We start from the raw sequence: 72,089 nt of genomic DNA on the forward strand, positions 1-72,089 counted from the left end.
ATTTTCGTGTAACTACCACATCCGAGTACATACGATAATATAATTGGTATCAATTTAAAGGTCAACCACTCCTTTTGGATATTTTATCAACTTCTCGGGTCTATGTCCTTCAGAGGTAAATATATACGCCATGGAATCCAAATTTTGTAATTTTTCACTCAAAAGTAAGGTAGCATTTTACCCCCTAAATATTGACCGATATTTATCAAAACCGGCATGCTTATTCTTTGATCCGATCCCCTTCTCCATGCAAAAATTCGCGATATTTTGGGACGATATTGGGACAAAAATAAAGTTTTTGGTCCATTTCATCCCCTAAATATTAACCGATCTGTACCAAAACAATAGGGGTATTTTATACATGTACAAATTCGTGAAGATTGGTCTGTAACTGTGGCCTGTATCGTGTTTACAAATTATAATGGACAGACGGACGGACGAACGGATGAACACACATGTCTAGATCGACTCAGCTAGTCGAGATATGACGATCGGTATACTTAAAGGTGGACCTAGGACCAATATATCGAACTCTCTCCTAAGGATGAGTTGATAATTCTGCTTTCCGGCATTCTATCAATCCATTCCGTAAGGAGTGAGGGGATACCTGTGCTTACGAGAGCAGAGCATGGATGGCTTCCAGCTTCACATTATTGAAAGCTCCCTCAATATCGAGGAAAGCTGCCAAAGTGTAGCCAAAGGACTCCATATTCTTCTCGATGCACCCAACCACCTCATGCAGGGCTGTGTCCACTGATCTCCCTTTGATGTATGCATGTTGGGAGTTCCTTAGTTTACTATGGTCAATAGTGTTCCTAATTTCTGAGTCTAGTAACCTTTGTAAAGTCTTGAGTTGAAAGGAAGAAAGACTAATCGGTCTCTAGTCTTTTGGTAGCGTATGACTTGGCTTCCCGGCTTTCGGGATGAAGGTCACTGTTACCTCTTTCCATAGACTTGGTATATATGACAGGAGTAAAGAAGCCCTAAAGATGTCCAGCAGAGATGATATTGCTCGTTCGTCTGTGTGTTGCAGCAGTATATAGTATATTCTATAAACTTCTCCTCCTCCCTCGTTCGAACTGTAGGCTGATGCACACACTGCGCACCCTCCCTTTAGTCTTTGCAATCAGGAAAGTGGGTTGACGATAGAAGATCAAGAGTCTCACTGCCAAAGTTTGTCCATGTGGATTTTGGATCCTTAGATAGTACTCTGCGAAATCTGGCCGCTTCGTTGACTCCTTCGATTGACTCAGTATAGCAGACCCAAGACTCACGTTTAGCCTTCTTGATTACGCTCTTGTACCTATTGAATTGTCTATTTTATAGACTTCCCAATCTGTACTGAACTTTGTCTTACTAGCTGTATTGTATGCTTTCCTTGCAGCCTTCCTCAAGGTTGCAAGGTTTAGTGATCACCATACCGGCTGAGATTTTTTCCCAGGGTATGTTAGGGGACAAGAAGCCTCATAGCTCTTCATAAGAGTAGCCGTGACATTATTCACAGCTAATTCAACAACCTCAACCGTTTTTAGATCCTTATCCAGGTCCTTATCCAGGGTCGAGGCTGCTGTTTTAGCTTTGAATTTGTCTTCCGAGGATTCCTATAAGGTTTCTGTTTTCCTCTGAATGTAGGAATCTTGGTAAACCCCCTACAAAATATTAAAAAAAACCCACTTCTTATAGGCCCCTTAAAAATATTTAAAAAAATCCACATCGTTTATAGACACCTTATTTTTTTTTTAATTCATTCAGTTTGACACTTTTTGTTGTTGTTGTTTCTTCATAAATTTATTGTCATTAGTTTATTTTTTGCCCACAAATAAATATTAATTTTATTAATATTATTTTTTCTTCTTCTTATTTTTAGTCAATTTCTTTATGGCATTTCGCATGTAAGAAATCCACCCACCCTCCGTCGCCGCCAAAAATCACTTTAAACTATGGAACATCATCATAATGCCGGAACAGGAGCAACAGCGGCAACAACAACATCGGCAGCCACGACTAACCAACAGCGTTCACCACGTGACTCGGAACAATTAACGCAGAAATTTCAAAATCAACAGACACAGCAGCAGCAGTCTTCTACACAACAACAACTGAATCAGCAACAACAACAATATCACAATTCTCAGCATCAGCAGCACCACCACTCACAATCGTCGCTGCAGCAGCACCACCACCAACAAAATAATGATCATCAACAGCAATTCTGCTTAAGATGGCATAATCATCAGGTAAATACGGAAAAATCGATGAGAATGTTCTTTTCTTTTTGTTTAGTGGGAAAGGTTAGAGGATACAGCAGATTTGGGGAAGATAATTATTTTTTTCAAAGGACCAAAAAGGGTGGGGTTTTTAAGGAATATTTCTTCAAAGGACGAACCAGTCTACTAAAGACCTTAAAAATAAATTTTAAGGGGTCCCCTGGAGGCGTGGATTTTTTAAAAATAATTTTTAATAGGTCTATACGAGGCGCGTAGGCTCTGCTTGGATTAAACATGGCGAAGCCGAGGCTTATCTTGGTCCTTCTTTCATCTCAATTGTGGACACTGACGTCCCCGCGATACCATCTGGGGAGCTATTTTCATAACCCGATGAAATAGTGAGCTAATATGTGCCGCGAGTTCACCCATAAGAACTATTAAAAATGGGTTGAGGCTCTCGGAAAACCGAGCCTACTATGAAAAAGCAAAGAAAACCAAACACCACTAATGTTGACGACCCATGTTCGCTTTGGCGGATGTACTCAAGAAGTACAAAGCCGATATTATTGCCTTACAGGAAATGCGATGGAAAGGGACTGGCCTAAGTAAATCAGATGATTACGCCCTGTATTATAGCTGCCATGAAACGAGACATGATTTTGGCTGCGGATTTATGGTTAACAGGAGAATAAAAGACCTCGTCTCCAGATTCACTCCAGTAGATGAGCGAATTGCTATAATTCGCATAAAAGCGAAGTTCGACCGTGTTCCGACCAAAGACAAAGATGAGCAGACCAAAGATATATTTTATGAGCGCCTAGAAACAGCATATGATCGCTGCCCTGGCCATGACATTAAAATTCTGCTAGGAGATTTTAATGCAAAAATCAGAAGGGAAAATATTTTTTGATCCCACTGTCGGAAAATTCGGCCTCCACGAAGAAACATCCGACAATGGCATGAGGTTGATTGACTTCGTGGCAGCAAACAGCATGGTAGTTAGAAGCACCAGATTCAAGCATCTCGATATACACAAGGCCACCTGGATTTCTCCTGATCAAGCAACGAGAAATCAAATTGATCATGTTGTGATAGACGGAAGGTATTCATCCAGTGTGTTGGACGTTTGATCGATCCGAGGAGTGAATATCGATGGTCTTTCAAATTGGAAAAACTGCCCAAAAGACCGACGCGCCTGGAAATCTTTTCTAAGCTCGGCTTATGGAACGAAAGTTCTGTCACAAGCCAGCTAGGTATAATAGGTGTGGATTTTTAAGAAGGGCTCTATAAAAGGCGTGGATTTTCATACCCTACACAACTATGTTGTCAGGGTATTATAGCTTTGTGCAGCCCCAAGAGTTTGCAACGTCGCGAAATATTGGTCCTAGACCCACATTAAAAGTATAGCGATCGTCATGTCTCGTCTAGCTGTGTCGATCTAGAGATCGGTTAATATTTAGGGGATGAAATGGATCAAATACTTAATTTGTATCCGTTTTTCTAGGAGGCCTTTAAAAGTCATGGACTTCTTCCTGGATGCACTAGAGCCCCCCCAACAGGTTTCTCCTTCTTTGAAAGGACTACCGTGCTGGTCTTAGTACTGAGTCGGGGGATCCTATCAATCAATAAGTCCCTCTCAATATCATTTGGATAGTTCCTTGCAGAACTTCCGGATAAATTTGAGGTTCCCCTTGATTAAAATGAACTCCTTTCCCGTGATGGAGTGGCTGTCCCGTTCGACTTATCCGTTACAGTTAGTTAACTGCTCTCCGATACAACTTCTTGGCAGCGATCTCCTTGGCATCGATTTGCCTACCTTCAGTACCAGTACTGAGTAATCATCCATTTTATCGACGGGGGTCTCATCAGTACCAGTATCCGTTTCGACAACCAACTGGAGATTGAGTGCAGATCTTTAATGAATGCAGATCTTCAACCTCGCCAGTGTTTACTTCCCTAGTCAGCAACTGTGAGGAGTCTCCTTCCACTTGATTAAAAGGAACTCATTTCCCGTGATAGAGTCGCTGTCCCGTCCGACGTATCGGTTACAGTAGTTAACTGCTTTCTTGTTTATCTTCTTGGCAGCGATCTCCTTAATATCGACTTGCCTACCTTCAGTACCAGTACTGAGTAATCATCCATTTTATCGACGGGGGTCTCATCAGTACCAGTATCCGTTTCGACAGCCAACTGTCTGAGTAGTCTCGCGAAATCACTACAGGCCGTGGTGATTGAATGCAGATCTTTAACCTCGCAGCAACTGGGGGGACTCTCCAAGCTTCGGAGGAGACGCCATGGTCGCTACTGTGTTTTTCACCGTAGTGCTAATCACTGTAGTTTCCATGATGTCTTCCTCGTCTCGTCTGACAAGGGCGAGTCATCCCACGCTGATTCAGCATGCTCTCCTGACTAAGACGGAAGGAGCCGGTTTCCTCCAAAAAGGTTGAGAAGAAGATCTGACTGCCTCTCCAGGCTTTTGTTAACGTCGTCGAGAGTGGAATAAGAGGCAAAAGAGAGGTCCAGGGGGCATAGCTTGGGTCGTCAACACTTGAGGGAGTTCATTGAGGTCTGGCCTGTAGAGCTTCCGGATAAATTTGAGGTTCCTCTTGATTAAAAGGAACTCCTTTCCCATGATGGAGTCGCTGTAACGTCCGACGTATCGGTTACAGTAGTTAACTGCTCTCTGGTATATCTTCTTGGTAGCGAACTCCTTGGCATCGACTTGCCTAACAATTACTGGTACTGATCAATAATCCATCTTATCGACGGGGTTCTCATCAGTACGAGTATCCGTAATCACTGATGTCATCATGTCTTCGTCGTCTGATAAGGTTGAGGAGTAGATCCGACTGCCTCTCTAGGCTTTCGTTAACGTCGTCGAGAGTGGGACAAGAGGCAAAAGAGAGGTCCAGGGGGCATAGCTTGCGTCGTCAACACTTTAGGGGGTTCATTGAGGTCTGGCTTTGTAAAGTTCGAGACTAAGGGTGCCAAGGCAGCCACACCAGCTTCAGTGGAAATATCGCATACCATTTTTTTTTTTTTTTGCGGGAGGTTGTTAGAATTCGGCTCCATAAAAAATGCTGTAAGTGAGGGATTGAGGTCGACCATGGCATAGCCTCTTACCATGGCAAAGAACTTGGCATCTAAGCCTGAATAAGCTTGTTGAGGCGCACAGGTATTAACAAGGCTCCGTTCTAATACAGTCGGGACCCTGACTGCAAACCGTAGAACGCTGATAGGCACGAAATCGCATGACACTCCAGCGTTAGGGGGGACACTTTAAAACGGTAGTGACCCAGACCTTTTGAAATGGTTATATAGGGGCGCCAGGGATCATAGGCACTCGGACATATCCTCCGCGACGCTTCCCCTGAGCCCACTTACCGGTCCATTGTTGCCACTATCACCTTTTTCTTCCCCCTTCCAATATTTATTTTTAAAATTATTGTGACCAAAAAAAAAATAGATCTCTCAAAATTACATCTAACCAGACATTGTCTTATCCAAATATTATTAAAAAGCTCTCTCGTTTGGACAGACAAATGGCAACAACAACAAAAACAACACACATACAAAGAAAAAAAAAACTAAAAATGAAAAACTGTCCAAATATTTTCATTTTCCCGTACCCGAACACATTTTCATTTTCAAATGCATTCAATTTTTGACAAGACCGGCCGACCGACTGCCTGCCTGCTTGTCCGTCTTGTTGTTGTTGTGGTTGTTATTGTCACTTTGCGGATTTTGGATTTTGGCTGACAATTACGATTGAAGAAACAGTTGGAGGAAATACGGCGAAATACGACAGGCCCGGCAGACCCATAGATTTTCAAATGGATGGATTGCCTGAATGGCTGGCTGGTTGTCTGTCTGATCGCCCATTTGACCGATAGACCAATGGCCAAGAGATGCAAAAAAAAATCCGAAACACTAAATTTCCTATTTGTGGAGGTTCAGAGTTTTTTTTGGAGGTTGAGGGAAGGGGTCCGTCTTTCGGCATTTATTTTTACAAGACACAACAATTTTTTGGAAAGTTTGAAATGTTCACAATGACAACAACAACAAGAACAGCAGCTACAACAACAACAAAAAATAATGAGCATCCAATTCGTGCAAATAAATTGGAAAAGGCTAGCAGGCCAGGCCGTGCCAACTGAACGACCAACTAAGGCGGAATTATTTAAAAATAATTCGAATGACAAAAAAATGGCTACAAATCTTCGGAGCTCCATAGCCGGCCAATGGCTTTTTTCGGATGGGATGGGTTCAATTTTAAATGCTATGTCAAAATCTAATGTCGAGTATTTTTTGTTGAAATTTCCATCCCAAGCATTCAATTCAGCCACTAGCACCCCAAGAGCGTCGTTACGTCTGCCCTGCCACCTAATGGTTGCTGCTGGGCAGCTTTTTCGGATATTTTGCTTCTGGCCAAAATTTGAATGGTATTTTTGGATATTTTTTTGAGGTTTTTTCTAATAGCAAATGACAATTTTTTTGTTCGTTCCGTCGTTCGAATTCGTTGATTTCGACTAGTTCGACTGCTTTGCGACGAGGTCTGTCTGTCTGTCTTCGTTTTCGGGGTGCCTACAAAATGTCCAGTCATTTGTAAAAATTGCGGATTTTTAAATTTGAGTAAATAAACAAATAGACTGGGTAACATGTGAATGTGTGTATGTATGTGTATGTGTGTGTGTATAGGACATATATGTAACTACATGTTTCGGACAATAATAACAACAACAACAACAAAATGTGTGGACAAAAATGTTGTGTTTTTTAGCAATTACTATAGATTTTTCAACCATATCGAATAGTTTATGCTCTACTTAGCAGATTTCGGTATTTTTTTCAATAATTAAAAAAAAATATTGAAATGGATTTAAAAAAGAATCTCAAACTAGAATTTTTTTAAGAAAAACCAGTAAGGAAAGTAGTAAAGTCGGACGGGGCCGACTATATGATACCCTTCTCCACATGTGGTATATTCAACAGATGGAACCCTAACAGACGTCGCAAAGGACAAGTAAAATGAAATTGGATCCATAAACATGTCATTCTGCAACCGATACTAAATTTTTCATTTGGTTAGATGTAGAAGCTATATCTAAATCTGGACCGATTTTCACGAAACTTAACACACATCATTCTAGGCTTAATTCAGTACGCTGTGCCAAATTTCGTGCAAATCGAAAGATATTTAGGGTCATTGATGCAACATTTACGTTAAATCGGATGAAAATATATATGGGAGCTATATCTAAATCTGAAGCGATTTTCACGAAACATAGCGAACAGCATTCTAGGCTCAATTCAGTACGCTGTGCCAAATTTCGTGCAAATCGAAAGATATTTAGGGACATTGGTGTACCATTTACCTTAAATCGGACGAAACAATATAGGGGAGCTATATCTAAATTTTAACATTCGACTCAATTCATCTTGCCAAATTTCGTGCAAATCGAAAGATATATAGGGAACACACATCATATATTGGAGCTATATAATTCATTACGCTGTGCCAAATTTCGTGCAAATCGAGAGATATATATCGGACACAAATATATATGGGACTTTGGAAACATGCACCATTCTAGGCTCAATTTACCTGTGCCAAATGTCGTGCAAATCGAGATATATATATATATATATATATATATGGGAGCTATATCTAAATCTGAACCGATTTTTTCACAGACAAATTTACACCTAATTCATTATGTGCCAAAGGCCTGATTCAGTACGTAATGCCAAATTTCGTGCAATTCTTGACACACATATTCTAGAGATTCATTTGTGTGCACCATTTACCTTACGGAGAATCCGACGAAAATATATATGGGAGCTATAACGTAACACACACCATTCTAGACCTAATTCATTACGCTGTACCAAATTTTTTCCAATTTCAATAGGGTTCGTCCTTGGGCCAAATAAGTGACCTATGCCAAATTTCATCCAAATCGGATCATAAATGCGACCTGTACTTTGTTCACAAAAATACATGGACGGACAGACGGACTTTTTTCCAGCAGGATGTTAAAAAGGTCACACGACAAACTATCACCTGAATCCTCGTTCGGTATTGAAAGGCTCCGATAGGTCCTTTCCGACTTTAACTGCTAACCATGTGGCACTTAAAGTTATCCTGCATAGCCGTATTAATTTTGCAGGAATGCCAAACGCAGACATGGCACACGAATAGGTGCGTCGACGACTAGTTGGAATGTGTCGATGTATTTTTTTTTCAAGGATTTGGCGCAGAGCGAAAATCTGGTCCAATAATATCATTGACCAATCAAAGCCGTTGCTTGGTTTCTATCATCCCCCTATGCCACCCTTATTTTTTTTTTTTTGTTTTTGATTTTTTCGTATCCGAATATTCTGAGATTTAATTTATTTTATTTCTTTATTTTCTTCCACCTTAGACCAGTCTACTCAGTACACTGCCCATCCTGTTGGATCAAAGCCACCTAACTGATGTCACCATATCGGCCGAGGGACGAACGTTGCGTGCCCATCGTGTTGTGCTCAGTGCGTGTAGTTCGTTTTTCTTGGAGATATTTCGGACGCTCGATAATACCCATCATCCGGTCATTATAATACCGGGTGCCTCATTTCAGGCCATAGTTTCACTGCTCACCTTTATGTATTCGGGTGAGGTGAATGTGTACGAAGAACAAATACCAACACTACTGAGTTTGGCGGAAACCCTGGGCATCAAGGGCTTGGCGGATGTCCATAATAATGTAAGGCGATTGAAAATAATTTTGAAAATTAATTGAAAAAAAAAATAATTTAATTTTTGTTCTGGAAAGTTACAGAAATCCTCACAGAAACCCCATCATACCGGAGCAGGAAGTGTGGGAGGTGTGGGAGATTTAAAAGATCCAGAGGAACGGGAAAAATCCCTAACACCACCCACACCGCCACCACCATCATCACAGGCCGGAACGGCCACAAATAATTTCGCCATGCCCCAGCCCAACCCTGCAATTCCCCTACAACATCCAGCCAGCAATTTACCCCCCTCGTCACCCTTTAGCCCCCTCCTCAATCCGGTACTTAACTCAAAATTCCCCTCTCCTTTGGAGAATTTCTTTCTCAAATCGCTGCAATTCTATCCGAATTTAATGCATCAGCCATTGAATTTTTCACAAACTGCCCTGAACAAGACTTCGGAGATTTTGGCCAAATATCAGCAGCAATGTAACCTCTATCAGGCGAATTTGGCCATGCAGCCCAAAGACCTATTACCGCTGATGCCGCCTCCGAGTCCCAATGAGGAGATAAATCGTGGAGAAGATCTTCATGGTACCAAACGGTTTTGTACGGGTCTGGAGAAGAAGTGTGCCGTGGCGGGAGGGCAAATTTCGAGCTCCTCTTCCTCGGCAATGACAGTGGCTCAACAGAAGGATATGAAACGTATCGATAAAATTGTGGAGAATTTGAGAGGTTCTAACAGTTCTACAAAATTGTCTAACCACGAAAGTGGCAGCCCCGGTACCCCCACCTCCTCCCACTTGCATAACCAATTAAACCCCTTGAGCATCAAGACATCTATGGAACAGTTCAACACAGCCGCCACCTCACCTTTGGTGACGGAGAGAAAATCAAGTTCGCTCTTTGCAACCACCTCCTCCTCCTCACCCATTATATCGGCGGCGGAACCCAGTCCATCCAGCCTTACACACCCTCAATTAGGGTTTCAAATATCCCCCGAGGATCAGCTAAAATTACAACAACATTTGGACAAATATGCCGCATCGTGTGCTGCAGCAGCAGCCGCCGCAGCTGCGGCAGCCTCTGCCAGCGGCACCAATGAAAATCTGAAACAGGAGACAAGAGGAGGTGGGGCCGGTGTTGGAGGACAAGGCGAAAAATTATCAACTCCCCAGAGTCCTCAGGGCAAGACACCGTCCAGTTCAAAGCTCTATGCCACATGTTTCATATGCCACAAACAGCTATCGAATCAATACAACCTGCGGGTCCACTTGGAGACCCATCAGAATGTGAGGTAAGAAAGGGAGGGGGGAAGATTTTTGGAAATTTTTTTTTAATTATTTTTTTTAACTCCCCTTCACAGGTATGCCTGCAACGTTTGCTCCCATGTTTCACGCAGCAAGGATGCCCTGCGTAAACATGTCTCATATCGCCATCCCGGTGCCCCATCACCTTGTGAAACTGATGCTCGCCGTAAAAGGGCCAATAAACTGCTCGCTTCAACACTGAATGCCGCCGCAGCAGCCGCAGCTGCTGCCACCTCATCAACAAACACAACATCAACCTCCTCCCCAAATTCCGAAGATTTGAAATTAAATTTACCACTAACACCACCAGGATTTCCCAGCACACCAAGTGGCGAACGCCTGAACCTAGAACAAATACCAACATCTCCATCCCAGCAGCAACAACACCAACAGTTGGCCGCCCAGTTAAACTATCAGCAAATGTTTTTGCCCAATCAATTTCATTTGGCGGCCGCCAATGCTGTGGTACAACAACATCTAAGAGAGAAGCAGAAAAGTCCAGCACGATTGACACCAACCCCAACAACAACTCCTACCAAAGAATTGGGAGTGAATTTTCCCAAAGGGAATTCGGTGGTAGGGGAGGATACAGAAAATTCATCTAATAAAATAATTACACACACAACAGCAACAACAACAACTTCATTTTTTTTTTTTTTTTTTTTTTTTTTTTTTTTTTTATTTTTTTTTTTTTTATTTTTTTTTTTTTTAAATTTGTTATTACAAAAAAATATATTTTTAAATTTATATAAATTTTATTTAATTATTTTTTTATGAAAAAAATTAATTTTTTTATTAATTTAATTAATTATTTATTTTTATTTTTTTTTATTTTAATTTATATAATTTATTAAATTTTTTAAATGTTGTACTTAATTATTTATTATTTTTTTTTTATTATTAATTAATTATTTTTTATACCAAACCAATCTCATCCCATTGTTAGTCCCGACTGTGATATATATTCTTGCGTAAAAGTCATCATCCCACCAACGATTTTTTATCCAAGCCTTATTGTTACCCTTAGAATTAAATTAAAAAGAAAACAAATATTTGGTTTTAGGCACAAATAAAACACCCCTAGTACCATTTTGAAACACTGTGCCAACCAAAAACCAAGATTTTATTTTATTTTTTTTCCACTTGAGGCTAAAAAAACCAAAAACATAGTTAAATAGTTAAAAAACCTCTTATACGTATACGTAAAAAGAAACCTAAATCTCGTTTTTTCTCTCTATCTCTTAATTATCTTCTTTGTAAAGAGAAAGAGAGAGAGAGCGTGCACACAACGGTTTCTTTCTTTTAGTTGTAATTTAACTTATAGTTCGTTCTCTTTCATTTAGGTTGTATTTCTCCTAGATTGTCTTTCTCTTTGCCCATTTGTCTCTCTCTCACACACCTGTTAACTACACAGCACAACATCACATGAAACACTCTCTTTCTCTTATTCTATAAACACGTTCACACTCTTACTCTACACATCCATACACACACATACACTCTCTCTTAGTTTAGTATTGCAATGCATAATTTTAAGTAAATTTAAAATAATTAATTTTTTATACACAAAAAACACAACAACAACCACAACACAATGCACACAAAAGACAAAATATAAAATATATTTTATTAAATTAAACAAAAAAAATGTTGTTTTTTTAATAAAAAAAAAATAAAATAAAGTTTTTTTAAAATTAAAAGGAAATTGGTGTTATTGGGGAGATTTGGGGAGAGACTTTTAGAACTCATGTGGGGTGTAATGTTAACATATAACTAAGAAATAATTTTATAGGTCAAACCAACAGATCAACCAATGGTGGATTTAAAAAAAAATCATAAGGTATATATTAAAAAATTCATCGTGGATATAAAAATATTTAAAAAAATATAAAATAAATAAATAAAAAATATAATGAATTGTTTTTAAAGTTCAAAAAATAAATAGATTTAGAGATTTGCAGATATCTCAGCACGACTTTTTGACTTTGAGGGGGAGCGTATGAATATTGTCAGCGCTCATACGCACCTATGAAATAATTTAAAAAGCGGATTTTTTTAACTTAAGAAAATATTTAGGATTGGAATTTTTTGAAATATTTTTAAGGACCTACTATTTACTGGCTAGATAAAAAATCACAATAATAATGGCTTTATTTTAAATATTTTTCAAAGGACCTATCAAACGTATTTTGGTTAGATTTATTAGAAAGGTCATAATACGACCTTTAGACTGAGGATGGGGGCGTATGAATATTGTCAATAATTATATGCATCTGTAAGCAAATTTTAAAGGGCTAATCAAACGAAAAATAGTAAGGAGCGTGAATCGATCCATAATTTATCCACCAAATGTGGATTTATAAATGATCTTCAAACAATAATATCCGATTTTTAATTAAAAGGATTTTGGCAAAGGACCCTCAAAACAATAAATGTGTATTTTTCAAAGGACTCTCAGACCCCCAAATATTCCTCAAAGGACCCAATAGGCGTGGAGTTTTAAAGATACATTAGAGTGCATTAAGTTTCATTGAAATCGATTCATATTTATATATAGCTCCCATATATATTTTCGTGCGATTTTAAACATGGATTTTTAATGACAATTTTGTGCAAAGGACCATCACAAAGAAGTTCAGGAATTTTAAGAATTTTTTTAAAAGGGCCTCCATACTAAAGGTGGCTTTAAAGACTTTTTTAAAAGGAACTTCAAAAAAGAATATAAGACGTGGATTTCAACGAACCAAACAGGTCTTTAGACCTGGATTTTTAAAGACTCCTTTTTAAAGGACCTATCAGGTTCAAAGGACCCAGCTTGGTTTTTTTAACGACCACCATTTCAACGCACCCAGCAGGTCAATAGGCGTGCAATTTTAAAGAGCACCTTTTTAAGGGACCCAGCAGACCAACAGGTGTGGATTTTTAAAGATTAATTTTTCAAAAGGACCCTGCAGATCAATAGGCGTGGATTTTTAAAGACTACATTTCCAAAGGACCCGGCAGATCAATAGGCGTTGACTACTTTATCCGAATGAGATAGAATTTGGCACAACTCATTTATTTGGCCTAAAGACGAACCCCATTTAAATTTGTGAAAATCGGTTCAGATTTAAATATAGTTCCCATATATATTTTCGTGCGATTTTACGAAAATTGCACACCAATCACACAAGGTTTGTCCGATTGCTATGACATTTTGCATATCGGATGGAATTGAGTGTAGGAGAGAGTGTATTAAGTTTCATTGAAATCGGTTCAGATTTCAATATAGCTCCCATATATATTTTCGTCCGATTTAAAGAAAATTGGAATTGAGTCTAGAATAACATGTATTACGTTTCATTGAAATCGGTTCAGATTTTGTTATGGATCCGATTTCATGAAATTGTGCCCTAAACACCTAGCGTGTTTCTTCGATTAAGATGTTGTCTTGAACTTACCTGTTTGAGAATCATTTGAGTAGAATACAGCTTCAAACAATAAAATTCAAGAGAAATATCACATAACTCTCTTTTAAACACACAAATTATTTTTTATTATTATTATTTTTTTTTTTCATTGCAGAACACTAACACACACAAACATTCGCGATTACACCATGATATTTTTCATATTAACAGAATGGGAAAAATGGGAATTTTACATTTCTCTATTTATTTATTTTTTGTAATATTCAATACAACAGGAACCGGACACATTTCATATTAACTTCAACTTTATCCCTCTTCAAAAAAAAATTGCGCGCGCTAAATCTGAAAGCTTTTGGTACACACACAACGAAACCAATAGGGCATTTCTATTCTTTAACACACACACGTACTCTCGCGACTCAGTCGCGTCTCTTATGTTTAAGAAATAAACACATTTTTTTCAAATAAACAAGCAATTACCAAACCAAAAACACATCTCAAATGCGAAACAAATATTTATTTATTCGATTCACAAACTTTTCTTTTAATTTTCTTAGGATTTTCCCGGAAACAAACACAAAATAATTCACAGCGATTTGAAGAGCGACCGTTTGTTATAGAGTTGTACAGTTCAACAAGACGAATTGGTTCAAATGCTCGATTCATTGAAATGAGCCACTGAAATAGTTGTACTTTGATTTGATCTAAATGAAAGCCAAACCAAACGCGTTTTGCTTTAGCATATGATATGAAAAGCGCTTTCATTTAGGAAAACACAAAAGAATAAATTATGTTGTCAATCTTTTTCTTCTTCTTCTTAGCAAACCATGATGGCTGTTAATTTTTCCAGCAATTTTGTGATTAAAAACAAGTAAATTTTAAAGTCTTTTGAAACTTTTGAAAATGTACACATTATAAGACCATAGAAGTGTCTGATATTCCAATAAAACAGAAAATAACAATTTAAAATGTGGCAGTCGGTGTTGCTGACAGAAACTTAGTACACTCTATCACAATTGGACAAACCATGGGAGTTTGGTGTGGCATTTTCATAAAATCCGACAAAAATATATTTAGAAGCGATATTTAAATCTTAACCGATTTCTACAAAACTTAACACACATTATTCTACACTGGATTCCATACAATATCCAAACATTTCATCACAATTGGAGTTTGGTGTGCCATTTTTATAAAATCGTACGAAAATATATATGGAAGCTATATTTAAATCTGAATCGATTTCGATGAAACTTAATACACTCTATTCTACCCCCTATTCCAAACGTTTGGCAAAATTTCATCACAATTTAACAAACCTTGAGAATTTGGTTATCCATTTTCATAAAATCGGACGAATATATATTAGAGCTATATCGAAATCTGCACCGATTTCAATGAAACTTAATGCACTCTATCCTAGACTCAATTTCATACATTATACACAATTTCGTTTCAATCGAACAAAACTTTGGAAATTTGCTGAGCCATTTTCATAAAATCGGACGAAAATATATGTGGAAGCTATATCGAAATCTGAATCGATTTCAAAGAAACATAACACACATTATTTTAGACTCAATTTCATACGTTATGCAAAATTTCACCGCATCCGGACAAACCTTCGAAGTTTGGTGCGTCATTTTCATGAAATCGAACAAAAATATATATGGAAATTTGAACCGATATCAAAAATTTGAACCGATATCAATGAAACTTAACACACTCTATACTAGATTCAATTCCATACTCTGTGTAAAATTTCAATCGATCAAATCTTCGAAGTTTGGTGTGCCATATTCATTAAATCGGACGAAAATATAAGTGGGAGCTATATCTAAATCTGATCCGATTTTATCCAATTTCAATAGGGTTCGCCTTTGAAGCCAAATAAATGAGATGTGCCAAATTTGATTTTATTCGGATAATAAATTCGACCTGTACCTTGGTTTACAATTTAACATGGACAGATAGACGGAAGGACGCACATGCAAGGACCCAGCAGATTTTTAAAGATTTATTTTTCAAAGGACCCAGCAGGTCAATAGGGTACTTTGAAAAATATTTTTTCCAATAGAAATGAATTCGGAAAAATTTTTTTCTATGGAAAAAAAATTCGGAACAAATTTTTTTTTCGTCTATAGAAAAAAATTCGGAACAAAATTTGTTTTCGTCTATTGAAAAAAAATTCGGAACAAAATCTTTTTTCGTCTATAGAAAAAAATTCGGAACAAAATTTTTTTTCGTCTATAGAAAAAAATTCGGAAAACAATTTTTTTTCGTCTATAGAAAAAAATTCGGAACAACATTTTTTTTCGTCTATAGAAAAAAATTCGGAACAACATTTTTTTTCGTCTATAGAAAAAAATTCGGAACAACATTTTTTTTCGTCTATAGAAAAAAATCGGAAAATTATTTTTTGCAAAATAAATTTTTTATTTGTAATTATTTTTCTTTTTTCTTATATTTGATATAAAATTTTACGCTTCCAAAAAACGTACATACATAGTTGTTGTTGTGAGGGGATATTTTTTTTAGAAAACATACATACAATCGAAGAAGAAAGAATATTACATGATTTTCATTTTTAAATTACATAAATAAATTAATTTAAATAAGAAAGACAAACAAAAAAATAATTAATTATGATTGAAATACTTGTGTGGAACTTAAAGCGAGCAAAACGAAATAGGGGGAAAATAGGGGGCGCTAAATTTTAAAGAACGAAATGCATTAGTAAAGTAATGAAATATAAATGTGTGTGTGTGTACTGGACCAACAAATGAAGTTTTGCAATCATGATTTGTTTTGCTGATGTTGTTGGTTCGTTTCTTTTTTAAATGACATAGGTGGTAGTAGTTTTGGTTTTTGTCCCCCGGCGGTTTAGATTGTTTCAACATGCCAAACTTTGGTATTACAATCCTGGCCAGTGGAGATCACAGTGTTATTGTCCAACCATATCAAACGGGTAATCTGAGATTGGGGATGAGCATCTGGAAAAATCGAAAATAAATAGAAATTTATTAGGAAACTTAAATCGTGTCTGAAAATGTAGTCGGACTTACTTTTGATAATGGTATGCTTGGATGGATTGCTGACCGACCAAATAATAATGGTGGTATCCAAGGAACCACTGGCCACCAATTGGGAATTGGGTGACCAGGCAACCGTGTTGACACGGGCATTGTGGAAGCCCCATTCTTTGTTGTGGGCAGGCTGTAAAAAAAATATTTTAAATTAAAATATGAAAAAAATCCAACCAACTGAACCCTTACCTTATATTCCTCCACACTGTAAAGTACCACCTTACGATGAGCATCACATGCCACCAAATATTTATTGTCTGGGGAATAGGAACAATCGGTAACGGCACCCAAATGTTCCAATTCGGTTTTGGGTTCCAGTGTGGTACCCTTCAGTGTATAAATATGCAACTTTTGATCATCACCGCCCACGGCAACATCCAATGTTTCGGGATTAACGGTAATACTGCTCGATTCATATTTAATGGGCAAGGAAAAGGCTTTCTTTTGATCCTGAACCAGGGTTATTTCTTTGACACAGGCCACAGCAATGATGTTCTCATTGCGGAAAATGGCCAAACCGCGAGGTTGGCAATTCAATTTGACCACATAATCGGTAAAGGCATTCGATTCGATGTTAAATTGTCGCAAGCTATCATCAATGCCGCAGGTGTAGACAAAATCGCCCCAGGCAGCAATGCCGTTCATCTGGAAGGAGGAAAATAAAAAAAAAAATTAGAAAATATTTTTTTCCGATTTTTTTTTCTATAGAAAAACAAATGTTCCGAATTTTCCGATTTTTTTTTTCTATAGACGAAAAAAATGGTTCCGAATTTTTTTTCTATAGACGAAAATGGTTCCGAATTTTTTTTCTATAGACGAAAAAACTGGTTCCGAATTTTTTTCTATACGAAAAAAATTGGTTCCGAACTTTTTTCTATACGAAAAAAATTGGTTCCGAACTTTTTTCTATACGAAAAAAATTGGTTCCGAACTTTTTTCTATACGAAAAAAATTGGTTCCGAACTTTTTTCTATACGAAAAAAAAATTGGTTCCGAACTTTTTTCTATACGAAAAAATTGGTTCCGAACTTTTTTCTATACGAAAAAAAATTGGTTCCGAACTTTTTTCTATACGAAAAAAATTGTTTCCGAACTTTTTTCTATACGAAAAAAATTGGTTCCGAACTTTTTTTCTATACGAAAATAATTGGTTCCGAACTTTTTTTCTATACGAAAAAAATTGGTTCCGAACTTTTTTCTATACGAAAAAAATTGGTTCCGAACTTTTTTCTATACGGAAAAAATTGGTTCGAAACTTTTTTCTATACGGAAAAAATTGGTTCCGAATTTTTTTTTCTATGCGAAAAATAATTATTCCGATTTTTTTTTTTATACGAAAAAAATTGTTCCAAATTTTTTTCTATGCAAAAAAATTGTTCCGAATTTTTTCTATACGAAAAAAATTGCGAATTTTTTTCTATACGATAAAAATTGCGAATTTTTTTTTCTATGCGAAAAATAATTATTCCGATTTTTTTTTTTATACGAAAAAAATTGTTCCAAATTTTTTTCTATGCAAAAAAATTGTTCCAAATTTTTTTCTATGCAAAAAATTGTTCCGAATTTTTTTTATACAAAAAAATTGTTCGGAATTGAAAAAATCTAAATTTTCCACCCTTCCTCACCTGATTACCATGACCCGCTCCAGCAACACGATCATTGACACCACTACCAGAATTCCAGCTGGTCACAACACCATCATGACTACCGGTATAAATGGTACTACGATCATCGCTCAAACCCAAAACGGTAATGGGTTTATTGTGACCCTTAATGACACGCAATGGCTTCGAGGGGTCATTGACATTCAAATAGCTAATGTGACCCGATAGGGAGACAGTCAACAAATGTTCACCTTGCCAAAGGCAAGACACCTGTTGATCATCAACTGTGGTACCCATAACAAATTCTGAGATCAATTCACGTGTTTCAACATTCCATAGACGGCAAGTTTTATCACCGGAACATGTCAACAACTGGGTACCATCTGGTTTCCATGCCACGGCATAGACACCACCCTTATGGGCAGGGCTGCCAAATTCACCAATCAACTCCGATGTGGCACCATCATACAAGAATACCTTGCCATCAAAACCAGCTGAGGCAAAGAATTTGCCATCGGGTGAATAGCGTACGGCCTGGACGAAGCGGGAATGTTCCTGCTTGGTCATTTTGAATTTGAAGGGTGGGCCTTCGAAGATGCCAATGGTGTTGTCTTCACTGCCTGTAAGGGGGGAAATGGAAAGTTAGATTTAATTTATAAATCGGATTCCAAAGTGCTTGCTTACCTGTCACAATCCTGAAGGGTCTGGCAGGACGGAAATCACATGAATTGATGGGCTTCGATTGGCCACTAATTTCACCCACCGATGTACCAGTTTCGGTCATAAAGACATGACCAAAACGTTCACGTCCCTCACCCACCACCACAATACGTTGATTGTCGGGAGACCAGGCAATATCCTTAATTGGGCCACCAATGGGTTGGAATTCATTTTTCAAAATGTGTTCCTTGTTGACGGTATCCCAAATGCGAATCTTGCCAGATTGATCTGAAAATAAATACAAACAAAAAATTTATTATAAAATAAAAATGGAATTTTTTCGAAAAAAAAAAAATCGGAATTTTTTCGAAAAAAAAAATCAAAAAACTAAAAAAAACTCCATATTGTTCTAAATTTCCATATAGTCCCGACCAAAGGATTCTTGGAGATTTTCGGAATTTTGAAGGCCCTAACTGAATTCTCTTACCTAATTAGCTGTAATTTGACATTTCAGGATCTTAGAGGTTATAGAATATCCAGGCAGAAAATTATCAATGTTGTTTTAGTCTTAGGCTTAACCTCCAAGGAGGTCCTTCCGCGGATTTTCGATAATTTATTTGTTCTTGACACATTTTTCCATTCGAATTGGTTTTAATTAGGCATTTTGGGTTGTGATAGATAGGTCATAGAACCTCTTGGCGAAAAATTATCAAGGTAGCTTAAGACATAGATGTAGTCTCCAACGTGGGTCCTCCTTGATTTTTTTATATTTTTTAGGGTTCTAGACCCACTTTTTAAATCGAATTGGGTATAATTTAGCATTTCGGGGTCTGAGAGGTCCTAGAAACTCCTGGGGAAGAATTATCAATGTTGCTTAAGACATAGACGTAGCCTCACATGTAGGTTCCCCACGAATTTTTGATATTTTAAAGTATCTACACCCACTTTTCGATTCGAATTGGCTGAAATTTGGTTTTCAGGCTCTTGTCAAAAAAAATATCAATGTTGCTTCAAACTTAGACGGTGCCTCCAACGAGGGTCCTTCACGATTTTTTTTTATTCGAATTGGCTGTAATTTGTCATTTTGGTCTCTGAGAGGTTATCAGGCCGCCTGGTAGAAAATGTTCAATGGTGGCTTATAGATTAACATTGCCTCTATATGAAGGTACCCTCCGATTTTGGGTATTTTGAAGTCCATTACCACATTTTCCAACCAAGAAGTGGCTGTAAGTTTACGTTCCGACATACCCGCATCGGAAGGCACGATGATCTTGGACCTAATTTTCCCAATCAAAATGGCTGTAATTTAACTTCACGGGTTCTCAGAGGATAACAGACGATGCTGTGTAGTTAATTTTCACTGATGGATCCTATTTTGATCCAGCCCCCATATCAGGGCCCCTAACGATTTTCGATATTTTAAAAGGTGTTTAACGCATTCCCTGGCCGAAGTGATTGTATATTTGCATTAAGGCTTATCAAAGTTGGAGAAAATAACTCTTCGAAGAATATTTTCGAAAAGCGTCCATTTGTCTTTAGGCAGAATTAATTTTATCTCTTATATAACGATACCCACGATGTTCGGAATTTTAAAGATTTTGGACTAGTTTTCCAACTGAATTGGCTGTAATTTAATATTTTGAATTCTTATTAGGTAGAAAATCTCCACATCAAAAATTATCAATAACGGCCCAGTTTTAAATATAGCCCCCCTTATAACGATATCACCGATTTTCGATATTTTGAAGATCTTAGACATATTTTTAAACTGAATTGGCTGTAATTTCGTATTTTGGGTTTTCATTGGGTTAGAAATCTCTGTGCCAAAAATTAACAATATTGGTCCACTTTTAGTGATAGACCCCATATTACGTTACATCCCGATTTTCGATATTTTGACTATTTTTAGCTCGTTTTTGAACTGAAATTGGCTGTAATTTGCCATTTCAGGTTCTCATTAGGTAAAAAATCTCCATACCAAAAATTATTAATATTGGTCCTATATTAGTTATAGTCTCCATATAAAGCTACCCTCCGATTTTCGATATTTTAGCTATTTTGGCTGATTTTTTATGGTTTTTGATATTTTGATTTCCGACTACTTTAAAAAAATCGGAAAAAAAAACTATTTTATATCTGTAATTAATATTTTATCATTTGTATCAATTTTATTTCCCCCCTCCAACCCGCAGTATTTCTACTTCGTGCATGACGACCGAGTTTATTGTTCATAACATAATTTTCGCTTGGCTTAGCATCATTTTGTATAACCAGATTAGAGACATGATTTAGTGACTAACTCTTTTCAAACATAAATAATAAAACAATGAGGTGATAGATGAATGAATCATCGGAGATTAACACCTAGAAACATTTTGGAGGCGGCTTTCACTAGGGATTATGACACATACCACACACATAAAAAAGACATTCAATAATATGAAAAATGAATGAATTAGTTTTAAATGGGGGTCTTTTGCCGCTCCGATAAAACACAAATATAAAAACAAAACAAACAATTTATTAATTTTTGCTTATGTGAATCTCTGATAAAGGGGGAGATCCGCCGATCGACCAACCAACCCTTTAGTTTATTTTTGTTTTTTTTCTTATCGAAAAAATTAAACTAAAATCCCCTCGTTCCGCAAAAAACAGATAAGATTAGAATGCATTCCCATGTAGTGGAAAAAATGTGTGCGGAAAAAAATTCAATTCAAATCTGTAGCCCTCTTCTTTTGGTGAAATTTTAATATTTCACTTTCATTGGATGGCTAACCTTGACATTTTTCGCAATCCAATAAATTTTGAGAGAAAATTGTTTATTTATTAATTTCATAATGGAATTCAAAAACATATTACAGGTCTGAACAGCTGTAATATTTCTAATTTATCACCATATGCCGAATCGAAGTGTGATTCATGGTCTACCACCTGGCCTATTAATTGTTTAGTCATATTTTTCAAATAAGTCATAAAGAAGATAAATAAAAAACAAATATTCGTGTGATATTTTTTCAAAACATAATTGAAAAAAATTTAAAATTCGCCAAGGTTCAAAGAAATCCTAATATCACTGGTAGGGGTTATATGGGTACTATTTCTAATAATGGACCAACATTAATAATTTTACGTACGGAGATGTCCTACCCAATGAGAACCTGAAATATAAAATTACATCATATTCGGTTGAAAAGAGTCAAAAACCCTCAAAGTATCGAAAATCGAAGAGAGAAGCTATATGGGATCTATATCTAAAAGTGGACCAATATTAAAAATTTTAGGTACGGAGATTTCCTAGCCAATGAGAACCTAGGATATAAAATTACAGCCAATTAAGTTGAAAAAACGTGACCAATCTCACCAATATATCAGAAATCGAGGGTATAGTTAGGTGGGGGGCTATACCTAAAAATAAACCAATGTTAATAATTTTTGGTACGAAGACTCCCTACCTAATGAGACCCTGAAATATCAAATTACAGCCAATTCGGTTGAAAAACGAGTTCAAAATATCGAAAATCGGGGAGTAAATTTATATTGGGCCTACCCCTCGAAATTGACCAATATTAATAATTTTAGGTACGGAGATTTTCTACCCAATGAGAACCTGATATACCAAATTACAGCCAAAATTCATTTGAGTCCAAAGTTCTCAAAAAATAGCTAATCGAGGACATCGTAATATGGGACCTATCCCTAAAAGTGGACCAATATAAATAATTTTAGGTACGGTGATTTTCTACCCAATGATAACCTGAAATATCAACTTACATCTAACTCTGTTGAAAAACGTGCCCAAAATCCCTCAAAATATCGAAAATCAATGATATAGATATATGGGGGCTATATCTAAAAGTAAACCAATGTTAATAATTTTTGGTAAGGAGATTTTCTAGTCAGTAAAAACACAAAGTACCTAATTGCAGCCAATTCGGTTGAAAAACGAGTCCAAATTCATCAAAAAATTGAAAATCGAGGGCATCGTTATATGGAGGCTTATGCATAAGAGTGGGCCAATTTTAATAATTTTTGGTAAGGAGATTTCCTATCCAACTAGAAGCCAAACTACCTACTTACAACAAATTCGGTTGAAAAACGAGTCCATACCCCTCAAAATATCGAAAATCGGGGAGTAACGTTATATGGGGCTATATCTAAAATTGGACCGATATTAATAATTTTTGGAACGAAAATCTGCTACCCAATGAGAACCTGAAATAGCACATTACAGCCAATTCAGTTGAAAAAACGAGTCCAAAAAATCCTCAAAATATGAAAATCGAGGATATCGTTATATGGATAATATTATATGAACCAATTTAATTTTTCTTAAAAGTGTGTCTTATGTTTTGGCAATCTAAAATACATAAATAAATCTACTTCGAAGGTTGAAAAATTCGGCTAGAACCTTTAAAATATCAAAACATTTGTGAGCGACCCATATTTGAGGCTACATCGAAGTGTAAACCAGCACTGATAATTTTCTCCAAAGAGAACCCCCAAATTCCAAATTATGGCCACTTCTCTGTTAGAAAGTGCAGATCAGGCCTTTAAAATACCTAAAATCGATCGGTATAAAATATTCTCTCAGAAACCTTATAACCTCTCAGAAAAGTTCTTGTACTTTAACATTGTTCACAGCTTTCTCAGACGTTCTGAGATCGTTATGACCAACGAATTTGCATTTGACAACCTGGCCCGCTTTTTAACTCCTTCGATTTATTCACTAAAGCTAACCCCTAGACCTACGTTTAGCCTATTTGATTTCACTTTTTTACCTATTGAATTGTTCTCTATAAACGTCCCAATCTGTACTAGCTTTGTTATATAATTTTCTAAGCAGCCTTACGCGAGGCAGCAATATAATTTGACCACTATAGTGGCTGAAATTATCTCCAGTATATGTTAAAGGACAAGACATTTTATAGCACCTCATAAGATTTTCTGTAACCTTGTTCACAGCTTTCTCAACATCCTCAGCCGTTCTGAGATCGTTATGACTAACGAATTAGCATTTGAGCACTTGAATAGTTCGACTGGTAAACCATAGGACCTGCTGTTGCTATTATTATTATTCAGACGATTGATTGCTAACTTCAACAGGGGAATATGATCTGAATGAAAATTCCATATCAAAATATTCTGCAACATAATTTGAAGTTTTTTTTCCGCATCACGAATTTCCTCCACTTCTTCGGTCCTGATCTCTTTTCTCTTTATTTTCTATCACGCCAAAAAATATAAAATGCTGCTATGCATTATTTTCTTGCTTTACTATGATGACTTACCTCCAGATGCAATATAGAAACCGCTTGGCGAATATTTGGCCACATTAACGGCACACGAATGTTCCGTGTAGACATCAGCAATAGCGGGATTCTAGAAAATTGTGAAAAATGAAAAAGAGAAAAAAAAAACAAAATAAATCATTAAACATTTATGAAGAAAGACAAACAGATAGACGCATATATGTATATACTGTGAAAACATAAATAATGATATTCGCTGAATGCACATACGTACAAGAAGTACATACAAAGATAAATAATAATATGATAGACATGCCACCAATATGAAGAGTAAAAGAAGAAACGAAAGAGGAGAAATGTTTGCTAGAGAAATGGAAAAAATGCAGACGAAGTTTCGCAAGAAGTTGCAGTCATTGCGGAGCGTGATGAGGAATGGAGATTGAAGAGATATTATTTTAATTGAAAATTTCGAATTAATAATATTGAATAAGTGGAATTTATATATATAACCCCCTCGAACATGAAGAACCCAAAAAAACAAAAAAAAACAGTAAGAAAATTAGTAAAGTCGGACTGGGAGCTATAACTAAATCTGAACCGATTTTCACGAAACTTAACACACATTATTCTAGACTCAATTCTGTGCGCTATGCCAAATTTCGTGCAAATCGTGCAACATTTACATAAAATCGGACGAAAATATATATGGCAGCTATATCTAAATCTGTACAGATATTCACCAAACTTAGCACACATCATTCCTGGCTCAATTCAATACGCTATGCCGAATTTCGTGCAAATCGAAGGATATATAGGGACTTTGGTGCATCACTTAGATAAAATCGAAAGAAATAATATATGGCAGCTATATCTAAATCTCAATCGATTTTCACGAAACTTAGCACACACCATAGAGTCAATTCATTACGCCATGCCAAATTTCGTGCAAATCGAATGTAATATAGGGACTTTGGTACACCATTTCCATAAAATCGAACAAAAATATATATGGGAGCTATATCTAAATCTGAACCGATTTTTCCCAATTTCAATAAGGTTCGTCCTTGAGCCAAATAAATGAGCTGTGCCAAATTTCATCCAATTCGGATCATAAATGCGACCAGTACTTTATTTACAATTTAACATGGAAAGATGGGCGGACGGACGGACATGCATAATTCGACTCCGAAAGCGATTCTATGCTTATTCTCAAAAGGAACCATGTGCATATTTCAAAACCTAAGATTAACCAATCTTGATGTACAGGAGTCAGAATGAAGCCCGGAAATTTTACCAACGAGTAAAACACCTAACCGAAGTACAGTCACATCCTCCTGAAGAGATGAAGATGGAAACCTGGCGACAGATACAGACTGCGTGTTGAGGATCTGGAAGGAGCATTTTGAAAAGCTTCTGGTATCAAATAGTGGCGGTGAAGAAGATACCCCAGTATCAATAAGAGATGACGGTATAGAGTGTACACCACCTAGCCAAGATGAGGTCAGAGTAGCATTTAATCGGCTGAAGAACAATAAAGCATCAGGTGCCTATGGATTACCAGCCGAACTATTCAAGACCGGTGGTCTGATGCTGGTCAGGAGCATGAACCAGCTGATTAATACAATATGGCTAGAGAAATGCATGCCCAATAATTAGAATCTCGGCATCTTGTGTCCCACAAAAGGAGACAATACGATATGTGTCAACTATAGAGGAATAAATCTTCTTCCCATCGCATATAAAGTGCTATCCAGTGTGCTGTCTAAACGACTGAAGCCATGGCATTATTGGACCATACCAACGCGATTTCTCGGAGCACTTCAATACCGAACGAGGATTCAGACAAGGTTACTGTTTGTTATATGACCATATCCTTTTGGAAAAGGTCATATGAGATGCAAATGTGAAGAGAAACGGCACTCTGTACATCAAAGAGTATATGTTAAGCCTTGCCTACGCCGACGACATCGACATAATGGTCGAACATTGAGATTGAACGTCTATCTCGTCGAATTAGCAGCCTTATTTAAAGCGAGGAATATGAAAATATTCGCCAAGAAGTCGTCAGCCACATTGTTCACCACATGGAATGCGGAGATGAGAATGCCGTTGAATGTGCAGGTCGAGGGGCATACAATTCCGACCACCAACTACCCCAAAATACTCGTGCGCGCAAACCACAGCTATCTGCGATAAGTTGAAAAGTAGGAACAAGGTCTAAGGCTCAAGTCGCTTGCCGGCAGCACTTGGGGCGCAGATAAGGAAACCTTGTAGACCTCTTTCAAAGCGATAGGTCGGTCTGTGGCGAGTTCTTTCTAGTGATACGCAATGGAGAAGTATTCAGACCTGTCAGAACGCCGCCCTGAGGACTGCGACAGGGTGCCACCAGTGGACCATCTTCCTGAGGAGACGAAGATCCTTTTCTTACGTTAGCATAGAAATATGGTTTCGTTGCAGTACATGCTCGGCTGTTTCAGGGACAATAATTCCAACCATCATATGGTTGATAGGACTCCCCCACCCAGGCGTGTCAGGAAGGATCTAGAGAGAGAGGTTCAACGTTACAAAAGGGAGCCTTTAGATCAAGTTGCCTATCGAGCAGGTCTGAATGGCATTCATACTGATGCAGTAGCCGCAGCGCTGAACGGATACAGATTGAATGCCGTCCTCGACATTTCGCTTTTTTCAATGACATAGTCCCTATAATAAAAAAAATGTTCAAAAAAATTGAAACTCCAATCTATTTCCAGTTCACAGATTTTTTTGTAAATTCAGTTTTATGTTCTCTTTATCTCAATGTAGTCCCTCAATTGACATTTGAATTCCACATAAAAAAATCCTCTTCCCTCTTCAAATTTATTATCCACTTCTACAGCCAATTTATGGCCAGAATTTGATTCTTCTATAGGTCGGAAATACGGCAGAATCTCTGAAAGTAGTTTTCCAATTAATTTCCTGAACATTTTTTTTTAATTTCCCCATTGGAAAATCTATAGAAAATACTATTAAGAACCATTTAAAATATATTTTAAAAAATTGGTAAACTTAATCCTCCTCACCCTCCTCTTATCTTTTATCTATTTTCCATAGGCAATTCATTATTTCCAAATACCCAGAATTTGTTTCTTCGTTTTGGGTCATGCCAAAAGCTATTTAGAAATATCTGAAAACAAATTTTTGCTGCAGAATTTCATTTAAAAAAATTTGGGATATGATCGCAACAACACGAACACACGAATAAATGAAGAGAAATAAATTTCAAGTTGTTGATGTTGTTGTTGTTATTGTGCATTGTGTCGTGTGCTGTTGTTTGAATTCACATAAATGTGGGACAACAGCTGCGTCTAATGGTTCTGCTGCTGTTGCTTTTGGATAAAAGTCAGTATTGTATGTATGTATTAAATGTGGGGTCTTCTTCTTTACAAACAAACAAAAAAAAAAAAAACACCGGCAATATATAGCCGCCGCCACCGGCCAAGCAAAACCAATACTCAGCCAAAATGTGAAATGTCGGATGTGAGTGGGTGGTTGGATGGTTGGGGTGTAGAGCGTAGACTATAAACAACCAACGAATTTTCTTGTGTTCTATAAAATTTCTAAATAACAACAACAAAAAATACGATCGCCAAGAAATATCCACGAAAACAAGGCAGGCAGCCAGACCGACAAAGTGACAGACGAACTAGCAAGCGCAAGCAGTCAAAATGAAAATCTCTGTCTACATTTAAGAATCTTCTGATGTTTTCCATTACGAAAATATACCTAAAGCCCAAGACAAAGAATGTTTGCTATGCCTGTTCCTGCTGCATTTGGAAAATACAAATAAATAAAAATAACAATTAAATAAATAAATTAAAATTATATTTTAGAAATACTCACATCAATATTCCTTATAATCACCGAATTTCCATTGGTATAAAGGAAATTTTTACCTTTGGGATCAGAACCCAAGACAATGGGTTGGCCACGTTGTGTACGAGGTAAGGTTGCATAAATGAATTCTGGAAAAAAGTAAAAAAAAAAAATAAAATTAATAAAAATTAGTAAAATTGGTAAACAAATTGCAGAGATAGGTAGACAAATGAAAGCAACCGGGAAAAGTGAACGGAAGTAAATTGATATGAAAAGAGAGACGGAGAGAGGAAAAACAAATGCACACAGTAAAGAAATAGATAGGAAACCCCTTTAAAAAAAAACTACAATTATTTTGTTTGTTGTTGTTGTTCGCATTCTGCTCTTGCATTGTTGTTTCTGTTTACCATTCAATGCTCCAATTGTTGTGTATGGTGGCTAGGCTATTCCGACTCATTGTTGCTTCTTTACCTTTTGATAGAAAAAAAACCCAAAGGAGGGTGGGTACGGAAATTTGAACGGTACCAAAAAAAGGGAATGTGTAATGGATACCCCTTTGCAAGTAACGGTAATTTTAGACCATTAAAAGTGAATGGCCACAGATGGGGGAAATGATCTCCAAATACCCTCGAACCATTTTTGGGTATTTTATTGAAGAAATAAGTACAAAAGATGCGAAATTTGGGGGCTGAACTTTTTAAACCTCAGTGAAATACATTCAAAATGGTTTGGGACCTTGATGTGTCGACTATGCCATTGAAAAAGCAAAAAAAAAATTAAAATTTTCGACTATAAGATGGAAAAATTGGGCTGAACTATTGCAGAGATGAGGCTATAAAGTACATGGAACTGTAATCATCTGGGAAGAAATTTTGTATTCACTAGGAATCCAGAATACCAAATTATAGCCACTTCGTTGGGAAAATGCTACTTAAACCATCAATGTTATATCGAAACAATTTCGGGAAGGAGGTATGTGAAGATATAGATCAACATCGAAAATCATCTGGCCCTCCAAGAACCCGGTATAATCGTTTGGAAAATGAAATGAAAGCCTTCAAAATACCAAAAATGTGAAGACTATACGTATAGTTATTCCGGAGTGCCAAAATATAGGCCATTCGGTTAGAAAATGCGCAAAGTACCATCAAAATACCAAAACTAAAGGGGCCGAACTTTATATTGGAGATATACCTAAATATTAAACTAATATTGATATTTTCTGTTAGGAAGATTTTCCACCCAATGAGAGTCCAAAATATTAAAATAGAGCCAAAAATGTGTCAGATATTCTCAAAATACCTAAAATATTTCCAAAATCTATACAATCTAAAATATTGGGACTAATAGTGGGGGGCGATTTTAAAAAATGTGGCAAGAAAATTGACCTCCAGTTTTTTTCTTAATATGGTTATGTGGGTATCGAAATATTGATTTTAGATCCCATGTTTCATTGGACCAAATCCGTGTCAGACAATTTACAAATGTCCATCTGTTTGTGTGTGTCTGGCTGGCATATGCGCATGATAAAATTGGCACATCGTAACATTTCTTATATCAAGTTCGGAGATGGGAAATATCGGACAACTCCTTCGGGTACCTCCCTGGTAAAAACTTTGCTAAAAAAATTAATTTTATAATATAATGGGAACTGCGATTTGAACCAAACTTAGCATAACCTAATATTTTTACCTGCATATACTTGGGAAATTGAACTTATCGGCGCATTGCCTCTAGTACCTCACCCACAAAGGATAAACATGTTCAATTCTTATAAAGCGAAGCGAATGGAATTTCCAATTAGACCCAAAAGTTTGCGTATCGTAATATTTCTACCAATCCTAGATTGAGGCCGAAGATCGGACCTATCGGTCCACCCCTTTGGGTACCTCCCCTACAAAGTGTCAAAATGTTCAATATTTATTCAATATTTGCATATCCAATATTAGGCGAATGAAATGGACGATATGAGCCAAACTTTCCACGGCCTTTTATCTATACCAAGCCTAGATTAAGTTCGAAGATGGGGCCCATTAGTCCATTCATTCTATTACCTATAGTACCTATAAAGGGCTCCACACACCATATGGCATGCATGAAGCATTTGAAGTAGTATTAGTAATTTTGTGTCACTTTGCGTATGTATGTGTGAGGATTTCTTGCAGCTTTCGAACGTTCGAGAGCCAATATCTTGGGGTAATTGTTGTTGTTGCAGCAGTTCAATATGTATTATCATTCTTCTTGTTTGATTCAATCTGGTTCTGGTCTTGTCTCTATGTTAAGAATTGCACCTACTTCCAAAGGCTGCAGTCACAGATCTTCTGGAGTAAGTCAAGTAGATTTGACAGGGCAATTGATGGTAAGGATGATTATCCCGGGACCACGAGAATTTTGGTGTAGTTGGTGGTCGGAGTTGCAAATTCAACGGCATTCTCATCTATGTGGTGAACAATGTGGCCGAAGATTTTGTGTCGTATATTTTCATAATCTTCGGGTGGAAGAAGACTTCTAAATCGGTGGTAATACGGTGTTGTTGTATCAACTCTACAATTTCGCTGATTTTGATGCGAAGACCATCGCAGTTGAACTGCAAGAACGATGTATTTTCTAGGCGCGGAATAATATGTGGTGCGGGGGTGTCTCGTACTCCGACGAATCGGACGACGACTACTGAAATACACTGGGAGACGTGTTAGCGCAGCATGAAGCGATGTAACTCCTGTGTCCAGAGTCCAGAACATGTATTTGTTGAGATGGCAGCCTCTGGTCGGAGTCCATCTCCGAGTCAATTCGGTACATAGAACCAACCGGCGTGGGATTGGGTAATGGAGGTAATGGAGGTTGTTGTTGTAACAGTCCTTTTGCTTTTACACAATCATACTTTGGACGAGTAATACAAAGGGTCGTTTCGGAATTACCAATCGCCGTATACTACTCCGAAATTATCATAGGTGTTTTGAATTGGATTTTCTTATTTCTAAACCTTTTTGGATCCAGACACTCTACACTTGATCCATTTTTTTTTTAATTTCTTTCTAAAAGTAATTTGAATATTTTTTTCTGTTCAGAAAAATCAAAATTCATATTCCCACCTGTGGCCCGCCAACCAATTTTCGGAACACTTCATTTGTATAGCCCAAATGTTGGGGTCCTACTTTGGTCATTTCCTTACTGTCGTCGTATACTGCTCCGAAATCATCACAGGGGTTTTGAATTTAAATTAGATTTTCTTTGGCTATTTTGGTTTAAAAATATAATCAGATGTCATTTCTAGACCTTTTTGTATCTTGACCCTCTATTCTACATTTGATCCAATTGTTTATGAAATTTCTTTCTAAAAGTAATTTGAATAAATTTTCCTTTCAGAAATCTGAAAAATTCTTATTCTCACCTTTGGCCGGCCAACCAATCTGCGGAACACCTCTTTTTGTATAGCCAAAATGGTCCTTTTCTTACTCTATTTTTTACAAATATATTCAGATCGATTTCCTAAAACTGTTTGTGCCTTTGCCCTCTAGTCTACACTTGATCCACATATTTTTACAAAAATTTCTTTCTAAAAATAATTTGAATGACATTTTTTCTTTTTAAAAAATCTCAAAATTTATATTCTCACCTTCGGCGGGCCAAATATTTTAATCTCATTTCTAAACCTGACTCTCTAGTCTACACTTGATCCAATTTTCATTAAAATTCTTTCTAAAAAAATTCAAAAATCTAAAAATGTTATTTAAAAATTCGTTCATTCTAAAATCTCTTAAATTTCCAATTTTCACCTTTGGCCGACCAACCCTCGTATATGAGTAAAAACACAACTGCAAATAAGAGGGTGCGGCTTACAGGTTACAAATAGTAAGAGGTAAAGAGGGGGTCATCAACAACATGTAAATGCCGGCTAATTTGTGTTTAATCAAGATACAGCTACAACAACAAAATAGTAAGAGAGCTAACAGAGGCAGACAGACCAATTACACTGAGAAGTAAATAAAGAAAAAGTCAGCCAACGCATCACCACCACTCAGACTGCAAACTCAAGAGACAACAACAACAGCAATAATGGCTAAAAAACATTTCTATTTATGGTCATAATTTTTTTCGTTGGTCTTTGACTTGTTTTGAAAATTATTAGAATCATGATTTTCTTTGTCGTAGATTTACAAAATTATACACAGCCGCCACCGTCGCCGTTATATACACACATCTCTACATACATATATGACTAATTTCTATTACTTTGTTTCTTCTTCTTTTGGCCAAAATGGCCAAATCGTGTATATGTAGTTTTTTTGGTTAAAAATAACTTTTAATTTTTTTCTAAGATTTCGCATTCATTTCGGTATCATTTTTCCACCGCACAGCACACTCACACTACCACAAAGCGGCGACAAGACGAGAACAAAACGGAAATGAATGAGTGAAAAATCCCCGTAGCAAAAAAAAAAGAAATAAAGAATTGCAACACTCACTGTTTTCATAGGCTGGTTGTTGTTGCTGTTGGGCCATGATTAATCTTGGCTTTCTTGTCTTGTTTTGTTATAACAAAATTAAATATATATTTTTCTTGTATTATAATTATTTATATATGTATATAAAAGTATAAAAAATTGTTGTTTCACAAATCACTTGAAATCGAATCACTTTTTTTTTTGTTTTTTGGTATTTTACGAAACAAAATAACCCCAAAAACGTTAGACGCACAGACTTCCACTTGAGTCACTTGCAGGCAGACAGTGTAACAACTCGCAAAAAAACACAACGGAGAGTGGCCAACAGAAGAAAGCAAAATGTAGGGATCGCAAGATCGACATTTGACTAATCGATTAATTGAACGATAAACAATCAAATGGGGTGATTATTACCATGGCCTATAAATAAGGTCACCAAGATAGCAATCGAAATCGTAAAACATCTGTTTTTTCTCAAGTCTAATGTCAAAAATTTCGACTTTGTTTACGTTTTCATAATGGAAGTCAATTCACAATAATGCATTTTGACAGCAAACTTGAGAGTTATCGATAATCAGCTGGTCTCCCTTGGTGACCTTATTTATAGGCCATGATTATTACTATGGCATATGATTAGGTTTACATGGAAATGTATGACAAATTGGATTTTGACGTATATTTGCATAAATAAATGTCAAATTTTGAATGAGGGATTAATATTTACTTTCAAAATAGTTTAAATTCTTAAAGAATGCCAATAAAATTTAAAAAAAGATGAAAAAATATAAATTTTCCGAAACCATAAGGTTTTTAGACTACTAAATTCACTCGATTTCTAACGTCAATTATGTTTTGCTCCAGAACCTGCAATAATCGAAATAATTTTCCCATTATACATTTTGGGTCAGTATGCGTATCGTTTGAAACTATTAAAGTTTTGATTACAAAAAATGTAATGTATCGAAGAATACCATTGGTCTGTTCCCCAATAAAAAAATAATAAAACCTAGATAACGAATTTTCCTTTATGTTATCGAAGAAAATAATAAAACCTAGTAGATTCTTGCAGTACCTATATATAGATACCTTCCGATTTTCCTCATTTGAGCGCATTTCTAATTCGATTTGACTGTATTTGTTTATTTTGCATTCTTATTGTGCAGAAAATCTCCCTACTAAAAACCAGCAATATTGGTCCAAGTTTCGTTGTAGTTCCCATATAATGGTACCTCTAATTTTTCGTCATTTTGGATATTTTGTGGACATTTCTCAACCGAAGAGGCTGTAATTCGTTATTTTAGGTTATTATTGTTTAGCAAATCTTCCTATTAAAATTATTAACATATATGGGCACGTCTTGAAATATCCCCCATTTATCGGTACCCTAAATTGTGGTATCTTGCGGATTTAATAAAGTTTTCTTAACCGAATTGGCTGGAACAGGGATTAGATTGCCTATAAAGACTCTCAGGTTCTGATTGTCTATAACGAATCCCTGCATTTGTCCCTGCCTGCCTTCATCTATAAAACCTCCCCTCCCTGATATATAAACACTCCCTGCTTCGGATCGTCTACAAAGACTACCTTTAGGTCGCCCATAAGGACTCCCTTCAGCTCGTCTATAAATAATCCCTGATTCATCTCGTCTATAAAGACTCCCTGCTTCAGCTCGTCTATAAAGACTCCCTGCTTCAGCTCGTCTATAAAGACTCCCTGCTTCAGCTCGTTTATAAAGACTCCCTGCTTCAGCTCGTCTATAAAGACTCCCTGCTTCAGCTCGTCTATAAAGACTCCCTGCTTCAGCTTGTCTATAAATGGTATGTTCCCGTTCTGCGAGAATCTGCCATTTTTTACTCCGATAACACTTTTTTCCTTTATGATATCGAATAAAATAGGAAAATCGAGTAAATTCTTGCAGTACGGGAACAGATCAAAAGACTCCCTGATTCAGCTCGTCTATAAAGACTTCCTTCAGCTCGTCATACACAATTTTTAATCCGCCCAAATTCGATCTATAAAAACCTATCATAATATTGTTTTAAATTTTTAGATCCCTATCATTCTTCGTTTTGTTTTAATTCCAATCTTTATCGATATTTCTTTTCACATTAGTTTTCCTTTCGCATATTTCTTCATAGTTTTGCAAATTTCCTAATAAATAAGTTTTTATAAAAGTCAGAAAAATCAGTTCCAAAAATGCTACAACCTGCCAATCTGAAATTCACAAATCCCCTCTATGGCCAGTTGATTGTTGGCCCACCCGGCAGCGGAAAGACAACCTATTGTCAAAATGCCTTTAAATTCTATAAGGAACTGGGCCGGCAAGTGGGCATCGTCAATTTGGATCCGGCCAATGAGAATATGGACTACACCGCCTGTATTGATGTAATGGAATTGATTACTGTTCAAGATGTTATGGATACAATGCATTTGGGACCCAATGGGGCTCTCATGTATTGTGCAGAATTTCTGGAGGAACATCTCGAAGATTGGTTGTTGCCAAATTTACGGAAAAAATCCGCCGAATGTCGTTATTTCCTATTCGATTGTCCAGGACAAGTAGAGCTGTATACCCACCACGCCTCCATGTCACGGATATTTGAACGTTTGGAACGGGAAGGTTATCATTTGGTAACAGTGAATTTAATTGATTCCCACTATTGTTCGGAACCAAGTAAATTTGTCTCAACCCTATTGTTGGCCTTAAATATGATGTTGCGAATGGGTTTGCCGCACATTAATGTTCTGTCCAAGGCGGATTTACTCAAGCAGCATGAAGATAAATTACATTTTAGTTTGGATTTTTATACAGATGTTTTAGATTTAAAATATCTTCTGGAGGTATTGGATGACACGCCATCATTGAAACGTTATAAGAAGTTGAATGCAGCCATTTGTTCGATGGTTGAGGATTACGCCCTTGTTTCGTTTCATTTGCTGGACTCCCGCAGTACGGAGAGTATGCTGCGTTTAAGAAATCATTTGGATAAGGCAAATGGTTATATTTATAAGGCTGGTGAAGAACAGAGTGTTAATGCACTGATGGCATGTGCTGTGGGTGCCGAACCGGAAACTTTACGACAAAGTAAAGATATTGATCCGTATGTTTAGTTTGCGGAATAGAATAATTTTATTTGTAAATAATGGCTTAATAAAAATTAGAATTAGTTCAGCAGAATAAGAAAATTGCCACTCTGTGGGGGGTGTCTGAAGTTCCTCAGTTATTGAGGATACTTCATCAGTCTTATAGTCGAGCCTAAAGGGAGTTCTTGTAGAAGAGCTGAAGAGGGGAGTCTTTATAGACTAGATAAAGAGGAGAGTATTTATTAACGAGCTGATACCGAAAGTCATTTATAGACGAGCTGAAGTGAGCGACCCGAAGCGGGGTGTCTTTATAGATGAGCTGAAGAAGGAAGTATTTATCTGAAACAATTAAACACCCTTTCCCTAAATGACAGATTTTGTACTTTATTCCATTAATAATTGACAACTTTCGATTTTTAGATCCCTAATCCACTTCATTCAATGGGGTATAATTCACCTTTGGCATGCTAATAATAATGAACAAAATTAATTCCTCCTATTACATTAGACCCTTAAATATATTTAGAAATTAAATTAAACACACTTTTTCATTAAATGACAGATTTTTTTACAATATTTCTTTAATAAATAGTGCGCTTTATTAACCACTTTCGATTTCTGGATCCCTAATCCACTTCATTCAATGGGATATCAATTCACCTTTGAATGCCAAATAACAAAGAACAAGCATTGTTTTGGTTTTTTCTTTACAATAGACTCACACGTTTTTAAAGTTTGTTTTATTAAAATAAAATAAATAACAATTAATTAAATAAAATAATATCCAGCACGACCAAATGTTTGCATTGGCAGAGTTAAAGGATACCATACGCATAGCACCGGAACAATTTAATTTGAAATTGGTGGAGGCCATTAGAGATGAAATTAATCGGAAGCTAGCCAATAAGGTATGGGACAAAAATAGCCCATTTTTTATAATAAATAATTTATTTTTATTTCATTTTCCGAACAGGTTTTACTTAATGTCGGCCTGTGTATAGCCCTTAAGGACATCGTTTCCCTCAAAGACTCCATAATATTACCCGGTGATGGTGCCTCTCACACCGAAGTTATATTCCGCTATATTGTTTTTCGCCCGGCCATCAGTAACATCTTGACAGGGAAAATACGTAATTGTAGCCATGAGGGTGTCCACGTGACGCTGGGCTTTTTCGATGATATTTTAATACCACCAACGGCGCTGCAACATCCTTCACGTTTTGATGAGACGGAACAGGCATGGGTATGGGAATACCCATTGGAAGATGGTGGTAAACATGATTTGTTTATGGATGTAGGGGAACCAATTAAATTTCGTGTTTCTCGAGAAATTTTCGAAGAAAGTTCACCAATTGGACCGCCCTCGAGTGATGCCATGAAACCGGGAACATCGGCGGCAGCAAACACATCAACTGCTGGTCAGGGTGGGGGTGGTGTAAATGAATCGAAGACACCGTATAGAATAATTGTGAGTGATGATATTTTTATTGTTGTTGTTTTTTATTTTATTATTTTGTTTTTATGGTTTTAGGCCGCCATAAATGAATCTGGTTTGGGTGTCTTATCCTGGTGGGACCAACAGCAACAGGAGGAGGATGATGGCGGCGATGAAGAGGGCGACGAAGATAATAATGACTATGAAAATGACGAAAATGGTGATGGTGCCTATGAGGAATAGTTTTGTAATGTAAATAAAAATTTAATTGTTAGTTGAAAAAATTAAAAAAAATTGATTTAATTGTGGACATAGTCAAACCCCTCTTAGACTTCAGGATGAGAAATATTAAAACTTTTTGAAAAATAGTACCTTTTGAGTATCGGAAAATGCAATTTCTTGCAGCATACAACCTCACAACGGTCAGTAATGTTTGGAACGTTTAGCTAGGACCCCTAAAACAGGGTTTAAAAAAGAAAAAATCTTCTGCCAGTGGTCCTTGAAAAATAGTCTTAAAAATCCATTTACAAAAATTTTCAAAAATCCTTGATTTTCTTCCTGATAGTCCTTTAATTTTTATTCTTAAAATATCCTGGATTTTCTGTGGGATCGTATGTGAAAAATATTAAAAAAATCCATAATTTTCTTCCTGTTGGTCCCTAAAAAATTCTGAAAATTTTGAATTTTTTGAAGAATTTAAAATCATGAAAAAGAAACTTTTTCTAAATCGAAGCCTTTAATTTTTTTAGGACTTTTTACTTAAAAAAAATCTTGAAAAAAATTTTTTAGAAATTCAAAAAAATATTGGAACAATTCTCAAAATTTTGAAAAAATTATTTATAAAAATCTGGGTATAAATTTTAATAAAAAATATCTTCTTAAAGAAATCCATAAATATCTTCCTGTTGGTCCCTAAAAAAATTCTGAAATCCTGTTCGCCCTTAAAAATTCTGAAAATTTTTAATTTAATTTAGGAATTAAAAATCATGAAAAATAAAGCCTTTAAAATTTTTTCTACAATTTTTTTTTTCTAAAAAAAATTAATTCTGAAAATCTTGCAAAAAATTATTTATAAATTTAAAAAAAATACTGAAACAATATTTTTTACATCTTAAATATTTTTTAAAAATCTTATCAAATCCATGACTACTTTTTTATAAGAAAAAAATATACATATTTTTTTAACTACTTGCTTCAAAAATATTTTTTTAATTCAAAATAATTCAAAATAATTGCTTTAAAATTTTTTTATTTTTCAATTTTTTTATATCCAAATGTTTTTTTTTTAATTTTGTTCCTTAAAAAAAATTATTATAAAAAATCACTTGAGTTTGAAAAACTATTGTTTTTTAAATCAATACCCATTGGTCCTTTAAAAAAAACATTTTTTTTATAAAACATCTACAGTGGTGGTCACAGAATTAAAACATTTACAGTGGTAAACATTTTTTGATCAGCCCTCGATTCGTTTGAAGTATTCTTGAAAATTTTTTAATTCAGAACACTTCGATATATAGCACTTAAGAGATTTAGTGTGAAAATAGAATATTATTGCATGCAATTTTTCCATAAATAACGGTTTTTTTGAAAATACATCGACTTTGAAGTGGCCATATAATTAAAACATTGTGTGGGATTTTTAGTTTACTGCATTTTTTGAAAATATTTTTAGAAAAGCTCTTTTATTTAGTTAAATTATGTAAAATAAGCACCGATAAAATCATTTACAGATAAAAATTGTTGACAAAATCTGTAAAATCTATCAAAATTGCCAAAAATTTGTACAGTACACCTTACATTCAGATAATCACCCTTATTATAGAAAATAAAGGTCCGAATGCAGCAGAAATTGCTAAAATTAGTAGAAAACAATAAATAATTCTCAAAATAAATAAATATTTGAAATAAAAACTCAAAAAGTGGGAATTAACCTAAAGGAACGATTCAATTTCAATGGCCTTTACTGAAGAAGGCCGGAATATTTTTGCGGTATGTGAGAAAAAAATCGATTGATATTGGTATTTATTATATCAAATCGACTGTTCGAGTATTACAGAATATATTATATCAAAAAATATATGGGTCAGAACAGAACGAACAGAGATCAACGCCTAGGTTGACGAGTAAAAGTTTCTGGCACACAGCAGCATTTTTGATGTTCAACACAAGACTTCAAATATTTGTCAAACTGTAAAATTTTTTCTTCCTTTATACGTAAATAGATTAAGTGGAAGTTATTCGATTCAAAAAATATTATTTTGGAAAAATATTGTCATGTTCAATAGATTTTAAGTGTCATGAGTTGACCATCAAACAAACTGCTGTGTGCCAGAAACTTTTACTCGTCAACCTTGGCGTTGATCTCTGTTCGTTCTGTTCTGACAGATATATTTTTTGATAATATATATTCTGTAATACTCGAACAGTCGATTTGATATAATAAATACCAATATCAATCGATTTTTTTCTCACATACTGCAAAAATAATCCGGCCTTCTTCAGTAAAGGCTATTGAAATTGAATCGTTCCTTTAGGTTAATTCCCATTTTATGAGTTTTTATGTCAAATATTTATTTATTTTGAGAATTATTTATTGTTTTCTATTAATTCTAGCAATTTCTGGTGCATTCGGACCTTTATTTTCTATAATAAGGGTGATTATCTGAATGTAAGGTGTACTGTACAATTTTTTGGCAATTTTGATAGATTTTACAGATTTTGTCAACAATTTTTATCTGAAAATGATTTTATCGAAGCTTATTTTACATAATTTAACTAAATTAAAGAGCTTTTCTAAAAATATTTTCAAAAAATGCAGTAAAGTAAAAATCCCACACGATGTTTTAATTATATGGCCACTTCAAAGTCGATGTATTTTCAAAAAAACCGTTATATATGGAAAAATTGCATGCAATAATTTTCTATTTTCACATTAAATCTCTTAAGTGCAGTATATTGAAGTGTTCTGAATTAAAAAAAAATTCAAAAATACTTCAAACTAATCGAGGTCTGATCAAAAAATGTTTACCACAGTAAATGTTTTAATTCTGTGACCACCACTGTACGTCTTTTTCCCTCCTTCTAATGGAAAGATTATACGTTTAATGCAAATATTGCCTTAAGCAGCATTTATTACCGCCTAAAAGTATGCTTTAATTAATAACAATCATCAAATGCCACAATACAGTGTTATCAATCTACTTTGGATGACAACTAACCCCCATTGAAGACATTCTCGTTGATAACAGCACTCGCACTCACAATTGCGGCCTTTTGGCGCTCTCTCTCTTTTCCACTGGGAGCTTATTTCAACAGTTTACAACAACAACACATACACTTGTCATTCAAATTAACGGCAGCAGCAATGCAATCTGCCTCCCATTTCCTTTTTGCTGCTTTCTTTATCACTAGAGACAAAAGTCGATCTAATCATCCCTACCCCATTACCCCTTATAAAAGCCAAACAGCTGTCAGTGTGCGGGCATTCATAAATTTATTAGCCGGTTAAACGGGAAAAGAAGAAAGCAGAAAGTTCGCAAATAATTTATTAAGAAAACTATTAAAAAAAGTGAAAAATATCAATATGGTGAATGTACCAAATGTTGTGTTAAACAGTGGCCATAATATGCCCATATTGGGCCTTGGAACATGGGGTGTAAGTATAGAAAAAACAAATAGCAATATATTATTAATTTGGCACAATTAATCAAGCCCTTTGTTTTTTTTTTTGGTCGTTCTATAAAAAGTTTGCAATAAAAAAACTAGAAAAAAATCGCTATACAACTCACACAATCACACACATGGCATGCTAAAAAATATATATAGAAGGAAATAGAATGTGATATGGAACTATTTTTTATAATTATTGTTATTGACATGAAGATCGATTTTTGCGGCCCCCACTAGAAAAAAAAAGCTTATCATTAATTATTGAGTTCAGTTCGCATTTCACAAGTACTTGGTGGGAATCGGCCATTTGGTTATTGCACAATACAACTACAAATGTATGGCCGAACCTTTTATTACATTTACAACAATTTACAACAAAAACACAAGTAATACATTTTTTTGTATTTGATTAGATATTCTAAACAGTTGCATTATTTTACACAAAAAAAAAGCATCCAATCGCAACTGCATTGCCTCAAGGTCATCATTTATTAGAAACAGGGTGAACTGAAATTAAAGGTAGTAGATAAAAAAATCTAATTTTAAATGTTTAAAAAATTTTAATTGCTATGTTGATATGTCTACTAGGTCGGGAATGTTCGTTTGTAGTTGTGGCCATATGTCGACAGACCACTCAAATCTTATCTAGCGCCACATCCATATCAGTACAAAACAAATCTTATCCAGCAACTAGTTATTTATTGCAAAGTACTTGTAAAATTGCACACCTTATCAGTAAATAACCTGAAGCCGAGGAGTCGCACTTAAACAATACAAATCGATTGTAGAAACAGGAAAAAACGACATTTTGGAGACATTTGGTGACTACCCTAATAAGTGCAGCGATATTGATAATTTTTGGTGGAAAGATTTGTTACCCTATGAGAATTCAAAATACCAAATTGCAGACAATTCCGTTGAAGAAAGTGCGACAATACCCTAAAAAGTTGAGCAATATTGACAATTTTTGGTGTGGGGATAATGAAGTCAATGAGGATCCGAAATACCAAATTACGGCCACTTCGGTTGAAAAACGTGTTAAAAATCCCAAAATATCGAAATTTGTGAGGTTATGTTATATGGGATCCACTATAAAAAGTTAAGCAATATTCATAATTTTTGGTATGGAGATTAAGTACCCAGTGGGGATCCAAAATACTAAATTGCAGCCAATTGGGTTGAAAAACGTGCCCAAACTACCCAAAATTCCGTCATTTGAGTGGCACCGTTACAAGGGAGCTACCTTGATAAGTTTTGGTAGGACGATTTGCTATCCAATGGTAATCCAAAATATCAAATTCCAGACAATTCGGTTGAAAAATGTGACCAAACTCCCTTAAGAACGGAAATTTAGATGGAGATGTTATATGGAGTCCCCACACAAATGTGGAGCAACATCGATATTCTTTCGTAGAAAGATTTTTTATCCAATGAGAATCCAACATACCAAATTACAGCAAATTCGGTTGAAAAACGCGCCTAAAGTCCGTAAAATACGGAAATTTTTGAGGTTATGTTATATGGGAGCTACCCAAAGAAGTGGACCAATATTAATAATTCTTTGTAGGAAGATTTGCTAGCCAATGAGAACCTAAAATACCAAATTACAACCGCTTACGTTAAAAAAACTGCCCTGATTCCTCAGAATATCGAAATTTGGGAGGTGCCGTTATGTGGGAGCTACCCACAAATGTCGAGCAATATTGATCATTTTTGGTATAGACATTTAGTACCTACAGAGGATCCAAGATACCAAGTTACAGCTATTTTGGTTCAAAAAAGTGCACAAATTTCCCATAATTCGGAAATTAAGGGGAGGTATCCTTATATGGGAACTACCCTAAAATTTGGAGCAATATTGATGATTTTTGGTATGAAGATTGCCTACCCTATGAGAAACCAATATACCAAATTACAGCTTATTTGGTCGCAAAAAGTGCACTAATTCCGCAAAATTCGTAAATTTAACATATATCCTTATATGGGAGCTACCCTTAAATGTGGAGCAATATTGATAATTTTTGGTATGGTGATTTGCTACCCAATGAGAATCCATTATACCAAATTACAGCTACTTTGATTGAGAAAAGTGTAAAAATTCCTCAAAATTCGGAAATTTGGAGGGTATCCTTATATGGAGGCTACCCTATAAAGTAGAAAAATATTTATGATTTTTGGTATGAAGATTGTCAACTCTATGAGAATCCAATATATCAAATTACAGCCGATTTGGTAAAAAAGTGCCCAAAAATTCCTAATAACCGAAAAATAGGGTGTAGCGTCATATGGGGTCTAAACTAAATAGTGGACCATCACATTTCATTTTCAATACCAAACATCCTAGGACTAGTAGCAATGTATGTGTAGAGCTATATATTAAATATTGCAAGCTCTATCGTTGTTTTAACAGGTAAGACAAAAGGTCTCCATTATATAGAAAACCCATAGAAGGTCTTCTGTAGCAAAAGGACCTAAAGAATATTTTCTATTACTAGAACAGATGTAGAAGGTCTTCTATAGAAGATGATAAGGGTCCTCTAGGTATATAACACTCAAAGAAGTTCTCCTACAGATAGAAGACCCATAAGAAGCTTTTCTACCGATAGTAGATCTATAGAAGCTCTCCTATATGTAATTTCATAATATGCCTATAACATTGTTGTTATTGTTGTTCGTTTTTTATAGAAAATATTCCATATTGTCGTCACAAAGCCCGGAACGACGACGTCGTTTCCCCTTTTTTGTTTCTGATAAGAAATCAACATCGTAGATTAAATTAATTTATTTTGAAAATAATCGACTACATGCCTAAATATGTCATATCTTCCGACAATTTATGGGCCTATTAAACAAATTGTTATTATACCAAAAAAATCAAAAATGTAATTGCTATGTGGATTTTTGACCTCCACTCCAGGAGGTGGTCATCAACATAATTTATGTTCCAAATACTTGTCAAATTTGATTTTCAAGTTTATATTCAACTTGATATCAGTCGGTACGCGCCACACACTTGAAATTTGGTGATAAGACGACGGACCTAGTCAATAATTAAATTTTATGATTATTTAATGAAGAGTTTATGCTTTTTTTTTGTTATTGATATGAAGCAAAATCAAACATGCCATTAGAACATGAACATGCCGTGCATGATTGCGGAATTTTGGTCATAGGGAAATTGTTGATACTTTTTTTTCAAGTGGATGTAGTCTGACATTTTGGGTTATCGTTGGGTAGCAAATCTGTCTACCAAAAATTATGAATATGGGTCCACTTTTAGGGGTAGCACCCACATAAGGGTTTCATCGAAATGTCGATACTTTGGGATTTTGGACACATTTTTCAATCAAATTGGCTGTAATTTGATATTTTGGATTCTCATTGGGTAGAAAATCTATCTACCAGAAATAATCCATATTGGTTCAAGTTTCAGGGTAGCCTCCATATAACGGAAATCCCATTATTGACTATTTTGGATACATTTTTCAATCGAATTGGCTGTAATTTAGTATTTTGGATTCTCATTGGGTAGCGAACCTCCCTAACAAAGATTATTAATATCGGTCCACGATTTGTTCTAGCGCCCATATGAATGTATCTGCAATTTTCGATGATTCGGAGGATTTCGGCCAAGTTTTTTCAACCGAATTGGCTGTAATTTGGTATTTTGGATTCTCATAGGAAAGCAAATGTTCGTACCAAAAATAATTAAAATTGATCCACTTTTGAGTGTAGCTCCCATTCAATATAACCTCCACAATTTACGTTTTTGTGGATTTTGGCCACGTTTTTAAACCGAATTGGCTGTAATTTGGTAATTTGGGTTCTCATAGGATAGCCAATCTTCCTACCGAATATTATAAAAATTGGTCCACTTTTGAGGATGGCCCCCATACAACATAACCTCAAAAAATTACGTTTTTTGGGGATTTTGGGCACATCTTTTCAACTGGATTCGGTGTAATTTGTTATTTTGGATTCTCGTAGGATAGCAAATCTTCCTACCGAAAATTGTCAATATTGGTAGACTTTTTAGGGTAGCTCCCATACAACATAACCTCAAAAATTTACGTATTTGGGGATTTTGGCCACGTTTTCCAACCAAATTGGGTGTAATTTGGTAATTTGGGTTCTCATAGGGTAGCAAATCTTCCTACCGAAAATTATCAAACTTGGTCCACTTTTGAGGATGGCCCCCATATAACATTACCTCTAAAATTTCTGTTTTTGGGAATTTTGGGCACATTTTTTCAGCCGAATTGTCTGTATTTTGTTACTTTGGATTCTCATAGGATAGCAAAACTTCCTACCGAAAATGATCAAAATTGGTCCTTTTTTGAGGATGGCCACCATACAACATAACCTCAAAAATCTACGTTTTTGGGGGTTTTGGCCACGTTTTCCAACCGAATTGGGTGTGATTTGGTAGTTTGAGTTCTCATGGGGTAGTAAACCTTCCTACCAAAAATTATCAATATTGCTCCACATTGAAGGGTAGCCCCCATTTAACATAACCTCCAAAATTTCGATTTTCGAGGAGTTTGAGCAAGTTTTTCAACCGAATGGGCTCTAATTTGGTATTTTGGATTCTCAAGGGGTAGTAAACCTTAAATTATCAATATCGGCCCAAGTTTGGGTATTGAACCCATATAATGGTATTCCCGAAATTCGAAATATTGCGATTTTTTATTTTTTTTTAAAGGTCACCATAGCCAATTTGCGATTATGTTATTCTCCACAATTTTAAAATTATCACCTTATTGCCTGCCGCCGCAATAAAAAAGTCACAAATTTTAGACTTGTTAAAATTAGCAATAAGTTTTGAAAATTCTTTACAAGACACTAATTAACAATATCGTTTTTTCTTCTTCTTCTTTTTTCTTTATTCCATCCATTCCTCCTCTCAACATTGTAGAGTCCCAAGGGTGAAGTTGCCCAAGCCGTTAAAGATGCCATTGATATTGGCTATCGTCACATTGATTGTGCCCATGTCTATCAAAATGAACACGAAGTCGGTGAGGGTATTGAGGCTAAGATCAATGAAGGTGTTGTCAAGCGGTGAGTAGAAAAAATTACATTTTAAATAATAAAAAAAAATAATGTTTGCAATTGTATTTTTTTCCAGTGAGGACTTATTCATTACCAGCAAATTATGGAACACCTTCCATCGTCCCGATTTGGTGCGTGGCGCCTGTGAGACTACCTTGAAAAACTTGAAATTATCTTACATTGATATGTATTTGATCCACTGGCCCATGGGCTATAAGGAAGGTGATGAGCTCTTCCCAGTTGATGCTGAGGGTAAGACTGCCTTCTCCGATGCTGACTACGTTGATACCTGGAAAGAAATGGAAAAATTGGTACAAGATGGTTTGGTTAAGTCCATTGGTGTTTCCAATTTCAATAAAAACCAAATTGAACGTATTTTGGCTGTGGCCACCATTCCTCCGGCCACCAATCAGGTCGAGTGTCATCCCTATTTGACCCAAAAGAAATTGATGGAATATTGCAAATCGAAAAATATTGCCATTACCGCCTACAGTCCATTGGGTTCACCCAATCGTCCATGGGCCAAGGCCGGTGATCCTGTGTTGATGGAGGATCCTAAGGTAAGGAAGAAATGATTTTTTGTTTTAGAAATTAAATTAACTTGATTATCTTTTTTGTGTTTCAAGATCGTCGCCATTGCTGAAAAATATTCCAAAACCCCTGCACAAATTTTGATCCGCTATCAAATTCAACGTGGCAACATTGTCATTCCCAAATCGGTTACCAAGAGCCGTATTGCCTCCAACTTTGATGTCTTTGGTTTTGAATTGAGTGCCGAGGATATGGCCAACATTGATAGCTTCGATTGCAATGGCCGTTTGGTGCCCTTGTTGAAGTGAGTATTGAATTTAAAACCGATTTTTATAAAAATTATACAAATTTATTTAAATTATAATAATTTATTTAAATTTCATTTTTAATTATTTATTTATTTTCTTTAATATAAACAGCGATGCTGGCACGCATCCTCATTATCCTTTCCACGATGAATTTTAAATCAAATTTCAAATTTAAATTTCAACTAGGGGTAAAATATGAAATGATTTATTTTATGATTTGTTGTTGTGTTGCTAGTTTGCTTTTGATTTTATTTTTATCTTTTTTGTAATTCTATAATTAATAATTTCTATATTTTTTTTAATTCTATAAGTAATTCGAATTACAATTTGAAAAAGTATTTTTTTTTGTTTTTAATAATTTATTTACTTAATAACTAAGTAATTTACACTAACTTGATTGCTTGTTTTCCGCTTAGAATAGTTAATTTACCTCTCAAACAACCCATTATATCCTTATCCCCGTATTTCATAGAGGTCTATGGCGATTTAGTCATGTCTGTCAGTCTTTTGAAATCATGATAGAGCTGGCAATATTTCAGATAGAGCTTTACAAATTTGTACAAACATTGTTACAACTCCTTGGATGTTTGATATTAAACCTGAGATACATTGGTCCATGTTTTGGCATAGTTCCCATATAAGAGTACCTCCTAAATTTCGATATTTTGGTTTTTTGGGTAAATTTTTCAACCGAATTAGCTGCAATTTAGTATTTTGGATTCTCCTTAGGTAGAAAATCCTTCTACCAAAAATGATTGAAATTGGTTCATGTTTCAGGGTAAAGATACCATCAAAATTTCCCTTTTTGGGGATTTTCGGAACATTTTTCAACCAAATTAGCTGTAAGTTTGCAATTTGAATACTCATCGGGTAGTAAATATACCTACCAAAAATTATAAAAATTGATCCACTTTTAATGTTAGCTCCCATTGAAAAGAGGCTCTCAAATTTCGATATTTTGGGAATTTGGGTACATTTTCCAATTGAATTGGCTGTAATTTTGTATTTTGGGCTCTCATTGGGTACAACAGCTCCATACCAAAAACTATTGTTTTTGATCCATTTTTTAGGGTAGCTCCCATATAAGGGTACCTCCCCAATTTCCGATTTTGTGGATGTTTGGTCACGTTTTTCCAATGAAATTGGCTATAATTTGGTATTTTGTATTCATATTGGGTACAAAATCTGTCTACCAAAATTTATCATTATTGGTTCACTTTTTAGGGTAGCTCCCATATAAGGGTGCCTCCCAATATTCCGATTTTGCGGGTTTTGGATCACATTTTCAACCGAATTGGCTATAATTTGGTATTTTGTATTCATATTGGGTATAAAATCTTCCTACCAAAAATTATCATTATTGGTTCACTTTTTAGGGTAGCTCCCATATAAGGTTGCCTCCCAATATTCCGATTTTGCCGGTTTTGGGGCACATTTTTCAACCGAATTGGCTGTAATTTGGTATTTTGGAATCTCATCGGATTACAAATCATCCTTCCAAAAATTATCAATATCGGCCCAAGTTTCAGGGTAGCCCCCTTTGTAACGATACCTCTCAAATGTCGATATTGTGGCATTTTGGGTACGTTTTCTTAACCGAATTGGCTGCAATTTGGTATTTTGGATACTCATTGGGTGGAAAATCATCCTACCAAAAATTATGAATATTTGCCCAAGTTTCAGGTTAGCCCCCTTGGTAACGATACCTCTTAAATTTCGATATTGCGGAATTTTGTCCACGTTTTTCCAACCGAATTGGCTGTAATTTCATATTTTGGATTCTCATATGATAGAAATTCGTCTATCCAAATATTGTCAATATCGATCCATTTTTTAGGGTAGCCCCCATTCAAATAACCTCCCAAACATAGGTTTTAGGTGAGTTTGGGCACGTTTTTCCAACCAAATTGGCTATAATTTCATATTTTGCTTTCTTGTTGGGTAATAAATCTTCCCAACAAAAATTATCAATATTGGTCAACTTTTGAGGGTAGACCCCATTCAATATAACCTCAAAAATTTCAATTTTTTGAGAGTTTGACCACATTTTTCAACCGAATTGTCTGAAATTTGATATTTTGTGTTCTGATTGGGCAGCAAATGTTCATATGAAAAACGATTGGAATTGGTCCACGTTTGAGGGTAGCCACCATATAACATAACCTCTAAAATTTCAGTTTTTGGGCATTTTGGGCACATTTTTCCAACCAATTGGGCTGTAATTTGGTATTTTGGAGTCAAATAGCCTACAAAATCGTTCTACCAAATATTATCAATATTGCTCCATTTTTAAAGGGTAGCCCCCATATAAGGATGCCTCAAAAATTTCTGATTTTGGGGAGTTTGGGCTTGCTTTTCAACCGAATTCGATGCAATTTGGTTTGAGGGTAGCCACCATATAACATAACCTCTAAAATTTAAGTTTTTGGGGATTTGGCGCACATTTTTCCAACCAATTGGGCTGTAATTTGGTATTTTGAAGTCAAATAGCCTACAAAATCGTTCTACCAAATATTATCAATATTGCTCCATTTTTAAGGGTAGCCTCCATATAAGGATGCCTCAAAAATTTCCGATTTTGGGGAGTTTGGGCTTGCTTTTCAACCGAATTCGATGCAATTTGGTTTGAGGGTAGCCACCATATAACATAACCTCTAAAATTTAAGTTTTTGGGGATTTGGCGCACATTTTTCCAACCAATTGGGCTGTAATTTGGTATTTTGGAGTCAAATAGCCTACAAAATCGTTCTACCAAATATTATCAATATTGCTCCATTTTTAAGGGTAGCCTCCATATAAGGATGCCTCAAAAATTTCCGATTTTGGGGAGTTTGGGCTTGCTTTTCAACCCAATTCGCTGCAATTTGGTATAATTATAATTATTGGTCCACTTGTTTGGCCTAGCTACCATATAAAGATGACTCAAAAATTTCCGATTTTGGGGAGTTTGGGTTTGCTTTTCAACCGAATCGGCTGTAATTTCGTACTTTGGAATCTAATAGGGTACAAAATCTGTATACCAAAAATTATCAATATTGGTCCACTTTTTGGGGTAGCTCCCATATAAGGGTGCCTCTCAAATTTCCGATTTAGTGGATTTTGGACATATTTTTAATTTTATTTTCAATGAAAATAATTTCTAATTTGTAGTTCTCACCCTTGTCATAACTATTAACCCCTTTAATAATAATTTTTAAATTTTTTGTTACGATTTAAATTTAGTTGTTTCTTGTTTCCTTAGTTGTATCCCTCTTTATTTCAGCCTAGCAGAAACTTTTTAAATATTATTTTTGATTCTTTGTTTTTATTTTATTATTTGCCTGGTTTGGTTAATGTTTTAGTTTCTGTAATAATTATGAATTATTAAATATTCTAATTAATATTTTTTTTTCTTTTCTCTCTGTCTTCCCCCCACAGTGTCTATGGCCATCCCCATCATCCATTTGAAAAGGATGAATTCTAAAAAAATAATGGAACCCTACCAACCAACCAACACCACTATTAACAATCTAATTGTTTTGCTGGCAAAGCCTTTGAAATTTACATTTTTATAGATATACATATATACAAACACACACATATATATTAATAACTACGTAGAACTATTACAAGAACATTGTGACCAGCTTATAGACTATAGAATTGGAAAAATGAATGAAATGCTTGAATAAAAACGGAAAATTTACAAAACAAGAAAGAATCGATTTGCAAAAAACAAAATTTTGATTGAAACAATAAGGTAAGACATTTTTAAAAAAATGATTTTTGAACAAAAAATAACGAGTGGATTTAAGAAAAATATTTTTAGGGAATCAACACAAGGCGTGGATTTTTTAAAAAATATTTTTAAAGGATCCACACAAGGATGGGATTCTCATTGGGTATAGCAAATCTCTAAACCAAAAATTATCTATTTTTGAAAATTTTGGGCACGTTTTTCAACCGAATTGTCTCCAATTTTATTTTATGGTTCCTCATTAGGTGTCAAACCTCCACACCAAAAATGATCAATATTGGTATACTTTTTAGGGTACCTCCCATATAAGGCTACCATCCGAAGTTTTTTATCGAATTGCCTGTAATTTGGTATTTTTGGTTCTCATTGGGTAGCAAATCTTTCTACCAAAAATTATAAATATTGGTCCACTTTTGAGGATAGTCCCCATATAAGGGTACCAAAAATAATTCGCCTTTTGAAGATTTTGGGCACGTTTTTCAACCGAATTGTCTCCAATTTTATATTATGGTTCCTCATTAGGTGTCAAACCGCCACACCAAAAATGATCAATATTGGTATACTTTTTAGGGTAGTTCCCATATAAGGCTACCATCCGAATTTCGATATTTTGGCGATTTTTGGCAAGTTTTTAATCGAATTGCCTGTAATTTGGTATTTTTGGTTCTTATTGGGTTTTCCATCATCCTACTATAAATGATCAATATTGGTGGAGTTTTTAGTGTAGTCTCCCTTTAGGGGACCTTTGGAATTTCGATAATTTAGGGGATTTAGGTCATGTTTTTCGTTCAAATTGGCTGTAATTTGGCATGTTGGGTTCTCATTGGGTAGCAAACCTTCCTACAAAAAATTATCAACAATGGTATACTTTGTACGTTAGCTCCCATATAAGGGTAGCTTCCGAATTTCGTTATTTTGGGATTTTTGGCAAATTTTTCAATCGAATTGGCTGTAAATTGTTATTTTGGGTTTTCATTGGGTTGTATATCCACCTACCAAATATGATCAATATTGGTGAAATTTTTTTGGGTAGTCCCCCTTTAAGGGTACCTTCGGAATTTCGAATTTAGTGGATTTGGTAATGTTTCTTCATTCAAATTGGTTGTAATTTGGCATGTTGGGTTCTCATTAGGTAGCTAATTTTTCTATACAAAATATTCAACATTGGTCTACTTTTTAGGATAGCTCCCATATAAGGGTAACCCCAATAAATCACTTTTTGGCGATTTTAGTTACGTTTTTCAACCAAATTGTCTCCAATTTTATATTATGGATCCTCATTAGGTGTCAAACCTACACACCAAAAATTATTAATATTGGTCTACTTTTTAAGGTAGTTCCCACATAAAGGTACCCTCCAATTATTCGAATTTTTGAGATTCTGTGCAGGGTTTTTAACCGAATTGGCTGTAATTTGGTATTTTGGATTCTCATTGGCTAACTAACCTTCATACCAAAAATCATAATTTTTGGTTCACCATTTAGGGTAGCCCCCATATATAAGGGTGCCTCCAATAATTCGCTTTTTGCGGATTTTGGACACGTTTTTAAACTGAATTGTCTATAATTTGATATTTTGGATTGTCGTTAGGTATCAAATCTCCATACAAACAATTATTAATATTTGTCTATTTTTTAAGGTTGCTCCCACATACCGGTACCCTCCAATTATTCGGATTTTTGAGATTCTGGGCAAGTTTTTTAACTGAATTGGCTGTAATTTGGTATTTTGGATTCTCATTAGGTATCAAACCTCCATACCAAAAATTATTAATATTGGTCCTCTTTTCAGGTTAGCTCCCACATAAGGGTACCTTCCGAATTTCGATATTTTCGTGATTTTTACACGTTTTTAAACTGAATTGTCTATAATTTGATATTTTGGATTCTCGTTAGGTATCAAATCTCCATACAAAAAATTATTAATATTTGTCTATTTTTTAAGGTTGCTCCCACATACCGGTACCCTCCAATTATTCGGATTTTTGAGATTTTGGGTAGGCTTTTCAACCGAATTGGCTGTAATTTGGTATTTTGGGCTCTCCTTAGATAGCAAATCTCCCTACCAAAAATTATCAATATTGGTTCATTTTTCGGGGTAGCCCCCATATAAGGGTACCTTCCAAATTTCGATATTTTCGTGATTTTTACACGTTTTTCAACCGAATTGACTGTAATTTAATATTTTGGTTTCTCATTAGGTGTCAAACCTCTACACCAAAAATTGTCAATATTGATCTACTTTTTAAGGTAGCTCCCACATACCGCTACCCTCCAATTATTCGGATTTTTGAGATTTTGGGTAGGCTTCTCAACCGAATTGGCTGTATTTTGGTATTTTGGGCTCTCCTTAGATAGCAAATCTCCCTACCAAAAATTATCAATATTGGTGCATTTTTCAGGGTAGCCCCCATATAAGGGTACCTTCCAAATTTCGATATTTTCGTGATTTCTTCACGTTTTTTCAACCGAATTGCCTGTAATTTAATATTTTGGTTTCTCATTAGGTAACTAATTTCTCTACTAAAAATTATAAGTATTGGTCCACTTTTATGGGTAGGCCCCATATGAGGATATTTCCCAAATTTCGATATTTTGAATAGTTTGGGCTCATTTTACAATCGAATTGCGTGTAATTTGATGTTTTGATTATTTTTATTAATTTGTTTATACATTTTATTGTTGTTATTGTTGCTTTTTTGTAACGATCCATGTGATTGATCTGCAGCAGCATTCTGCTTCGTCATGATATCGAATTGTTTTTGTGATCACTTTTAGGGTTTCACTGCACTGCTGCAGATTGAACTTAAATGTTAATGACATTCACACAAGAGATTTGAAACACTTTTGTTGTTGTTGTTGTTGTCGGGAAGCCATTCAAAAACCAATTTCTTTTTTTAAACACACATTTTTTTAAATTTTTTTTTGTTGAATTTATTTTTTTATTAATTTTTTCAATTTTTTATTTATTTCCAGCTGATGATTTCTTTCAATTAAAAGCACTGATTTCGAATGGTGCTAGAATTTCGTTTTGTGTTATGAGAATTTTCAAAAAATAAAAATTGATTTCAATTCCACATAGTTTAGAGGAAAACGTTTTAACCCATCTATGCACCAACCGATCTCAGTTCTTTAAAATTGAATTTAAGAAGAATGGGTGGGCGAGGCACTACTTTTTTGAGACACTATTTTAAGGGTTATCCTTCTTTTTGAATACTCCACTTATCATTTTTTTCGGGTACATAGGATTGCCACCTTTTTTCACTAGGATTTGAAACGCGATCAGTTTTGCGAGGCACTCGATTATCCTTTTTTTCTGAATACTCCGCACTTTTTGGAAGGATTTTGAAACCGTTCGAATTTATTCCTGTTGACTGTGATTCCATTACTTTGATAGATGGTATCTGATGTCTAGAGTCGAGTCGAGTCGCATCGTATCGTGGTGTACTGTTCGAAGCTCTTACATCGTCTGACATCAACTGTTTGTTGTAAATTTAAAACCTCAGCTTAAATGTTGAAAACCTGTTACAGCTGAGAAAACTTTTACAAAAGAGTTGACAATTTTTTTTGGTTTGCTGTTGTTGTTCGGTTCGGTTGTTCGGCAATTGTTGTTGGCATCGTCTTGATGTGTACTACTGCTGCTGCTTCTTCTTCTTTTCATATATAGACTTTTATAGTTTCCTTATACCTTTACTTTTAGAAAACAGACACACACACACAAGCACACACCAAGCTACACACTCTCAGTGCTCCATAGCGAGCTGTAGCTGTGTCGGGATGATAACTGAGCCGGGGCCAAATATGAATACCTTGAAGGTAATGTTACATGGATGGCATCCCACCAAAGCGTTGAAAGCTAAAAAACAGAAGGTTTTTATTTGTTTTGTATTGTTTTCTGCTGCTGCTTCTTCTTCTTCTTTTTACCAACACAAAAATTAGCGTCATTTCATTGCGTCTTAGATCAAATTTCGGATTCAGATTCAGTATTCGAAAACAAAATATATTGTGTCTGTTTTTGTTTTTGTATCCTTTTCAAATATGACAAAAAAATAACATAAATGTAATGGCAGAAGACCGTTAAATATTGTAACGGTTTCATTTTTTTTTCTGGGTGGACAGGGTTGCCATATTGACTAAACAAAAAATATTGGGATTTTTTATAGACCTGAAAATAAATTTATTTCAATATTGAAGATAGAGTTTTGAAATTTGGAACAGACATTGCTAACACCCCTGGAATGTTTGTTATTGAAAATGGGAAAAATCGGTCCACTTTTTAATAGAGGCCCCGATAATGGTTTTATTTTTGGGGGGTTTCGGACACATTTTTCAATGGAATTGGCTGTAATTTGGTATTTTAGGTTCTCATTGGGTAGAAAATCTCTCTACCAATTTTTTTTAATATTGGTCTACTTTTTGGTGGAGCCCCCTTGTAAGGGTACCCTCCGGATTTCAGTATTTTCGGCGATCTCTTTAACCAAATTGGCTGTAATTCGGTATTTTGGGTTCTCATTTGATAGAAAATCTTCGTACAAAAAATTATGAATATTGGTCCATTTTTTACGGTAGCTCCCATATAAGGGTACCTTCCGAATTTTGGTATTTTAGGGATTTTTGTCAACTTTTAGAATCGAATTGGCTGTAATTTGGTGTTTTAGGTTCTCATTTGGTGAAAAATCTATCTACCAAAAATTATCGATAGTGGTCAATTTTTTACGGTAGCTCCCAAATAAGGGTACCTCCTGAATTTTCGTATTTGAAGGATTTTTGGCACTTTTTTGAATCGAATTGGTTGTAATTTGGTATTTTGAGTTTTCATTGGGTAGTACATCTCCTTACCAAAAATTATCAATATTGGTCAAAGTTTCGTGGTGGCCCCCATATAACGGTACCTTCCGAATTTCGTTATTTTGGGGAGCTTGGGCAAGTTTTTCAGCCAAATTGGTTGTAATTTACTATCTCGGGTTCTCATTGGGTAGCAAATCTTCCCACTAAAAATTATAAATGTTTGTCCAAGTTTAAGGGTAGCCCCCATACAATGGTACATTCCGAATTTCGGGATTTTGGGTACCTTGGTCACGTTTTCCAATCGAATTGGCTGTAATTTAGTATTTTGCCTGCAATTTGGCATTTCGGTTTCTCATTGGGTAGCAAGTCTTCCTTCCAAAAATTATCGCTATTAACCCAAGTTTGGTCCCCATATAAGTGTACCTCCCAATTTTCAGTATTTTGGGGAGCTTGGGTTCATTTTTCAGCCGAATTATATGTAATTTGGTATTTTGGGTTCTCATAGGGTAGCAAAGCTCCCCACCAAAAATTATCAATATCGGACTACATTATAGGTATAGTCCCCTTGTGCGTCTATCCATCCGACGTTCCTGGTATTTTTTGTAAAACAAAGTACAGGTGGCATTTATAATCCGAATGAAGTTAAATTTGCCACAACTGATTATTTTGGGCTGATGATTAAACTTCTTAAATTTTGTGAAAATCGGTTCAGATTTAGGTATAGCTCCCATATATATTTTCGATCGATTTCCTCTAAATGGTCTCCTAAAGCCGCTAAGTTTTTTCGATAAAGACGAAATTTTGCACAGGATATTGAATTGGGTCTAGAATGATGTGTGTTAAGTTTCACTGAAATCGATTCGGATTTAAATATAGCTCCCATATATATTTTCGTTCGATTTCTTGACAAAACACTCAATTTTTATTCGATTGCGACGAAATTTTGCACAGCCTACTGAATTGAGTCTAGAATAACGTGTTTTAAGTTTTATTGAAATCGCTTCAGATTTAGATATAGCTCCCATATATATTTTCGTCCGATTTGAAGCAAATGGTGCGCCGAAGGTGCAAAGTTTGTCCGATTGCAACGATATTTTGCACAGCCTACCGAATTTTGCCTAAAACCATGCGTGTTAAGTTTTATTAAAATCGGTTCAGACTCACATGTAGCTCCCATATATATTTTCGTCCGAATTGAAGTAAATGCGGTACCGACGTCGCAAAATGTTGTCCGATTGCGATGAATTGCTCAGCATACAGAATTGAGCCTAGAATGGTATGTATTAAGATTTATTGAAATCGCTTAAGATTTGGTTATAGCTCCCATATATAGTTTCGTCCGATTTCTTCTAAATGGTGCACCAAAGCCGCAAAGTTTGTCCGATTGAGACAACATTTTGCATAGCCTACCGAATTGTGCCCAGAATCACGTATGTTAAGTTTTACTGAAATCGGTTGATATTTAGATATAACTCCCATATATATTTTCATCCGATTTGAAGCATATGGTGCACCAATGGCGCAAAATTTGTCCGATTACGACGAAATTTGGCACAGGCTACCGAATAGTGCCCAGAATCATGTATGTTAAGTTTTATTGAAATCGGTTGAGATTTGGATATAGCTCTCATATATATCTTCGTCCGATTTTTGGAAAATTTTGAATCAAAGACACAAAGTTTGTCCGATTGAGACGAAATTTGGCACAGCGCTCCAAATTTGTACTAAATTGGCGTGTGTGAAAATTTTTTGAAATCGGTTCAGATTTAGCTATAGCTCCCATATATATTTTTATCCGATTTTAAGTAAATGGTGTACCAAGGTCCCAAAATTTTGTCCGATTGCAACGAAATTTTGCTCAGTGTACTAAATTGAGCCAAGAATGATATGTATAAAATTTTATAGAAATCGGTTCCGATTTGGATATAGCTTCCATATATAGTTTCGTCCGATTTTCGGTAAATGGTGCATTAAACGCTCAAACTTTATACGTTTAACATGAAATTTTGCACAGTGTACCAAACTAAGGAAAGACATTTTTAATCAAAATAATATTTTGATTTTTTTTTCATATCTAAAAAATTTGATTTAAAAAAAATATATTTTTTTTTAATTTTTTTGATTTTTTTTATTTCGAAATAATTTAATTTTTTATAAAAAATACTTTATTTTTAATTTACAAAAAATTATCACCACCTATGGAAGATCCGCCTTGCCATAATGCTTAACAGCAGCTATAAAGCGGGTAATATAATTCAAGCGTTTTTCCACAGTTTGTGGCGCACAAACACACATACAATCATACTCGCATCTCTAATAATTAGAATATGTACGAACAAATCGCTTGTAATTTTATCTAAAGTTACAACAAAAACTGCTTGTTTGTCACTCTTCTACGCAGTTGTTGTTGCTGTTGGTATTTTTTGTTGTTGTTGCTATAATGTTGTTGTTTTGCCCATTGATTCTCCTAAGAAGGAAGCCCTTCACCACCAAACCTCTGAAAGAAATAGTTAGGTGGTCCGGCCAACCAGCAACAGCGGAATCCGGTGCTTGTTTGTCGTCTTGTGTTGCAAATGTCGACGATGATGACGACAACGGAGACGTCGTCTAGGGCTATCCTAACGGTGATCCAATGTTGCTGTGCGTTTGGGGTCTTATTGTTTCCAGAGTTACTTTCATCCAAGTGTGGTTTTCCTAACTGCAACAACATCGGTCTCAGTGGCATCTTCATTGTTGATGATGCCAGCAATTGTTTGGTTAGTTCGGTGGCTTGGTCTTTGACAGCAGCTGTTACTATTTTTTGCAGTAGTTGTTGTCGATGTTTTTGTTTTTCTTTGGAGGTATCGTCTGTCTGTCTACCTCTGCCCGTCTTCTTTCAGGTCTATTTATGATAAATGTCGTATCCATGCATCCGACCATCTATCCATCCACCCATCCATACAACGCTACAAGTCTTCACCTAACAATTCCTTGGCTAGAATATCATTTACCACGTTAGTAAATTGTTGTAGTTGTTGTTGCAATTGTTGGTGGTTTATGGAGGTGTTCTATATACAGAATAAATGCAAGATAACAAAAACAAATGCAAATGCAATCGAGCAAACATAGGCGCTTTGGTGCCCGATCGGATGAAGATATAATACATGAGAGCTATATGTAAATCTGAACCGATTTGAATAAAACTTAACAGGCATCATTCTAGGCACGAATTGATTCACTGTACAAATTTTCGTCCCAATCGGACACACTTGGGGACGCAGATCCACAATTTTCCGAAAATCGGAGGAAAATATATATGGCAGCTATATCTAAATCTGAACCGATTTTCAAGAAACTTAACACACATAATTCTAGACTCAATTCAGTACCCCATGCCAAATTTCGTGTAAATCGAAAGTTATATAGGGACTTTGGTGCACCAATTACATAAAATCGGAACAAAATATATATGGGAGCTGTATCTAAATCTGAATCGATTTTCACGAAACTTTGCACACATCATTCTGGACCTAATTCAGTACCCTATGCCAAATTTCCTGCAAATCGAAATATATATTCGGACTTTGGTGGCCCATTTACCTTAAATCGGGCGAAAATATATATGGGAGCTATATCGAAATTTGAACCGATTTTCACGAAACTTAGCACACATCACTCTAGACTTAATTCCGTACGCTGTGTCAAATTTCGTGCAAATCGAAAGATATATAGGGACTCTTGTGCACCATTTCTATTAAATCGGACGAAAATATATATGGGAGCTATATCTAAATCTAAACCGATTTTCACCAAACTTGGCACACATCATTGTGGACCTAATTCAGTAGCCTATGCCAAATTTCGTGCAAATCGAATCGAATATAAATCGGGCGAAAATATATATGGGAGCTATATCTAAATTAGAACCGATTTTCATGAAACTTCACGTACGTCATTCTAGGCCTTATTCAGTACGCTATGCCAAATTTCGTGTAAATCGAGAGATATATGGGAACTTTGGAGCACAATTTCCATTAAATCGGATGAAAATACGTATTGGGGCTATATCTAAACAAGAACCGATTTTCACGTAACTTCACGTACGTCATTCTAGGCCTAATTCAGTACGCTATGCCAAATTTCGTGTAAATCGAGAGATATATGGGGACTTTAGAGCACAATTCCATTAAATCGGACGAAACCATATATGGGAGCTATATCTAAATTTGAACCGATTTTCACGAAACTTAGCACACATCATTCTAGACCTAATTCAGTACACTATACCAAATTTCATGCAAATCGAAAGATATATAGGTACTTTGGTGTACCATTTACCTTAAATCGGTCGAAAATATATATGGGAGCTATTTGTAAATCTGAACCGATTTTCTTTAATTTTTTTCAATTAAAAAAATGGAATTTATTTATTTCAATTGCTTTCTGCATAACATTTTATTTTTTCCATGCAATCTTTACACAATAACTTTATTATTTTGTTTGATTTATGAAGGTGTTTTTTTTTTTATTAGAGTCGCAACGAAGTCATATCGGATCCAGCCGGATGTAATAACACATCCAAACCAATCCAAATAAAACTGCAATATTAGAATGTTTTCAGCATCATTTTTTTGTTTTGTTCTGTAAAAGGATTTACGTGCCTTGACGTGAATGATTGCTAACTGCAGAATGCAATGGGACATGACTCCGCAGTTATGCCAAGACAAGTTGGGGTGGAGGTCGAGTTGTGGGAGGTTGTGGGAAGAGAAAAAAATTTCATAAATTGAAATATGATTTGAATTAATGGATAGGAGTTGAAAGACAGACAGACAATGGGAGGTGCCTTGGAGACTGTATTAGCATCAAAATGGAAAGGGGAATCTGTTGGATTCCGAAATAGTGTCCTGAAATTAGGGTCCAATATAGGCAAGGACATTTGATATTTTTTCCAAAGGATTTTTAAATATTTTTTTTTTTCAAATATGAAAGTTCCAATATCCCAAATTTCCTTCTTGAATTTAAACGTGGGTATCACTCCGCCTCCCTTCGTGACACCAAAAAATATTTATTTATTTTTCTGTCGCACATGATTTGTTTGTCAAAAAAATCGAAGAAATAAAATTCAAATATGTTTTTTTTTTCTCTCTCAAAAACATGGCACAACATCGAATATCGAAAAACTTTTCAAATTATCCAAGGTATATTAAGAAGGTAACCGTATCAAACCAGCTGATGGTAACATTATATGTCATAACAATTTGTTGTTGTTGTTTTTGATTTTTTTTCAATCTCATTTCCAAACAAAAATTTAAAAATTGAAATACATATATTTGAAAATAAAGAAAAAAAGGATAAAAGGCATAACGGTAGGCTATGGAGATGATATTTCTTTAAGAAGACCATGGAATCAAAAACAAGACTTTGGGATCAAAAAGAAGATTTGGTTCGATAGGACCTTTTTGTGCTTTTTATGTATTGTTTTCAAAAATTTCATGTGAGGGCATGACAAAACTACGTAAAGAATAGCTTAAATCTTGTTATCTCTCACTACATCCGATGTCACCAACATTATCACATTTAAGGCGCACTTTTGATGTATCTTTCTACTCAAAAATCAGATACTAACACAATTTATTTTAAAAATTTTCAATTTTCAAAAAGTAAACAAATATTTCTCTTTTTTTCAAAATGCTTAATTCTGATTGGTTGAATTTAATTTGCTTCGAGTTTTTTATGTCACGGCGAAATTAGTATTATTCGCCTGGTAATCAATTTTGACATATCATGTTCCCAATTCGCCGATGCGGCTACCTTGTATATCTACCTTGAAATTATCTATGAAAAATGTATTCCGGCAATCAGCTGCCAAAGTCACGTATTATAGGGGGCGAGATTGAAGGGGTGATGACAATGGAGAAGTAAGGATGCCGATGATATGTGTGATGTGGGTGGAGTTCTCCCCAACCCAGACAGACATGTTCAAATGTGGGAAATTGTCAACATTTATAGTTTTGTTGTGGATATTGGCGGGATGAGGTCACGAGGGAGAAATTTATTTTCTTTGATAGTTTTTATTTCGAAAAAATAAATAAATAAATAAATCACTCCCCCTGTAAACACCCTTTGCATAAATTGCACATGTTATGCATGATTCACATGTACGAGGGAGCATGTTTCCAATACCCTGACATCTTTGTTGAGACGACAATTTTCTTCAAAAAACTTTGTCATAAGGAGAGATGGCAGAGATCAAAAGAATTTTAGCAATTTTCAATTTAACAGAGTTTTGAATTAGTTTGAATATGCAGAATTTACAAAAAAAAACAAAAATCAGATTTAGATATAGCTCCCATATATAGTTTCGTCCGATTTTTAGTAAATGTTGCATCAAAGTTCCTATATATCTTTCGATTTGCACGAAATTTGGCACATCGTAATGAATTAGGTCTAGAATGATGTGTGTAAAGTTTCGTGAAAATCGGTTGAGATTTAGATATAGCTCCCATATATATTTTTCTCCGATTTAATGTAAATGGTGCACCAAAGTCCCTATATATCTTTCGATTTGCATGAAATTTGGTATAGCGCATTGAATTGAGTCTAGAATTATATATGTTAAGTTTCGTGAAAATCGGTTCAGATTTAGATATAGCTCTCATATATATTTTCATCCGATTTTAGGTAAATGGTGTACCAAAGCCTCTATATATCTTTCGATTTGCACGAAATTTGGCATAGCGTACTGAATTGAGTCTAAAATGATGTGTGTTAAGTTTTGAAAAAATCGGGTCAGATTTAGATATAGCTCCCATATATATTATCGTGCGATTTAATAAAAATGGTGTATCAAAGTCCCTATATATCTTTCGATTTACACGAAATTTGGCATAACGTACTGAATTAGGTCCAGAATGATGTGTGTTAAGTTTCGTGAAAATCGGTGCAGATTTAGATCAAGCTCCCATATATATTTTTCTCCGATTTAATGTAAATGGTGCACCAAAGTCCCTATATATCTTTCAATTTGCACGAAATTTGGCATAGCGTACTGAATTAGGTCCAGAATGATGTGTGTTAAGTTTCATGAAAATCGGTTCAGATTTAGATATAGCTTCCATATATATTTTCGTCCGATTTTATGCAAATGGTGCAAAAAAGTCCCTATATATCTTTCGATTTGCACGAAATTTGGCATAGCCTTCTAAATTAAGTCTAGAGCGATGTGTCTCAAGTTTCGTGAAAATCGGTTCAGATTTTGATATAGCTCCCATATATATCTTTGTCCGATTTTATCTAAATAGTGTACAAAAGCCTCTATATATCTTTCGATTTGCACGAAATTTGGCACAGCGTAATGAATTAGGTTTAGAATGATGTGTGTTAAGTTTCGTAAATATCGGTTCAAATTTAGATATAGCTCCCATATATATTTTCGACCGATTTTACGTAAATGGTGCACCAAAGTACCTATATATCTTTCAATTTGCACGAAATTTGGCATAGCGTACTGAATTAGGTCCAGAATGATGTGTGCTAAGTTTCGTGAAAATCGGTTAAGATTTAGATGTAGCTCCCATATATTTTCGTCCGATTTAAGGTAAATGGTGTACCAAAGTCCCTCCATATCTTTAGATTTCCACCAAATTTGGCATAGGGTACTGAATTAGGTCCAGAACGATGTGTGTTAAGTTTCGAGAAAATCGGTTCGAATTTAGATATAGCTCCCATATATATTTTCGTCCGATTTATGGTAAATGGACCACCAAAGTCCCTATATATATTTCGATTTGCACGAAATTTGGCACAACGTACTAAAATAAGACCACAATGATATGTGCTAAGTTTCATGAAAATCGGTTCAGATTTAGATATAGCTCCCATATATATTATCGTCCGATTTTAGGAAAATGGTGCACCAAAGTCTCTATATATATTTCGATTTGCACGAAATTTGGCACAACGTACTAAAATAAGACCACAATGATATGTGCTAAGTTTCATGAAAATCGGTTCGAATTTAGATATAGCTCCCACATATAGTTTCGTCCGATTTTATGCAAATGGTGCAAAAAAGTCCCTATATATCTTTCGATTTGCACGAAATTTGGCATGTTGTACTGAATTAAGCCTAAAATGATGTGTGTTATGTTTCGTAAAAATCGGTTCAAATTTTGATATAGCTCCCATATATATTCGTCCGATTTCAGGCAAAAGGGCCACCAAAGTCCCTATATATCTTTCGATTTGCACGAAATTTGGCATAGCGTAATGAATTAGGTATAGAATGATGTATGGTAAGTTTCGTGAAAATCGGTTCAGATTTAGATATAGCTCCTATATATATTTTCGTCCGATTTATGGTAAATAGGGCTCCGAAATCCCTATATATCTTTCGATTTACACGAAATTTGGCATAACGTACTGAATTAGGTCCAGAATGATGTGTGTTAAGTTTCATGAAAATCGGTTCAGATTTAGATATAGCTCCCATATATATTTTCGTCAGATTTTAGGTAAATGGTGCACCAAAGTCTCTATATATATTTCGATTTGCACGAAATTTGGTATAGCGCATTGAATTAAGATTAGAATGATGTGTGCTAAGTTTCGTGAAAATCGGTTCAAATTTAGATATAGCTCCCATATATATTTTCGTCCGATTTTCGACAAATGGTGCACTAAAGTCTCTTCATATCCTTCGATTTGCACGAAATTTGGCATAGCGTACTGAATTGAGCCTGGAGTGATGTGTCCCAAGTTTCGTGAAAATCGGTTCAGATGGCTTACTGGTTTTTTTATTCAAAAAAAAAAAAAAAAAATCGGATTATTTTTATTCGAAAAATTATTTAAAATTTTTTTATTCTTAAAATTTTTTTCGGAATTTTTTTATTCGATTTTTTTTCCTTTTTTTAACGTCGTCGAATAAAATATTGTAGTCTAATTTTTATAAATTGAAAAAAATTCGATTTTTTTCATTTGAAAAAAATGTTTTTTCATTTTTTTTTTAATACCGAGTATCATGGATATGCCCTTCAGGAATACCCACTACCCCCCTTTCCATTATGCCTAATGAAGTCCAAACCATTCCCCCTCTTGACAAACCTAAATCAGGCTAAGTTGCTGTTGAATACCTTGTCACAAATCCTGTTCCTTCGATGTTCATTCAACTCTATTGTGATGCACTCAATACTTGTCAATGGTGTACGTGATTGTGTGAGTGTGTTTGTGTGCGTGTGTTCGTTCGTTCCCCAGTAAGTCAAGTGAAAATGGTGTTAAAAGAGTCGATTCGATCTCTCTGCGTGTGGGGGCGAAAACTGAGGTTCATTTATGGAAATAAGTTTGCATGGCAATGTTTGTGTGTATGTGTGGGAATGCGTTCGTACGTCTATGCGTGTGTGTGTAAATATCATTTAAACACTCATTTGATGGACAGCCAAGTCCATTCCCATTCATGGCTCATATACTTTGATTAGTCCTTGCTGATGTGGAAAATAGTGCAGCTCGAGGGGAGGTGAGCTCAGCAGGAGGTGCAGGACACCCACCTAACCTCACCTCAGCCAATGTCAATCAAATCCCAACCACAATATTCATTCAACCATCCATCCATCCAGTCGGCCATCCTTGTTTCCTAACGACCATTTGTGCGTGCAGCGCCAGTGGTCCGTACGTCTGTCCGGCTATTGTTTGATAAGCTCATGTTTGGTTAATGAATGTTGATGTTGCAATGAATGAATAACCAAATGAATGAATGACGGATTGAATGCCTGAATGACTGACTGACTGCCTGCCCTACTGACTGAAGCGATGAATGCCTGGTTGAATGACACTGCGATTTAAAACATAAAAAGGCGCAGTGATGATGTGTGGTGGGTGGGTGGATGATGTCCTGCCTGAATGGGCTGGCCTTTTGTATTAACATTCTTGCACTTAAATCTCTGTCAGCAACTGGCAGGTGGGGGGTGAGAGGGGAACCCGCCTCACTGCCTCTTGCATGACACTGATGTTTATTGGCATGTTGTCATTAGAATTCTGGGCCGGTGTTGGAATTGTGGCCTGAAATCATCAGCATCAACATCATTAAGAAAACTGATGTTTCAATTCCGAACACACACACATGCAAAAACATATGTACACACACATATGTAAATGTGCATGTGTGTATGTGTTCAGTGGCATAACAATTCATATTCCGCATAATTGATCGATTGTCAAGAGTAAATTTTCAGAGAACAAAAGCAGATTCTAAATGAAGGATATTTAAATGTTCGAATGGATGACAACTGTTGTCGTGACACATAGTCCAGAAGAAGGCAAAAAAAATCCGTTTTTTTTTTCAATTTTTTTTTTTCCGAAAAATTGTTTTCCGAATTTTTTTCTATGGACGAAAAAAATGTTGGTACCGATTTTTTTTTCTATGGACGAAAAAAATGTTGGTACCGAATTTTTTTCTATGGACGAAAAAATGTTGGTACCGAATTTTTTTCTATGGACGAAAAAAATTGGTACCGAATTTTTTTCTATGGACGAAAAAAATTGGTACCGAATTTTTTTCTATGGACGAAAAAAATTGGTACCGAATTTTTTTCTATGGACGAAAAAAATTGGTACCGAATTTTTTTCTATGGACGAAAAAAATGTTGGTGCCGAATTTTTTTTCTATGGACGAAAAAAATGTTGGTGCCGAATTTTTTTTCTATGGACGAAAAAAATGTTGGTGCCGAATTTTTTTTCTATGGACGAAAAAAATGTTGGTGCCGAATTTTTTTTCTATGGACGAAAAAAATGTTGGTGCCGAATTTTTTTTCTATGGACGAAAAAAATGTTGGTGCCGAATTTTTTTTCTATGGACGAAAAAAATTGGTACCGATTTTTTTTCTATGGACGAAAAAAAATTGGTACCGATTTTTTTTTCTATGGACGAAAAAAATTGGTACCGATTTTTTTTTCTATGGACGAAAAAAATTGGTACCGAATTTTTTTCTATGGCCGAAAAAAATGTTGGTACCAAATTTTTTTCTATGGCCGAAAAAAATGTTGGTACCGAATTTTTTTCTATGGCCGAAAAAAATGTTGGTACCGAATTTTTTTCTATGGCCGAAAAAAATGTTGGTACCGAATTTTTTTCTATGGCCGAAAAAAATGTTGGTACCGAATTTTTTTCTATGGCCGAAAAAAAAGTTGGTACCGAATTTTTTTCTATGGCCGAAAAAAATGTTGGTACCGAATTTTTTTCTATGGTCGAAAAAAATGCTGGTACCGAATTTTTTTCTATGGCCGAAAAAAATGTTGGTACCGAATTTTTTTCTATGGCCGAAAAAAATGTTGGTACCGAATTTTTTTCTATGGCCGAAAAAAATGTTGGTACCGAATTTTTTTCTATGGCCGAAAAAAATGTTGGTACCGAATTTTTTTCTATGGCCGAAAAAAATGTTGGTACCGAATTTTTTTCTATGGCCGAAAAAAATGTTGGTACCGAATATTTTTCTATGGCCGAAAAAAATGTTGGTACCGAATTTTTTTCTATGGACGAAAAAAATGTTGGTACCGAATTTTTTTCTATGGACGAAAAAAATGTTGGTACCGAATTTTTTTCTATGGCCGAAAAAATGTTGGTACCGAATTTTTTTCTATGGCCGAAAAAAATGTTGGTACCGAATTTTTTTTCTATGGCCGAAAAAAATGTTGGTACCGATTTTTTTTCTATGGCCGAAAAAAATGTTGGTACCGAATTTTTTTCTATGGCCGAAAAAAATGTTGGTACCGAATTTTTTTCTATGGCCGAAAAAAATGTTGGTACCGAATTTTTTTCTATGGCCGAAAAAAATGTTGGTACCGAATTTTTTTCTATGGACGAAAAAAATGTTGGTACCGAATTTTTTTCTATGGACGAAAAAAATGTTGGTACCAAATTTTTTTCTATGGACGAAAAAAATGTTGGTACCGAATTTTTTTCTATGGACGAAAAAAATTGTTTTCCGAATTTTTTTCTATGGACGAAAAAAATTGTTTTCCGAATTTTTTCTATGGACGAAAAAAATTGTTTTCCGAATTTTTTTCTATGCCGAAAAATTTTTTAACGAATTTTTTTCTATGCCGAAAAAAATTGTTTTCCGATTTTTTTTTTCTATGCGAAAAAAATTTTCACCGAATTTTTTTCTATGCCGAAAAAAATTTTCACCGAATTTTTTTCTATGCCGAAAAAAATTTTCACCGAATTCTTTTCTATGGCCGAAAAAAATTTTCACCGAATTCTTTTCTATGGCCGAAAAAAATTGTGTTCCGAATTTTTTTCTATGGCCGAAAAAAAATTGTGTTCCGAATTTTTTTCTATGGCCGAAAAAATTGTGTTCCGAATTTTTTTCTATGGCCGAAAAAAAAATTGTGTTCCGAATTTTTTTCTATGGCCGAAATTTGAGAGACTATGGCCGAAAAAAATTTTGGTACCGAATTTTTTTCTATGCCGAACAAAATTGTTTTCCGAATTTTTTTCTATGCCGAAAAATGTTCCAAATTTAAAAAAATCGGGAAAAATCTGGCAACGATTTTCATCTTCATTCCAAAATTTAAAATAAATTTCCACCATCGTCATCATAAAATTTTCAAAACACCATCAGGGAATAAACACAATTATTCATTTGGTTGCAGAGAACTCTTTTTATTCAATTGTTGTGGTTGGTTAGTGAGTATGTGTGTGTGTATCCCTGTGTGCGTGTGTGTGCAACACTTTTATTTCCAACTTCAATGTTTGAACCAACGGGAGTTGTTTTTGGGGAATAAATCACCGAACTAACAACATTGCAAATTTCCAAATGTATTTTTGTTTTAAAAATTTGGAAACTATGACCATCAGGGGACCTTAGCTTCAGGATGGAGGGATATAGCAGGTGTGAGGGTGGAAATTTTCGAATTATACCTCTGGGAACTGGGTTGTTTGGGTGTTGCTGATTCTGTATAATTTAATTAGGCTTTGCTTTGGCAATTGCTGTTCGGAATTATATAAACAAAAGCCAAATTGTATTGCCACTCTGAGGTACTTGTGAAACGCCCTGCTCTGCCCAACCCTAGCTGACCCTGGATCCCATTGGACAGACAATGAATGAATGCATCATGAATGAGATGATGCTGATGTTGTTGGTCCATAATTTATGCAACTGCATCGGTCAGGCCAAAACAAGACTGACACGGATCACACATCACAACTCTGCTACGCAGTTATTCGAGGAGGAGGCTGCGGCTGGGAACATAGAGATAGACTGAACATTAACTATGTGAGGGAAAAGGGTGTGTTAGAATTGAAGTGATGGAAATTTTTGTATCGAATTTGAAAGTTGAAAGTGAGGATTAACATTTTCGGGCGGGCATAGACATGGTAGAAAATTATAAAAAAAAAATGTATAAGGTAAAGGGTGTGTTATGAATAAAGTGATAAGATTTTTTAGGTATTTATTAATTTCCTCCAAATTTTTTTCTATACGAAAAAAAAAATATCTCCCAATTTTTTTCTATGCGAAAAATTTTATTTCAGTATTTTGTTCTATCCCAAAAAATTTTTCCGATTTTTTTTTCTTTGCAAAAAATTTTTGTTCCGAATTTAGTTTCTTTGTGAAAAAAAAATATTTCCGAATTTTTTTTCTATGCGAACAAATTTCCGAATTTGTTCTATGCGAAAAAATTTCCGAATTTGTTTCTATGCGAAAAAACATTTTTTTCCGAATTCCGATTTTTTTCTATGCGAAAAAAATTTTTTCCGAAAAAAAATTCTCCGAATTTATTTCTATGCGAATAAAAAAAAATCCGATTTTTTTTAAGCGAACAAAATTTCTCCCAATTTTTTTCTATGCGAAAAAAAATTTCCGATTTTTTTCTATGCGAAAAAACATGTTCCGATTTTTTTTCAGCGAAAAATTTTTTTCCGAAATTTTTTCTATCCCAAAAAATTGTTCCGAATTTCTTTCTATTTGCGAAAAAATTTTTTCCGAATTTCTTTTTCTTTGCGAAAAAAATTTTTCCTAATTTTTTTTTCTTTGCGAAAAATTTTTGTTCCGAATTTAGTTTCTTTGTGAAAAAAAAAATATTTCCGATTTTTTTTTCTATGCGAAAAAAATTTCCGAATTTGTTTCTATGCGAAAAAACATTTTTTTCCGAATTCCGATTTTTTTCTATGCGAAAAAACATTTTTTCCGAAAAAAAATTCTCCGAATTTATTTCTATGCGAAAAAAAATGTTCCGAATTTTTTTCTATGCGAAAAAAAATTTCCGAATTTTTTTTAAGCGAACAAAATTTCTCCCAATTTTTTTCTATGCGAAAAAAATTTCCGATTTTTTTCTATGCGAAAAAACATGTTCCGAATTTTTTTCTATGCGAAAAAAAATTTCCGAATTTTTTTTAAGCGAACAAAATTTCTCCCAATTTTTTTCAGCGAAAAAATTTTTTCGAAATTTTTTCTATCCCAAAAAATTGTTCCGAATTTCTTTCTATTTGCGAAAAATTTTTTTCCGAATTTTTGTTCTTTGCGAAAAATTTTTTTCCGAATTTTTGTTCTTTGCGAAAAATTTTTGTTCCGAATTTAGTTTCTTTGTGAAAAAAAATATTTCCGATTTTTTTTTCTATGCGAAAAAAATTTCCGAATTTGTTTCTATGCGAAAAAATTTCCGAATTTGTTTCTATGCGAAAAAACATTTTTTCCAAATTCCGATTTTTTTCTATGCGAAAAAACATTTTTTCCGAAAAAAAAATTCTCCGAATTTATTTCTATGCGAAAAAAAAAATTTCCGAATTTTTTTTAAGCGAACAAAATTTCTCCCAATTTTTTTCTATGCGAAAAAAAATTTCCGATTTTTTTCTATGCGAAAAAACATGTTCCGAATTTTTTTCAGCGAAAATTTTTTTTCCGAAATTTTCTCTATCCCAAAAAATTGTTCCGAATTTCTTTCTATTTGCGAAAATTTTTTTTCCGAATTTCTTTTTCTTTGCGAAAAAAATTTTTCCGAATTTTTTTTTTTCGAAAAAAATCCTAATTTTTTTCTATGCGAAGACAAATTCTCCGAATTTTCTTCTATGCGAAAAAAAATTTTCCGAATTTGTTTCTATGCGAAAAAAATTCTCCGAATTTTTTCTATGCGAAAAAAAATTCTCCGAATTTTTTTCTATGAGAAAAAATTTTTTTCCGATTTTTTTTTTCTAGCGAAAAAAATATTTCAGAACATTATTTTTTGTTTTAGGTATTAATTAATTCCCTACTATTAATATTTATTTATTTTTTATTTAATTTTCAAATTTCCATCTTCCCCTTGTGTATCACCCTTTACATCATCATCACCATTCGAAATTTGTTCACAACAAATTGAACCACAAACCTAATTTAAGTATCACATTTTTAAAAATGAGAAAGCAAAAACAACAACAGCTACAGCTACAGCAACAATTACAACAACAACACCGCTGAAAAACGATTTGTTACGAATCCCACCAAAAAATTTATAACAATAACGGTATCAACTGCAACGGCAGATATAGAGAGAGGGAGAGGTAGAGAATTAAATGCAATTAAAACAGTTCATATTATGGCCACAAAAACAAAACACACACACAGACAGGCATTCACACACATACACACAAGCACCCACGAACAATCACAAATACAGTCATTCAAAATAAATTCTGAATGGAGGGGGGTATTCGAACAAGAGGATTTAAAAATAACAACAATGGACTATTAAAGCCATGTTGATTCAAAATTGTTTTACCTTTTTAAATTTGGAAAAATATCCAAAAAATTTTTTTATGTAATTTTTTTCATTCGAAAAGTTTTGAATTGAATTGTCTACTGAATGAAAATCTTGTGTTTTTGGTTCCCAAATATGAATTCCACTTTAAAAGCCACAATGCAAAATGATGACGATGGCTTTGTTATTGTCTGGCAATTGCAAAACAAACAGGAAAAAAGGACATTGACATGGACCCACACCTCACCACTCACACCAATAACACAAATGTACTCACACTCACACACACAGAAATGGAGAGTAAGCAAGATTTATGGGCATTCTTAGAATTCAGTAAATAAGGGCATAAATTATGGAAACATGGCCAAACAATTTGGATACAATGGAAATATGTGAATTTTTTTTTTTCGTATAGAAAAAAATCCGAAATTTTTTTCGCATAGAAAAAAATTCCGAAATTTTTTTTTTCACATAAAAAAAATCCGAAAAAATATTTTGGCATTTTCGTCCATCGAAAAAAAAATTCAATAACATCCATAGAAAACAAATCGGTGACAATTTTGTTCGTCCATAGAAAAAAATCGGTGACAATTTTTTTAACATAGAAAAAAATTTAGAGAATTTTTTTTCGCTTTAAAAAAAAAAAAATCGGTGACATTTTTTTTAGCATCGAAAAAAAATCGGTGAAAATTTATTTTCGCATAGAAAAAAATCCAATAAATTTGCTTGGTATGGAATTTGAAAAACTTATGAGAATTTTTTAATTTGGTACCGGCTGGCGTATGATTGTTATTAGTTCATGATTGTTAATTAATTTTTTTTAAATTACATTTTTTTATCCATGAGAAAATTAAATATTTTTTGTCGAAAACATTTTTTTTGATTTAATTTTATACATTAGTTTTTTTTTTAAGAAATATTTAAATTTTATTTCTCAATCCCATGCGTTAATCAACGCCCATAAATATTGTTCATTCTAAAACCCATATTTTGTTCCTCTTTTCTTTTAAAAAGAAACTTCAACTTCTGTGTTGCCTATCAAACGTTGAATAATGAGAACAACACACATACAACATTTACTTTGACAAGACACGACACGACATGTCTATCGGGCCACATAAACGTTTACGTTCGACAAACACCTTCAGTGGGGGAGGAGAATGTTTACGTTTTAACGGTGTTACGTGTATTGGTGTGTGAGTGTGTTGGTGAAATAAACATTGTACACAAATGATGTATGATGC

General features: G+C 35.0%; 5 protein-coding genes across 5 annotated transcripts; 4 read left to right on the top strand and 1 right to left on the bottom strand.

Annotated features, from left to right (window-relative positions):
• The first annotated feature begins 1,956 nt into the window (after positions 1 to 1,956).
• On the top strand, positions 1,957 to 14,519 carry LOC133335970 (protein tramtrack, beta isoform). The gene is made up of 6 exons (XM_061544267.1): positions 1,957 to 2,025; positions 2,136 to 2,237; positions 8,633 to 8,953; positions 9,023 to 10,221; positions 10,291 to 10,810; positions 14,466 to 14,519. The coding sequence occupies exons 1-6, from the start codon at positions 1,957 to 1,959 to the stop codon at positions 14,517 to 14,519; spliced, it is 2,265 nt and encodes a 754-aa protein (XP_061400251.1).
• Positions 14,520 to 16,477: 1,958 nt separating this feature from the next.
• LOC133335926 (actin-interacting protein 1) lies at positions 16,478 to 32,639 on the bottom strand. The gene is made up of 8 exons (XM_061544222.1): positions 32,562 to 32,639; positions 28,123 to 28,244; positions 24,283 to 24,373; positions 19,019 to 19,282; positions 18,356 to 18,954; positions 16,920 to 17,375; positions 16,710 to 16,860; positions 16,478 to 16,637 (listed from the first exon to the last, which is right to left on the bottom strand). The coding sequence occupies exons 1-8, from the start codon at positions 32,596 to 32,598 to the stop codon at positions 16,528 to 16,530; spliced, it is 1,830 nt and encodes a 609-aa protein (XP_061400206.1). The 5' UTR covers positions 32,599 to 32,639; the 3' UTR covers positions 16,478 to 16,527.
• A 2,097-nt stretch (positions 32,640 to 34,736) lies between these two features.
• LOC133335959 (GPN-loop GTPase 2) lies at positions 34,737 to 35,651 on the top strand. The gene has a single exon (XM_061544256.1). It carries the CDS (start codon positions 34,737 to 34,739, stop codon positions 35,649 to 35,651), a length of 915 nt encoding a protein of 304 aa, XP_061400240.1.
• A 770-nt stretch (positions 35,652 to 36,421) lies between these two features.
• LOC133335981 (DNA-directed RNA polymerase III subunit RPC8) lies at positions 36,422 to 37,322 on the top strand. Its single transcript, XM_061544277.1, has 3 exons — positions 36,422 to 36,532; positions 36,598 to 37,092; positions 37,156 to 37,322. The coding sequence occupies exons 1-3, from the start codon at positions 36,422 to 36,424 to the stop codon at positions 37,300 to 37,302; spliced, it is 753 nt and encodes a 250-aa protein (XP_061400261.1). The 3' UTR covers positions 37,303 to 37,322.
• A 3,303-nt stretch (positions 37,323 to 40,625) lies between these two features.
• Positions 40,626 to 50,087, top strand: LOC133335937 (aldo-keto reductase family 1 member B1-like). The gene is made up of 5 exons (XM_061544234.1): positions 40,626 to 40,714; positions 45,644 to 45,786; positions 45,854 to 46,337; positions 46,404 to 46,612; positions 50,034 to 50,087. Exons 1-5 carry the CDS (start codon positions 40,643 to 40,645, stop codon positions 50,077 to 50,079), a joined length of 954 nt encoding a protein of 317 aa, XP_061400218.1. The 5' UTR covers positions 40,626 to 40,642; the 3' UTR covers positions 50,080 to 50,087.
• Positions 50,088 to 72,089: the final 22,002 nt, after the last annotated feature.

The sequence above is a fragment of the Musca vetustissima genome, unplaced genomic scaffold (genome assembly GCF_032173495.1).
Source record: "Musca vetustissima isolate MV318-11 ecotype Yass unplaced genomic scaffold, APGP_CSIRO_Mvet_v1 utg20965, whole genome shotgun sequence".
Lineage (NCBI taxonomy): Eukaryota > Metazoa > Arthropoda > Insecta > Diptera > Muscidae > Musca > Musca vetustissima.

Excerpts from the sequence above, each read along its gene's own strand:
- LOC133335981 (XM_061544277.1), top strand. The coding sequence starts at position 36,422 with ATGTTTGCATTGGCAGAGTTAAAGGATACCATACGCATAGCACCGGAA. Across the intron at positions 36,533-36,597 it reads ATCGGAAGCTAGCCAATAAG|GTTTTACTTAATGTCGGCCT; the intron begins GTATGGGACAAA and ends TTTTCCGAACAG. Across the intron at positions 37,093-37,155 it reads AGACACCGTATAGAATAATT|GCCGCCATAAATGAATCTGG; the intron begins GTGAGTGATGAT and ends TTATGGTTTTAG.
- LOC133335959 (XM_061544256.1), top strand. The coding sequence starts at position 34,737 with ATGCTACAACCTGCCAATCTGAAATTCACAAATCCCCTCTATGGCCAG.
- LOC133335970 (XM_061544267.1), top strand. The coding sequence starts at position 1,957 with ATGCCGGAACAGGAGCAACAGCGGCAACAACAACATCGGCAGCCACGA. Across the intron at positions 2,026-2,135 it reads TAACCAACAGCGTTCACCAC|CATCAGCAGCACCACCACTC; the intron begins GTGACTCGGAAC and ends CACAATTCTCAG. Across the intron at positions 10,811-14,465 it reads TTCCCAAAGGGAATTCGGTG|CAAACCATGATGGCTGTTAA; the intron begins GTAGGGGAGGAT and ends TCTTCTTCTTAG.
- LOC133335937 (XM_061544234.1), top strand. The coding sequence starts at position 40,643 with ATGGTGAATGTACCAAATGTTGTGTTAAACAGTGGCCATAATATGCCC. Across the intron at positions 40,715-45,643 it reads TGGGCCTTGGAACATGGGGT|AGTCCCAAGGGTGAAGTTGC; the intron begins GTAAGTATAGAA and ends TCAACATTGTAG. Across the intron at positions 45,787-45,853 it reads AATGAAGGTGTTGTCAAGCG|TGAGGACTTATTCATTACCA; the intron begins GTGAGTAGAAAA and ends ATTTTTTTCCAG.
- LOC133335926 (XM_061544222.1), bottom strand. The coding sequence starts at position 32,598 with ATGGCCCAACAGCAACAACAACCAGCCTATGAAAACA. Across the intron at positions 18,955-19,018 it reads ACCCTTCAGGATTGTGACAG|GCAGTGAAGACAACACCATT; the intron begins GTAAGCAAGCAC and ends CCCCCCTTACAG. Across the intron at positions 16,638-16,709 it reads CAAGCATACCATTATCAAAA|ATGCTCATCCCCAATCTCAG; the intron begins GTAAGTCCGACT and ends CGATTTTTCCAG.